This window comes from Hoplias malabaricus, chromosome 3 (genome assembly GCF_029633855.1).
Source record: "Hoplias malabaricus isolate fHopMal1 chromosome 3, fHopMal1.hap1, whole genome shotgun sequence".
NCBI lineage: Eukaryota > Metazoa > Chordata > Actinopteri > Characiformes > Erythrinidae > Hoplias > Hoplias malabaricus.
In genome coordinates this window covers 2,967,926-3,040,014 of record NC_089802.1, presented here as the reverse complement: position 1 = coordinate 3,040,014, position 72,089 = coordinate 2,967,926, and the positions used below count along the sequence as shown (strand labels likewise).

The window sequence follows — 72,089 nt, the reverse complement described above, 5'->3', positions numbered from 1 at the left end:
GACAGTCACCCAGAGGAAACCCACGCAGACACAGGGAGAACACACCACACTCCTCACAGACACTCACCCAGAGGAAACCCACGCAGACACAGAGAGATCACACCACACTCCTCACGGACAGTCACCCAGAGGAAACCCACGCAGACACAGGGAGAACACACCACACTCCTCACAGACAGTCACCCGGAGGAAACCCACGCAGACACAGAGAGAACACACCAACTCCTCACGGACAGTCACCCGGAGGAAACCCACGCAGACACAGAGAGAACACACCAACTCCTCACGGACAGTCACCCGGAGGAAACCCACGCAGACACAGAGAGAACACACCAACTCCTCGCGGACAGTCACCCGGAGGAAACCCACGCAGACACAGAGAGAACACACCAACTCCTCACAGACAGTCACCCAGAGGAAACCCACACAGACACAGAGAGAACACACCAACTCCTCACAGACAGTCACCCGGAGGAAACCCACGCAGACACAGAGAGAACACACCAACTCCTCACAGACAGTCACCCGGAGGAAACCAACGCAGACACAGAGAGAACACACCAACTCCTCACGGACAGTCACCCGGAGGAAACCCACGCAGACACAGAGAGAACACACCAACTCCTCACGGACAGTCACCCGGAGGAAACCCACGCAGACACAGAGAGAACACGCCAACTCCTCACAGACAGTCACCCGGAGGAAACCCACGCAGACACAGACAGAACACACCACACTCCTCACAGACAGTCACCCTGAGGAAACCCACGCAGACACAGAGAGAACACACCACACTCCTCACGGACAGTCACCCGGAGGAAACCCACACAGACACAGAGAGAACACACCACACTCCTCACGGACAGTCACCCGGAGGAAACCCACGCAGACACAGAGAGAACACACCAACTCCTCACGGACAGTCACCCGGAGGAAACCCACGCAGACACAGAGAGAACACACCACACTCCTCACGAACAGTCACCCGGAGGTAACCCACGCAGACACAGAGATAACACACCAACTCCTCACAGACAGTCACCCAGAGGAAACCCACACAGACACAGAGAGAACACACCAACTCCTCACGGACAGTCACCCGGAGGAAACCCACGTAGACACAGGGAGAACACACCACACTCCTCACAGACAGTCACCCGGAGGAAACCCACGCGGACACAGGGAGAACACACCACACTCCTCACAGACAGTCACCCGAAGGAAACCCACGCAGACACAGGGAGAACAAACCACACTCCTCACAGACACTCACCCAGAGGAAACCCACGCAGACACAGAGAGATCACACCACACTCCTCACGGACAGTCACCCAGAGGAAACCCACGCAGACACAGGGAGAACACACCACACTCCTCACAGACAGTCACCCGGAGGAAACCCACGCAGACACAGAGAGAACACACCAACTCCTCACGGACAGTCACCCGGAGGAAACCCACGCAGACACAGGGACAACACACCACACTACTCACAGACAGTCACCCGGAGGAAACCCACGCAGACACAGGGAGAACACACCACACTCCTCACAGACAGTCACCCGAAGGAAACCCACGCAGACACAGGGAGAACACACCACACTCCTCACAGACAGTCACCCAGAGGAAACCCACACAGACACAGGGAGAACACACCACACTTCTCACAGACAGTCACCCGAAGGAAACCCACGCAGACACAGGGAGAACACACCACACTCCTCACAGACACTCACCCAGAGGAAACCCACGCAGACACAGAGAGATCACACCACACTCCTCACGGACAGTCACCCAGAGGAAACCCACGCAGACACAGGGAGAACACACCACACTCCTCACAGACACTCACCCAGAGGAAACCCACGCAGACACAGAGAGATCACACCACACTCCTCACGGACAGTCACCCAGAGGAAACCCACGCAGACACAGGGAGAACACACCACACTCCTCACAGACAGTCACCCGGAGGAAACCTACGCAGACACAGAGAGAACACACCAACTCCTCACGGACAGTCACCCGGAGGAAACCCACGCAGACACAGAGAGAACACACCAACTCCTCACAGACAGTCACCCGGAGGAAACCCACACAGACACAGAGAGAACACACCACACTCCTCACAGACAGTCACCCGGAGGAAACCCACGCAGACACAGGGAGAACACACCACACTCCTCACAGACAGTCACCCGGAGGAAACCCACGCAGACACAGGGAGAACACACCACACTCCTCACAGACAGTCACCCGGAGGAAACCCACGCAGACACAGGGAGAACACACCACACTCCTCACAGACAGTCACCCGGAGGAAACCCACACAGACACAGAGAGAACACACCAACTCCTCACAGATAGTCACCCAGAGGAAACCCACACAGACACAGAGAGAACACACCAACTCCTCACAGACAGTCACCCGGAGGAAACCCACGCAGACACAGAGAGAACACACCAACTCCTCACGGACAGTCACCCGGAGGAAACCCACGCAGACACAGAGAGAACACACCAACTCCTCACGGACAGTCACCCGGAGGAAACCCACGCAGACACAGAGAGAACACACCAACTCCTCACAGACAGTCACCCGGAGGAAACCCACACAGACACAGAGAGAACACACCAACTCCTCACGGACAGTCACCCGGAGGAAACCCACGCAGACACAGAGAGATCACACCACACTCCTCACGGACAGTCACCCGGAGGAAACCCACGCAGACACAGGGAGAACACACCAACTCCTCACGGACAGTCACCCGGAGGAAACCCACGCAGACACAGAGAGAACACACCAACTCCTCACAGACAGTCACCCAGAGGAAACCCACTCAGACACAGAGAGAACACACCACACTCCTCACGGACAGTCACCCGGAGGAAACCCACGCAGACACAGAGAGAACACACCAACTCCTCACGGACAGTCACCCGGAGGAAACCCACGCAGACACAGAGAGAACACACCACACTCCTCACGGACAGTCACCCGGAGGAAACCCACGCAGACACAGAGAGAACACACCAACTCCTCACAGACAGTCACCCAGAGGAAACCCACTCAGACACAGAGAGAACACACCACACTCCTCACGGACAGTCACCCGGAGGAAACCCACGCAGACACAGAGAGAACACACCAACTCCTCACGGACAGTCACCCGGAGGAAACCCACGCAGACACAGAGAGAACACACCACACTCCTCACGGACAGTCACCCGGAGGAAACCCACGCAGACACAGAGAGAACACACCACACTCCTCACGAACAGTCACCCGGAGGAACCCCACGCAGACACAGAGATAACACACCAACTCCTCACGGACAGTCACCCGGAGGAAACCCACGCAGACACAGGGACAACACACCACACTACTCACAGACAGTCACCCGGAGGAAACCCACGCAGACACAGGGAGAACACACCACACTCCTCACAGACAGTCACCCGAAGGAAACCCACGCAGACACAGGGAGAACACACCACACTCCTCACAGACAGTCACCCAGAGGAAACCCACACAGACACAGGGAGAACACACCACACTCCTCACAGACAGTCACCCGGAAGAAACCCACGCGGACACAGGGAGAACACACCACACTCCTCACAGACAGTCACCCGAAGGAAACCCACGCAGACACAGGGAGAACACACCACACTCCTCACAGACACTCACCCAGAGGAAACCCACGCAGACACAGAGAGATCACACCACACTCCTCACGGACAGTCACCCAGAGGAAACCCACGCAGACACAGGGAGAACACACCACACTCCTCACAGACACTCACCCAGAGGAAACCCACGCAGACACAGAGAGATCACACCACACTCCTCACGGACAGTCACCCAGAGGAAACCCACGCAGACACAGGGAGAACACACCACACTCCTCACAGACAGTCACCCGGAGGAAACCCACGCAGACACAGAGAGAACACACCAACTCCTCACGGACAGTCACCCGGAGGAAACCCACGCAGACACAGAGAGAACACACCAACTCCTCACGGACAGTCACCCGGAGGAAACCCACGCAGACACAGAGAGAACACACCAACTCCTCACGGACAGTCACCCGGAGGAAACCCACGCAGACACAGAGAGAACACACCAACTCCTCACAGACAGTCACCCAGAGGAAACCCACACAGACACAGAGAGAACACACCAACTCCTCACAGACAGTCACCCGGAGGAAACCCACGCAGACACAGAGAGAACACACCAACTCCTCACAGACAGTCACCCGGAGGAAACCAACGCAGACACAGAGAGAACACACCAACTCCTCACGGACAGTCACCCGGAGGAAACCCACGCAGACACAGAGAGAACACACCAACTCCTCACGGACAGTCACCCGGAGGAAACCCACGCAGACACAGAGAGAACACACCAACTCCTCACAGACAGTCACCCGGAGGAAACCCACGCAGACACAGACAGAACACACCAACTCCTCACAGACAGTCACCCTGAGGAAACCCACGCAGACACAGAGAGAACACACCACACTCCTCACGGACAGTCACCCGGAGGAAACCCACACAGACACAGAGAGAACACACCACACTCCTCACGGACAGTCACCCGGAGGAAACCCACGCAGACACAGAGAGAACACACCAACTCCTCACGGACAGTCACCCGGAGGAAACCCACGCAGACACAGAGAGAACACACCACACTCCTCACGAACAGTCACCCGGAGGTAACCCACGCAGACACAGAGATAACACACCAACTCCTCACAGACAGTCACCCAGAGGAAACCCACACAGACACAGAGAGAACACACCAACTCCTCACGGACAGTCACCCGGAGGAAACCCACGTAGACACAGGGAGAACACACCACACTCCTCACAGACAGTCACCCGGAGGAAACCCACGCGGACACAGGGAGAACACACCACACTCCTCACAGACAGTCACCCGAAGGAAACCCACGCAGACACAGGGAGAACAAACCACACTCCTCACAGACACTCACCCAGAGGAAACCCACGCAGACACAGAGAGATCACACCACACTCCTCACGGACAGTCACCCAGAGGAAACCCACGCAGACACAGGGAGAACACACCACACTCCTCACAGACAGTCACCCGGAGGAAACCCACGCAGACACAGAGAGAACACACCACACTCCTCACGGACAGTCACCCGGAGGAAACCCACGCAGACACAGAGAGAACACACCAACTCCTCACGGACAGTCACCCGGAGGAAACCCACGCAGACACAGAGAGAACACACCAACTCCTCACGGACAGTCACCCGGAGGGAAACCCACGCAGACACAGAGAGAACACACCAACTCCTCACAGATAGTCACCCGGAGCAGGATTCGAACCCACAGCCTCCAGGCCCCTGGAGCTGTGTGACTGCGACACCTACCTGCTGCGCCTCATTACAGAGGTGTTTAAGATAAAATGTAGAAGGAGGGACACTGTATAAAAGACTGATGTTTCAGAGGTAAATCAAAACTACACTTTTGCTCTGCACAGTCAAAGACTCCACCCTCCATTTTTATTTATGACCCACTTACATCCCAACCTCCACCCCCCCCCACCTCAGCACAGAGGCACAATTAAGGTCCCCTCTGTGACCTTTCACTTTCATTAAATCACCAGCATTCACCAGTATTCACTATCAGACACAAACATGTCCAAACGTCTTTGCAGTTGAGTTTCGTAGTAAATCTATTTGTTATGTTTTTTATACAAATTCAGACTCTTGGTAAGATATTGTTGTATATGAAATAACTCACTTACAGTTACATTTATTAGAATACAATGTTAACACTTATTTTGTTGCAATAAAATATTTTTCAGTGTTTTGTCGTATTCCCCTGAAATATTGCGATATTATTTTAGGGCCATATCGCCCGCCCCTAGTGAAGAGGAGAAGTGAAAGGTGAGCACATGGCTGCCATGGCAGAGAGAAACACTGAGCCGCAAAAAGTGAGAACCATCCCATGCCTCTACAGTCACTATCTCACTGGGGTGAGGAATGAGGTCATCATAAACACGCACAAACAAAAGGGTGAGTCAATCATTCATTCATTTCCTGTAAACACATCATCCTGAACTTGAACTGTGAGTGTTATCCATTAATAAAACAAGTGTTCAAAAGCACTGTCATGTTTCTAGACCTCCACCTTCACCTCTTTTCATATCTGCTGCTCCATATTAAAGCAATAAAACCATTGTTGTTCCCAGTCCTCACCCCCGGCTGAGCAGCAGGGAGAGCGCCTCCCTGTGTCCGAGGTGGGCGGCCCACAGCGTGGGGGTCATGCCGTCCTCATCCGCGCTGTTCAACTCCCGGCGCGTGGCTCTCTTCAGCAGGTCGAGCCGCCCGTCGCGCGCCGCTCTGTGATATTTATCATCCATTTCGACTACAGCTTTAAAACACGCTTAAACTCTCATCATCTCCACCGCGCAGCAACACGGCACACACCGCACAGGCGCCCACCTGGTCTCGAGTAAGCCCCGCCCACCAGCTCTGGGATTGGTCCGCGCTGTCCGGCCCGCCCCGCGGTGTGATTGGTTATTGGTTTATACTTTTTGGGAGCTAGGAACTTCTCTAACACCAGGAAAGGCTTTTTTTTTTTTTTAAAGAGGCTGGAACATCGCGGTGAGGAGTCGATGGCGGGTCAGGTGCTGTTGGTGAATCTCGTCTCTAAGGGGGTGACTTGAGCTCACTCCAGAGAACACAGTTCCACTGCTCCACAGCTCAGTGCTGGGGGTGTTTACACCCCTCTGGCCTAAGCTTAGCATTAGGCATGGTGACCTTAGGCTCATTTGGAGCTGCTCTAGAGCCTCCCATTCCATTAATTGCTTTGAAATAAGGAGTATAGGTTATAACTTAACAACAAACAAATACCAGCTAATGATGAAGCTAGGGTGACTGCTAAGCTGCTGTTGGAGTTCATTGATGAGCACTACAGACGGTATTAAAGGGAGTCTATACTGGGATTCTGTCTGTGAAGTCGGACCGGGACAGAAGAGCTCCTCTGCCCGATGATGGCGCTGTGCAGAGGGTGGTCAGCAGTGTCCATGATGGTCAGCAGTTTACTGAGGGCCCTTTTTTTTACTGGAGTCCCTAATATCAGTGGCAGAGGAGCTCTTTCAGCTGGAGACTGCTGTCCCAGTCCTGCTCCACGGACACGGACCTCATCTCAGAACTGCAAACAACAATCCTGTGACTCCGCTACACACCGGACATTTGAATAGACTTAATCTGCTATATATTTGCATGGTTTTGCATATTTTTGAACTAGTGACATTACAACTGCACTACTGTATTGTACTGTACTGGTTTACTCTGTTTACACTGTTCACATTGACTACTTACACTACCTCCATCACACACAGATTTTTCTATTTCTATTTTATATATTTTATACTCTATTTTATATTTATATTTCTACTTGCTATAGTTCTACACACACTTCTATATTCATTTCCATTTTGCTATTTATGTTGCCATTATCTTATTTTTACATACTGTATATTTCATTCTTATATTTTTATTTCTATTTTTTGTATATTTCTATGTTTTGTTCTCTATCTTATTTTATACCCCCCCCCCCCCCTTTATGTGGAACAGCTACTGGACGCCTCACATTTCCCACTGGGATCAATAAAGTATCTATGTGTCATCAAATTATGATGGACCTCTGGCCAGCTCCATGAGCAATCTGTAACAAATGAATGAGAGCGAGGACAGCGTGATCAGTTCAGAGAGAGAGGGGCGAGAGAGCGAGGACAGTGTGGTCAGTTCATTAGAGAGTGTACAGTCCTACAGTCCACTACTGCCCTGACCAGGATGAAGTGTTTGCAGAAGATGGATGAATGAATGAATGAAATCATTACCTGTTTTATATTAGTTTCACATTCCAGAAGAATCTGATAATGAGTTTATCCCTGTGGCGTTCTGTGGTCTAGGGAGGAGTGGGGAAGGAGTGTGTTGATACTGTCAATAAAAGAAAACAAGCAAACACACAGAAAAGCAGACGTTAAACATTTACTTTCTGATAAGACGTGGATTGCCGTGCTCCAGTGTAGTGAACAGTCCATGACAAGGTAGGAGAGAGAAAGAGAGAGAGAGAGAGAAAGAGAGAGAGAGAGAGAGAGAAGCTGGAGATTGGTGCAGACTGTAATAACAGTCCAGCCCAGAGTCACACAGTTCTCAAACAAGGACAAACACAATCAGTAAACTCTCAGACGTCAGTTTCAGTTTATATTCACTCTTCCAGACGAGCTCTGTCCCCGAGAAGCTGGTTGTGTTTCGGAACATTGTTGACCTGTGGCTGTGGTCAGGACATTCAGGAGAGTCAGGACAGTCAGGGGAGTCAGGACAGTCAGGAGAGAGAGGACAGTCAGGAGAGTCAGGGGAGTCAGGACAGTCAGGGGAAGTCAGGACAGTCAGGGGTGTCAGGACAGTCAGGACAATCAGGAGAGTCCGGGGAGTCCATAGAGTCAGGGGAGTCAGGGCAATCAGGAGAGTCTGGACAGTCAGGGGAGTCAGGACAGTCAGTGGAGTCAGGACAATCAGGAGAGTCAGCACAGTCAAGACAGGAGAGTCAGCAGAGTCAGTACAGTCAGGGCAATCAGGAGAGTCTGGACAGTCAGTAGAGTCAGGGCAGTCAGGACAGTCCGGACAATCAGGAGAGTCAGCAGAGTCAGGAGAATCAGGACAGTCAAGACAGGAGTGTCAGGACAGTCAGGGGAGTCAGGACACTCAGGGGAGTCAGGAGAGTCAGGACAATCAGGAGAGTCAGCAGAGTCAGGACAGTCAGGGGAGTCAGGACAATCAGGAGAGTCAGCAGACTCAAGACAGTCAGGAGAGTCAACAGAGTCAGGACAGTCAGGACAATAAGGAGAGTCAGCAGAGTCAGGACAGTCAGTACAATCAGGACAGTCAGGACAATAAGGAGAGTCAGGAGAGTCAGGACAATCAGGAGAGTCAGCAAAGTCAGGACAGTCAAGACAGGAGAGTCAGTAGAGTCAGGACAGTCAGGGGAGTCAGGACAATCAGGAGAGTCAGCAGAGTCAGGACAGTCAGGGGAGTCAGGACAGGACAATCAGGAGAGTCAGGACAATCAGGAGAGTCAGCAGAGTCAGGAGAGTCAGGACAGTCAGCAGAGTCAGGGGAGTCAGGAGAGTCAGCAGAGTCAGGAGAGTCAGCAGAGTCAGGAGAGTCAGCAGAGTCAGGACAGTCACAGAGTCAGGGGAGTCAGGACAGTCAGGACAATCAGGAGAGTCAGGAGAGTCAGGACAGTCAGGAGAATCAGGGGAGTCAGAAGAGTCAGGACAGTCAAAGGAGTCAGGACAGAGTGGGGAGTCAGGACAGTCAGGAGAGTCAGCAGAGTCAGGGGAGTCAGGACAGTCAGGAGAATCAGGAGAGTCAGGACAGTCAGAGGAGTCAGGACAGTTAGGGGAGTCAGCAGAGTCAGGGGAGTCAGGAGTGTCAGGGGAGTCAGGACAATCAGGAGAGTCAGCAGAGTCAGGACAGTCAGGGGAGTCAGGACAGTCAGGAGAGTCAGCAGAGTCAGGGGAGTCAGGACAGTCAGGAGAATCAGGAGAGTCAGGACAGTCAGAGGAGTCAGGACAGTTAGGGGAGTCAGCAGAGTCAGGAGAATCAGGGGAGTCAGGAGAGTCAGGAGTGTCAGGGGAGTCAGGACAATCAGGAGAGTCAGCAGAGTCAGGAGAATCAGGAGAGTCAGGACAGTCAGCAGTGTCAGGACAGTCAGGAGAGTCAGCAGAGTCAGGGGAGTCAGGACAGTCAGGACAGTCAGGAGAGTCAGGAGAATCAGGAGAGTCAGGACAGTCAGAGGAGTCAGGACAGTCAGGGGAGTCAGGACAGTCAGCAGAGTCAGGAGAATCAGGGGAGTCAGGAGAGTCAGGACAGTCAGGAGAATCAGGGGAGTCAGGAGAGTCAGGACAGTCAGAGGAGTCAGGACAGTCAGGACAGTCAGCAGAGTCAGGAGAATCAGGGGAGTCAGTAGAGTCAGGAGTGTCAGGACAGTCAGGGGAGTCAGCAGAGTCAGGAGAATCAGGGGAGTCAGGACAGTCAGAGGAGTCAGGACAGTCAGGACAATCAGGAGAGTCAGGACAGTCAGGGGAGTCAGGACAGTCAGGGGAGTCAGGACAGTCAGGAGAGTCAGGGGAGTCAGGAGAGTCAGACATTGATTGTAAATATATAAAGTCCCTGTAATTGGTCGGTTGTGGAATGTTGTTGCTTTCACAGCAGAAGTTTTACCAAGTGGCAAGCCTCAAAGTGCCCTCTTTTTATAAGACTCTCTTAAACTGGACATTTCTTCTTTTACCCAAACATGACTGCATACTGTTTAACATGTTCTTCATTTACCTCTGTCCCAACTTTCATTAGGACGTTTTGCAGGCACCATGTTCAAAAAGAACAGAAATAAACAAATACAATCACACAGGAAAAATCATGCCTTTTCTAGAATTGTTTTCATGTTGATACAGGTACAACACACTGGATAAACTCATCACTGCTTTCAGATTTCATTTGGAATATATTGCTTTTAAAAGAAAACTGCAGGAAATAACCCCCCCCCCCAAAAAAAAAAACAAACAAACAAACAAACAAACAAAAAAAAACCCAGGTGGTCTCCTACTGATACACAGCATTAAAGGACAAATGCTGAGACGAGGTTAAACCTGTGTCAGAGCTGGTGAAAGCAGTCACATAAAGCGGTGTATTGTGTGCAAGTTTGTGGAGTATTTACCTGCTGCTTTTTCAGCACGCCCAAATCCACCTTGGCACACACACACACACACACACACACACAGAGAGAGAAACGCCCTCTACGGTCACATCAGTCATTCTGTGCAACAGTGAGTCACCACACACTGACATTTACCTTCACACATGCGCACACACACACACACACACACACACACACACACACACACACACACACTCTCTCTCTCTCCACTGTACACTGACTTTTGCCTGCCCTGACTCTGCATGCCTTTCCTAATGAAAAAGGAGCAAGAAGAGAAGAAGTAGGTAGATCTCTATCTTTAGAGATAAAAGTAGGTAGCTAGGTATTCGTAAATGTACACGTTACACAGATAAACTGGTAGATAAAAAGAACGAAGGAAAAAGAGGGAAGAAACAGAAGAAGAAAGTAACAATGGAGGTTGGAAAGAGAGAAAGCAAACGACTGGAGCTGAAGGAGCTTAAGTCTAAGCTGAAAGACTTTAGGAAAAGTGAAGAGCATATGGATATTAACGATGGTGATGAAGACTGTGAGAAGGCTGGTGGTCATCTGGACGTTACGGACGGTGAAAGAGGCTCTCTGCTGCTGTGGGTTCCCAGTGGCCGGAGGCTGATCTCTGGGCTCCTGGGGCTGAATGTGGTGCTCTTGGGCGCTGCCCTGGTGGCCGGGGATGCCTTCCACCCGGCAGGGCTGAGGCACCAGGAGCCTGAGGTGTTGCTGCTGCTGCTGATGGGGCTGAGCGTGCTGTGGATGCTCTGGTACCTGCTGTGGGCTCGGAAACAACCAGGATTACCACCTCACATGGACCACCACGCTGGGGGTGTCACTGTGACCGGTAAAAATTAGCGTTAGTGATGTTTCAGTATTGTATGCCCTCTGACTTCTGCTCCCTGATTTAGGGTCTTGTGTGTGTGTGTGTGTGTGTGTGTGTGTGTGTGTGTGTGTGAGACAGTGGTATTGATGCTGTTTGCAGTCTTCAGTTTACTCCTGTGTGTGTTTTTGATGGTCCACAACATTCTGATGAAGGACTGCCGACCGTCTGCTAAAGTGATTTTACCGTTTTTCCAGACTCCCTTCCTCGCCTTACAGGTAAATAACGTTAAACATCATCTAATCACTATATAATCTCATTGTCATAATCATAATCCTACCATGGTCTAAACATATCGCCCTCTAATCACATTTCACAGTATCATCTAATCATAATCTAACCATAGTATCATATCCATTAACTGTATCCCACACACAACCAAACAATTCAATTTAATAATGATAACCTTCCTCATCTAATCATAGTATCATATGTATCAATCAATCAATCTGTAACTCTTTAGAATAACACTACACTCGTAGACTAACGGTCTACCTTGTATATTAATGGTTATTAATGGTTTTAAAGGCCTTAGAAGTAATTAATAATCATTTATAACACATAGAAAATGCCACAGTGACCTGCTGTTTGTCATAATCTCAGTCGCCAATAAACCTGTCACCTTCAGCCCATATTTGACAATAGGTTTAACCGCCAATAGAATGTCTATGATATGATATGATGATAATGTGAAATGACTATATTCACTCTCTAAAGTTTCAGCTTTTTCTTTATCTGGCACTTTCAGCATTAGACGGAAGAGGTCACTGTTTCCCCTTTTTATCTCTGGGTATATAACTACTTAGTAATCATTTTTCCCCTAATCCTATCTCATTTTTATCTAAACACAAACTATGCTACTCCCTAATCATTATCCAACAATAACATTATGTGGAAAACTCTTCTGGCCGTTTATTCTCAACACAGAAACATGAATTCAAACTCAAAACAAACAGCCTTTCAGCTCAAACAAAACAAAGCACAGTTCACACAGTCCCCATCTCAGCTCTTTGTACCTGTCAGTGCACATCTGCCGGGTGTTTCTCACTGAACTCGCACCAGTAGCTACTCACCGAGCGAAGAGAGTCATGTGCCTCCTCAGTCTTCACTCCGAGCTTCATCTCCAGGGTCAAAGTTGAGGTGAGGCACAGCCAGAGGTTAGGTTTAGTGAGTGGAATGTACACAGTAAATTCACCAGTGTTAAATCAACACTACTAGTGTTAGCTTAACACTGAGAGTGTTAAATTATTACACTAACAGTGTTAATTTAACACTAATAGTGTTGATTTAACACTGGTGAATTTACTGTGGGGCGGCACGGTGGCGCAGCAGGTAGGTGTCGCACTCATGCAGCTCCAGGGACCTAGAGGTTGTCTGTGAGGAGTTGGTGTGTTCTCCCTGTGTGTGCGTGGGTTTCCTCCGGGAGACTGTCTGTGAGGAGTGTGGTGTGTTCTCCCTGTGTCTGCGTGGGTTTCCTCCGGGTGACTGTCTGTGAGGAGTGTGGTGTGTTCTCCCTGTGTCTGCGTGGGTTTCCTCCGGGTTCTCCGGTTTCCTCCCACAGTCCAAAACCACACGTTGGTAGGTCGATTGGTGACTCAAAAGTGTCCGTAGGTGTGAGTGTGTGAGTGAATGTGTGTGTGTCGGTGTTGCCCTGTGGCGCCCCCTCCAGGGTGTATTCCCGCCTTGCGCCCAATGATTCCAGGTAGGCTCTGGACCCACCGCTACCCTGAATTGGATAAGGGGTTACAGATAATGAATGTATTAAATAAATGTACAGCTTATAAATCATTGCAATGCTCCACTGAGCTGTAATAGGGAAAGTAGAGCCCCTGTTGTTTTGCGGCTCCAGTCTCAACATTGCAGAAACTGCACTATGTTAATGTATGAGGAAGGTAGGAAATAAAACCCCAGCCTCTCCCCTCCCCCTTGATTTCTGGACAGTGCTGTAAAAGTGAATTACACTCTACAACTGTAGGGGGAGCCCAGGAGCAAAAATACCAAATCTTACCCAGTGTTCCTTTAAAGTCAAACAAAGAATCCTAAGAAACAACACAAAGTGTCAGAATGATGCTGAGCGATAAAAGAACAGAACTGAACCTCTGTACTCTCCTCTTTCTTTAGACCTATCTGCTGTGGGCTCACTCTAAAGACTGCATCCACAAACACAGGGTCCTCACCAGGTACCACTCTACTTTACGAATGTCCACTTCCAGACCTTTTCTAACCACTGGTAGAACACTCATCAGCAACTTGGTTTCAAACCTATGTGTGATTACGAAATCCTGAACTGGACGTGGAGTGGAGTCTCGTCTCCCGATGGAAACTCAATCCTCATTCCAGCAAAGGCTGAAACACTGGATTTAAAAAAAATACCTGGCCTATGGTTTGACCAACACGGAGTACATTAGGCTTAGAGCTTAGAGCCAATGACATATTGTTTATCTACGTTCTACAGTACATTGTGATATATTACCTTTTTAATCATGGCTCAGTGAATTAGAGATTTGTTGAACCAGTTAATGTATGATTATATTCTGAGTTAAATCTTAATCCTTCTTTGTGCAAGAAGGGCCAGATCCCTGACCGAGATTAAGACTAAACCCAGACCACAGAGAACGTTCAGTAACGAATCACAATTAACTCTTGGTCTAGGACTAGGCTTAATCCACCTCCAGGAAACAGTGTGTAATGAGGTATAACAGGTTTATGAAATATCACACTCCGTAAAGTTTTTGGAGCACACCGTAGAAAATACTGAATCGTGTACTAAATTGGAGTAATACATTATAATAAATTATAATTCAGTAAATATACTTAATCAACTAATAATAAGAAATTGTCAGCGTGTTTATTTCTCAAAATGAAATTCCATCTTGTGTCCCATCAGGGTCTGGTGAGTTGATGTGTGTGTCTGTGTGTGTGTGTGTTTCAGGTCTGGGTTGATGCTGATCTTGTGCACTGATATCTTGTTGTGGCTGAGTGCAGTAACGGAGGACTCTATTCATATGGAGATAGAGATGGAGAAACAGTTCAACAAAACAGTCTCCAGAGGGCAGTTAGGTACATTTCACTCTCAGTAAATCATCCAACACTTGGATTGCTTTCAGTTATTAACCCACTCTGTCATGGAGGATGTCCCTGGAGTGTCTGTGCTACAACTGACCCAGCCCCCAGACTCAGAGGGACTCTAAACCACAGAAATTAAAAGTTTGGGAGCCTCTGTTGAGGGGAAACTACATCCGAAAGGACCAGGGCGGCCTTGACTTTAAGCGAGGGGACACCTCACACTCTGCCAAACCTGAGAGATAAACCCTAACTCACCAAAGAGGAGAAACTACGCAGGTTTGCTCAACACTGAGAACCAATGCTCTATCCAAAGGGTCCCTGGGGCTGGGTCTCTCAAGCAGACCAGGGGTGCCCTCCACGACACCCTCACCAACTTTATCGGAGTCTAAGATTATAATTAGATCATTAATTAGATGATTCTTCAGACCAGGACGGTGACTATGCCACAGAGTGCCACTGTGGCCGGCAGCCAACGTGTGCGGCTTTGAGGAAAGGCTACGAGATCCTTTACCCGTTCAACATGGAGTTCAGTCTGCTGGCAGGTGGGGCCAAGCTCTTGTCTCGAACACTATACACACCCTTACAAATCGAGCTGTCTGATCTCCACCAGAGGGCGGTGTTGAGATTTAGTTAGATAAATATAAACAGAGTAAAGGATACAAAAGAACGTAACGAGTGTAACTCTGCCCACAGGCTGCATGCTGTATGTGATGTGGAAGAACGTGGGGCGTCACACTGGGAGCGGTCATTCTGGTCAGAAGCAGAAGATCACACTGAGGATCGTGCGGTACGGAGGCATTCTGATTGGTCCGGTGCTCGGTTTGTTGGTGCTGGTGACCGGGGGAGTGGTTTTCCTGTTGTACCAGGTGTGGGTGGGGCAGAGAGAGAGGCGCGTCCAGGCCTTTCTGCTCTTCTACGGCTTTCATGTGACTGTGATGCCCCTCATGGCTCTCTGCTCTCTGGTGGGAACAGTGATCTACCGCAGAAAAGAGAGGCTGCAAACCAGGGGGCGGGGCCGAAGAGAAGAGGGCGAGGCCATGCAAAACCCCACAAGAAGCCTGGACATACTCCTGCTTGTGGGTTCTGGTGTGGGCCAACTCTCCCTCTCCTACTTCTCCCTGGTGGCCACTCTGGCTCTGGGACCACAAGGAGTTCTGGGAAGTCTGGACCTGTCCTACTCACTCCTCAGTCTCTTGGAGCTGGTGCTGCAAAACATCTTCATCATCCAGTGCCTGCAGGAGCACACACACACCCCATCACACACACACTCTGGTGCAGAGCGAGACGGGGAAACATCAGACAAGAAGGTTAGTTTGATGAGTGCAAAATAAGAGTTCAGAAACCTCTGCAAATTTGACCCTTGCAAATGTTACAGTACATTTTATATTTTAAGTTTTATTACTGACTTCACAAATAAGAACAAATGTCTCATTTGCTAAAAAGGACCACGCCAGATAAGGGCGGAACAGGGAGGATACCTTAGCAGTCTTTTGGGCAGGAGTTAGGGGTGGTTTAAGTGTGCATTAGAAGCTGAGCCCCCTGTGGCTGAGATAAATAAGAATAAAAAAGGAGGGGTGGAAGGAGGTGGGAGTTCGTCACAGTGGAAAGTGGAAGCTGTGGGAATATAAAGCTGAAAGGGAAGAGACTGAGCGTGGTCCAACCCCCAAAATTTTGTTATAACTACATTTTAAGTTTGTTTGAGCTACAGGATGTTTTCACTTAATTTTAATTTGTGAAATTAGAAGAAATATCAATAAATATATAAATAAACGAGGGCAGCACGGTGGAGCAGCAGGTTGTGTCTCTGTCACTGCTCCAGGGTCCTGGAGGTTGTGGGTTCGAGTTCCGCTCTGGGTGACTGTCTGTGAGGAGTGTGGTGTGTTCTCTCTGTGTCTGCATGGGTTTCCTCCGGGTGACTGTCTGTGAGGAGTGTGGTGTGTTCTCCCTGTGTCTGCGTGGGTTTCCTCCAGGTGACTGTCTGTGAGGAGTGTGGTGTGTTCTCCCTGTGTCTGCGTGGGTTTCCTCCGGGTGACTGTCTGTGAGGAGTGTGGTGTGTTCTCCCTGTGTCTGCGTGGGTTTCCTCCGGGTGACTGTCTGTGAGGAGTGTGGTGTGTTCTCCCTGTGTCTGCGTGGGTTTCCTCTGGGTGACTGTCCGTGAAAAGTGTGGTGTGTTCTCCCTGTGTCTGCGTGGGTTTCCTCTGGGTGCTCCGGTTTCCTCCCACGCCACACGTTGGTAGGTGGATTGTAGACTCAAAAGTGTCCGTAGGTGTGAGTGTGTGAGCGAATGTGTGAGTGTGTGTCACCCTGTGAAGGACTGGCACCCCCTCCAGGGTGTATTCCTGACTTGCGCCCAGTGATTCCAGGTAGGCTCTGGACCCACCGCGACCCTGAACTGGATAAGGGTTATAAACAGTGAATGAATGAATGAATATAAATAAATAAACCCACCACCACAACAACAACAACAAAAAATACACTCTATGACTAAAAGTCTATGGCTAAAGCTTCACCTATATTCTTTCTGAAATGAAGGGTATTAACCATTCCTTTTCTGGATTCCTCTTCTTACACTAGATGCTGGAACACTAATGAGTGGACTTGATAGAATTCAGTCATGAGAGCATTCGTGAGGTTAGGTAATGATGTTGGGGGATTAGTCCTAGATCACAAACACCACTGTGATCATGGGGTCCTTAGACTCATATGCAGTTGCTTCAGAGCATCCTATATAGTTTCATACTACACTATGGAACAATACCCCACAGCTGAACAAACGTGTCCACCATGGATAACATTTACAACTTTCATTTCCAGTTCCTGTAATCTGAATTATTATTATTATTATTATTATCTGACAATGTGTGGTTCCTGTTGTTGTGAAACAGATGAGGAGGAGCGGTGAAGATGTTGGTGTTGAAGATGTGGCTGAAGGAAAAGCATTTTTACAGAGAAGCAGTGACACACCAGTGCCCTCTACTGGACCCAGAAGGCATGACATGTCTGCTGCAGGACCTGGTGTGTATGACCTGCCCTTACTAGGCCCGGGGGCGCATGGTAAGCCCCCTACAGGTGCAGAGTGCTCTGACACGCCCCCTATAGGACCTCAGGGGAAAACCTCTCAAAGCTGGAGCAAGAAGAGAGTGACTCAAGAGATCTGCACCTTCCTCATTTTCTCCAACATCATGGTGAGAATATGGAGTAGAGCAGGGAATGTTACTAAATAAAGGTTATAGTTATTATTTTCAATGTAGGAACTCTAATAACTCACGTTAGTGTTCAGGCCTCACTCTGTGGACCATTAGTAATTAATTTCTTTTAGTGAAAGGCTCTTCCTAACTGGACTAACTAGAACATGTGATTTAGAATGATTTCATTCTTTTAAAGGTCCAGGATAGATTTTTGTTTAACCAGTTTAGCTCAGAAGTCAATGGGGAATAATGTATTATGAAATATAACGTAAAACTAAATATAACATCAATATATTTAATATTTGTTCAGTATTTAACGTGTCTGTCCTCTCTCTCACTTGGTGTGTGTGTGTGTGTGTGTGTGTGTGCAGCTATGGGTAATCCCAGCATTCGGAGCCCATCCCCAGTTTGAGAGCGGCGTGGGGAAGCAGTTTTTTGGATTCTCCGTGTGGTTCGTGTTGGTGAATCTGGGTCAGCCGCTCACAGTCTTCTACAGGATGCACTCAGTCGGAGCTCTGATGGAGCTGCTCATCACGGCATGAACTTTCCACATTCTTCAGACCCTTTCCTCAATAAAGAGACAGCACTGTTACACACTGGGTGTGCATTTCTTAATATAATGTTGTGTTTGTACCAGTAGAGTCCAGACTATGGGATTTTATTCTAATATACAATCCATTAAACGTATTTTATAATGAACATTTTGTGGTAATAAAGTTTGTTAAAGTCTGATAAAACAGTGATTTAAATTCAAATATAATATGCTCTCTGTGTGTGATCATTGGGGCTCAACAAATGTGTTTGCTGTAATTAGACATTTATTAATATTAATTAATATACTACAAATTATTATTCATATTCAATAATTCTACAAAAATCGATATGACACATGGCCTTAGAATGAGACACGATATTTAACTCAAAGGAGATATGAAATAAAAGTAATATAATTCCTGAAGGAAATGCAGAATGGTTGTGCATCTAAAGTGTTTCACAGATGTTTAAGCAGTTGCTACCCTTCTGCTGTGCTGCACAGGGTGGTCCCGATGGTGTTGCTTTGGTATTCTTGACAGTTGATTAAGAATTAATGATGGTAACCCAGGTGGTTGCTATGTTGTCTGAGATGGTTGCTGTGGTGATTTCTGCCCCAAGTGAAGGAGTTCAATATCTCATGTTCTTGTTCACGAGTGATGGGAAGAGGGATAGTGACTGTAGGTTAGGTGAAGCGTCTGCAGTAATGCAGTCACTATATAGCACCGTTATGGTGAAGAGAGCTAAGCCATACAGCAAAGCTCTCAATTTACCAGTCAGTCTACGTCCCCACTCTCACCTATGGTCATGAGCTCTGAGTAATGACCGAAAGAACAAGATCGCGGATACAAGCGGCCAAAATGAGCTTTCTCCGACGGGTTGCTGGATGTACTCTCTGTGATCCGGTGAGGAGCTCAGTGACTAGGGAGGAGCTCGGAGTAGAGTCGCTGCTCCTTCGCATTGAGAGGAGTCATTTGAGGTGGTTCGGGCATCTGATCACTATGCCTCCTGGAGGTATACCAGGCACGTCCAACTGGAAGGAGGCCCCAAGGTAGACCCAGGACACGCTGTAGGGATTATATCTCCCAGCTGGCCTGGGATTGCCTTGGGAGGAATTGTTGGATGTTGCGAGGGACAGAGACCTCTGGGCTTCTTTGCTCGCCCTGTTGCCACTGCGACCCTGAAATGGAAAAGCTGAGAGAAGATGATGATGAAAAAATGAATATGAACAAATATACATTAAAATAATGATCTTTTTAAACTCCTGCTTATGGCTAATTATGTAGATTTTAGCTAGAACTGGAAGTTTCTAACGCTAATAGCTCTATATATTTCGAAATGGAGGAAATTATTCTGCTGGTAGATTAAAGATAAACATACTTGACCCATTTCACGAATTAATTAGAAATATGGTCAAGGACTGGGAAAATCTGCAGAGATTTCTCTGCACATTAAGGACATAGGTGTATGGAGAGGGTGTTCTAAGGCTAATATAAGTAGTGCTAATTTTGCGAAACAGTTGTTGTTTACAGGAAAGTCAATACTCTGACACTATCTGACACTTCCTCCTAGAATAGAGGATTGAATAGACCAGATAAGCACTGTGAAATCAGTTCTGATCCTAGATTTACTAAAGGGTTGTTGGTGAGTCGTTCTTACAGAACGTCCTGATTCATTTCTACAAAAGTAACTTATGGCTTTTGGTTTGAGAAATGATCCCGCAATGTTTCAGCGTCTGATGTATAACTATCCACCATGTCAGTGTTTGGTCTATTTAAACACACAGGATGGTCATCTTTATACCTTGGAGGTGGTGTTCTCATGTTTTCAGAAAGCTTGTCTTACCCTGTCACTTATCAATGTTAACAGCTTGGTCAGGGGATCGTTCGTCTTGTAGATGCAGACGTCCCACCTGTTTTTTTTTTTTTTTTTCCTGCCCTTAGGACTTTAAGAGAACTTCAGCATTTCCTCGGTACGAAAGGTTATTAAAGGAGTCATGGTGTACGCCCTCTTACAAAGTTGTGCTTCTGTACCTTTAACGTGGTCAGTTCTGTTATTCTTATTCATGTATTACATTATAATTAAACTGACTTAGTGGGGTTTTGTTAAGGAGCTTGAAGTGGCTCAGATCCATGTGGAAATCATTTGCTGAGGTGTCTCTGTTAATTTTGTTTTTAAGTATGGATTACCATCTCTCTCTCTCGCTCTCTCTCTCTCTCTCTCTCTAAGATGTTTACTTTGAGTATATTAAGACAGGAACTGCTGAGTGTGTAACGCATTTAGTTTGTCTGTCTTTACTGTGACGGCATGGAGCTCCGTCCTCTCTCTGTGACTTTCTGTGAGTAGTAAAAGGTTTCTTTAATATATTCACTATTGTCATTAGTGTGACTGTTGTTGTATGAAGTGGCTGATTAAGTGACATCTTTAGTCTGAACTTAAATTCAGAGTTTGGGGCCTGAAATTTACATCAGAATTTCATGATGTCCATTTTACTCGTGTTGTACAGTGTTCAACAACAAAGAGGTTTAGGGCACACTGCATTTTGTCCATGTTCTACTGTGTCTAGTTTACAATGAATGTATTTTCTGAAGTGCAGTAGTGAATACATAAGGAAACTTACAGGTTAAAATTTGCAAGAGGACATGTGCAGTGTCTATAAATCATATCGACCCCTTGGTTGTTTTCCACTTTGAATGCATTTATAAATGGTTTCCAGGAAAAAACAAAAACTCTTTGATTTAAAAATAATAATTAAAAACATCTACAACAGCAGCCGGTAGTGTCACAGTCACACAGCTCCAGGGGCCTGGAGGTTGTGGGTTCGATTCCCACAACCTGTGTGGTGTGTTCTCCCTGTGTCTACATGGGTTTCCTCCGGGTGACTGTCTGTGAGGAGTGTGGTGTGTTCTCTCTGTGTCTGCGTAGGTTTCCTACGGGTGACTGTCTGTGAGGAGTGTGGTGTGTTCTCCCCGTGTCCGCGTGGGTTTCCTCCAGGTGACTGTCTGTGAGGAGCTTGTGTGTTCAGCTGAGGGTGACTGTGGGACCGGAAGCTGTTCTGCAGAGCGCTGTATGTGTGTGTATAATAATTTCTGATGTGTATTAAATCTAAAAAGCTGTGAAACCACAGGAAGTGTGGCCAGAGCAGGGAGAGGATACACTGAGGCGGAGGTGAGATTGCAGAAGGAGCAGATAGTAGGGCTGTAAAATATGTGTTAATTCTGTAGTCTAAATGTGTGTATCCAGGGTGTAAACACCTGGAATAACCACATTTTGTTCAATCACTGATCCAAAGTTCTGTTTACAGAAAATATAATGCATGCACAAAGTTGTATGCCATTGGCCAGCCTCTGTGCCACTTGTATTTTCAGAAAGTTTGATTCACTAAAAATCTGATGCAGTGAATTAAAGATTAAATACATCTGTATTAATCTTAATAACAGTAATAACAGTAATAACAGTAGCAGAACTACTCTCTATTTGAATAAAAAAAAAACTGACTTTGAAAAATGTAATGTATTTGGCAGAGGGTTTGTAGTTAGTCAGTGGGTGGGTGACACAGCAATGCTCTTAAGTAGCAGTCTCCAAGTTCCAAAAGTGATAAAATTAATAAAACCTTTCTCCAAAACCTCTGGTTTAGACTAAATCTTAAAAATATGTGAACATTCATAATTGTCTTTTAACAGAATTTAAGCTCCAGTTCCATTCACTATAAAATACATTATTATTATTATTATTATTATACATTTTCAGTATTCAAAAAAACAAAAACAAGAAAAATCTGTAGAGTCCTTAACTATCTTCAGAAATTTGAACAGTTGTTATTCTCAGGTAAGGCCCAGGCTCCAGAGGGACACGTAATTCTTCTGGAAAGTATTTCAAGTCATGTTTACCAGCGTAAGCTATGGCTTTTCTGACTCAGGGCTGTTAAAGGTGAGAGGAAAGACGAAGAAAACTCATTTATTTTAAAAAGGCTGATATAGTGAAGGACCTTGAAGATGAGCACTTAACGTCATTTATTTTGACAGTGTTAACAGAATACTAAATAATATTAATGATAAATAAAGAATACTAAAGATTAATTTGTTAAAATGTTTTGTTACAAAATTGGACATTTTGAATTGAGGAAAATTGTTTTTTTTTCTAAAATAAAATGTGAAAAAAGTTGGTGTAACTGATTTTATGTTAAAATATGATTTCGTTTTTGAAAAAATTACGCATTGGATTTTCTTCGTTACACTTGAATGTGGTGGACAACGATGTACAGATACAATTTGACACCTCGTTACATTCAGTTTGGAACAATACAACTCACTGAATCTCTATGAGATTTGAAAAAGGAGCGTGGTCAGTACATTTTTAAAATTGTTAGATCTCATAAAGAATTTTGCAATGACTTTAATTATGAGACGAGGTTTTTCCCCCAGTCGTCCGCAGCCTGTGACACATGGTAATTATAAAAAAAAAGTTTCTTAGGAGCTGTTTCAATTATAAACTGTACCCAGAATCATGTTTCAGAAGCGCAACACTTCTCTTCCTCTCCACGGCTGATGAGTTAACGTCGAGCTGTACTCAATATGAGTAATTCGTATAACTCATAATATAATGTCTAAAGATATTTTTTATAAAAAAAACATTAATTAATTATTTTGAATGAATAAATGTTTGTAAATACTCTGAAACACTACGGGAATATTTACATTATGATTAAAAATCTGAATTTGTAATATTATATGAGTTATACGAGTTTGGAGTGGGAATTCAGGTGGATACATTTTAAAAAGCTTAAATGTTTACTTCCAGCTCCACTCCACATCAAACAAGCAAAAGAAGAGCATCATTTCAAACTGGTTTTAATATATTTTAAAGTAAAATGTTTAGTTTCGGTCAATTTATCACTCAAATTACAACATTTTGTCAATAATGGATTTATATATATATCACAATATAACTCACACTGTAAAAAATGTCTGTGAATTTTACGGTGGAAAACTGTAAAACCATGACAGTAAATGACTGTAAATCTCTAAAAAGATTGAAAACAGTTTCTGTAAAACTGTTTTTTTACATCTCTTTACTGTAAAATATACATTATTTCACTGTTAAACACACAAACCATTAGGGGGCGGTACAAGTGTCCAAGGACTGGGAGGAGCTGAGACTCAATAGGGAGCTCCCAGCATGCTTTGCTTCTCCATATTTTCTGTGATTTTCAGAGTTTCTTTGTTTTTTTCTGTCTTTGAGACGTACTGATATTGGGCTGCAGTGGGGTGATCACTGTGTGTGTTTGTGTTTCTGTGGATATTATGTCGAGACGTGTGTTGGTCAGGAAAGATCACCATCAGCCTGTGTTCCGCGTGTGGCGCCCAGATACCGAACATTTCTATAGTCCTTTTAGCAACATCTCCTTTTAAGGGCTGAATATAGGATGCAGTTTGGCTGTATCTAAATACGGCTATATCTCAGTCTCCTTTCTCTAACTTGTCACGCAATTTACGCGTTAAATTTACTTTAATTTTTATGTAAATAACATGTTTTTTACAGTGTATATCTGTTTTTTTTTAACAGAAATGTAAACAAAACGGTCCTTAAATGTAAAATTTATGATTTGCCAAAAACGTGACGTGTATTTTACGGTACACACAGCTGCCAGTATTTTACCGTAAATTTTACAAATTGTTTTTACAGTGCACATGTAACACCAGTGACTGAAGAAATAATTTGACTCAATATACAGCAGTATATTCATAAAAATAAGGCACAACATGAGAAAATACCTCATGTTAACTATATCATTTCTGTACAGATCACATCTTGTATATTGTGTGGAGGGCTGGAGGATGCTGTGAAGGCTCTGCAGGGACTGACTCCTGCAGTACAACACTGTAATGGTCAGTTTTGCTAGAGACAGGACTGAGTTTAGGATGACCATGGGAACACAGGATGTTATGCAGAGAGCTGTATGTGCGTGTGAAGGAATATCTGAATCTTACTCATTATAAAACCACAGGAAGTGCAGCCTAAGTGGGGACAGAAAACTGAGGCAGAGGTGAGACTGCAGATGGAACAGATAGTAAAGGGCTGTAAAGTATGTTTCATTCTCTATACTGAGTGTAAATATCTTATAAAAATAACCACAATGTGGGAAATGTTTAGAGTTTAAAGACATTAAACACTGTGAGGTCAGTGAAATAGACACCTAATCGATGCCTAGTTATGTGATGTGTAGATAAAAAAGGGGGATATCGGACAAGAAACGGTTAGTAAAGCAAAGTGTGAACCACAAAGAGAGTTAGCGAATCATGAGTTAGGTTGGGTTTTATATTATATAGTATAGGTTTATCTCAATTTATGTTTGAAGAAGCATGTCCATCTATCACCCATGCACCTCTCTCTCTCTCTCTCTAAGTGTAAAGTATAAGAACAAAGTATAAGAATCCTGGGTTAGAATGTGTTCTCCCTGTGTCTGCGTGGGTTTCCTCCGGGTGACTGTCTGTGAGGAGTGTGGTGTGTTCTCTCTGTGTCTGCGTGGGTTTCCTCCGGGTGACTGTCTGTGAGGAGTGTGGTGTGTTCTCCCTGTGTCTGCGTGGGTTTCCTCCGGGTGACTGTCTGTGAGGAGTGTGGTGTGTTCTCCCTGTGTCTGCGTGGGTTTCCTCCGGGTGACTGTCTGTGAGGAGTGTGGTGTGTTCTCTCTGTGTCTGCGTGGGTTTCCTCCGGGTGACTGTCTGTGAGGAGTGTGGTGTGTTCTCCCTGTGTCTGCGTGGGTTTCCTCCGGGTGACTGTCTGTGAGGAGTGTGGTGTGTTCTCTCTGTGTCTGCGTGGGTTTCCTCCGGGTGACTGTCTGTGAGGAGTGTGGTGTGTTCTCTCTGTGTCTGCGTGTGTTTCCTCCGGGTTATGCATTGTGTTGTAGTGCCGACCCCAAAGCCTGTATAAATAGGTAGGGCTTTATCAGGAAGGGCATCCAGTGTAAAACTGTGCCAAATCTATAATGCAGATCGCTGGATCTGTTGTGGTGGCCGAAGCAGCCGAGGAAGAAGTGGTGATAATGTTACAGACGTCAAAAAGTTGTTTTCCTAATTTTTCAAACATTTAAATGTAATTTTAAACACATACTAGGAAAATATAATAATGTGCTAATAAAGAAAACGTGATTGGTAAATTGCCTGTGATCTACATTAATTTGAAAGCAATAATCAGCACGTAATTTGGTGTTTTACCTTGTAATGAATTAGTGTGAACGTAAAGCTGAATTTGTTGGATTGCTGCATTCGTTCTGAGCTCCATCAGTAAAAAGTGCTGCAGAAGACTGTGATGGATTTGTTCTGTTCTTGGGGAGAATACTGTCTAGTAAAGCATTTGCCATTTTTAAACGTGTTATTTTTGTTTTTCATAACAATATAAAGACGTTTTAGAGGCTGATAAAGCATCTCGGATGAATTTTTGTCTCATTCTCCCTTCCAATATATCTTAATGTGCAGTAATCTACAGTTTAATTGTGATAGTGAGAGTTGATAGTGAAAGGTGGTGATGGTGAGTAGTGTACTTTGTAAATGTATTTTGTATAAACTGTGTTTACTACATTCTAATCTGAACTGACCTGATTCTCCAGCTCCAGCGGTTCACAACTCTTTCAGACCTCTTCATTTTACCTGTGTTACCTGACAATATCATATTAATGCACACTATCCTCTGTTCTGTCTGCTTTAGTGCTGATTACACTCCTCCACTGTGGACAAGCTCAAGGTGAAATATTTTATTATAATTTTTGTATATTTATTATGTGATTTTAAGGTGATGGAGCTAATTCTTACATTCCTTCTCTATCTACAATTTTATGTACATTTTGGACACACCCACTTTTCCTTCGTATAATGTTGTGTATAATTTCTATTTATTTATTTTTAGTTATTTATATATAGTTTAAAATACTGAGGAAAACTATGCTTTACTTTTTTACCAATATTTTAAACAGTAATTATTCTAAATGTCCAGAAGAATTTGATGAAGTGCGCTCACACTTTAACACACAGCTGTAAAGTGTAAAGAGAAAAGCAGCAGAACTGATTTCTTCATTTTTATATCAACAGAAAATCCCAAACGGAGAGTGAAGCGTCAGAGCCCACTCTTTACTGAAGACAATTTAAACTATGACACACCAGAGAGTACTGAAGCAGAGGACTCTCAGTTTAAACCTCCTCCGATTCCTGAATATACTTACACCAGCAGGGGCAGAGCAAAAAGGTCAGCAGTGTTACAGTGTGGTGGCATCCTCAGTGGGCCTGGGAGAGGTATGTGATTTTTTTTTCCAGAAATGGCCCGAGCTATTAACCATAGAGAAAAAATATAATTCACTTTTAAAGAATGTACTGTACCGTGTAAAGGTTTGAGGCACCAGAGACTATGAGATTTAAAAAGTTATTTATCAGAGCAGTAAGTGTTTATTTGTTAAAAAACTATCAAAAAACATACAACCCCCAACATTAGAATGAACCCAATCGGTGAATAAATAATTATTTTAAATAATGTGTGCTGTGGATTCAACAAATCAAGGAGAATCTGAACAGGGAGGGTGCATGCGCTGCTCTGCACTGAGTCACACACAGACTTTAGCGGGAGAGCAGCAGGACAGAAAAAAAGCTTGAGTATCGATCTTTTTACACAAGTATTTTTCTATACCAGTGCCAGAGTTGGTATCGATTTTATCAATATTTTGATCGATCCGCCCACCTCTATCACCTACTGCTTTATAGAAAAAACATTATTTTATAGGTATTGTTACACGTATATAGCACCTTTCTAGACACCCAAGAACGCTTTACAATCCACACACTGCTCAGAACACTCCATCCACACACACTGGTGAGAAGCAGCAGCCAAACGTGCACAGCGTACTCTCGACCAGGAACGACCGTCCACCTGGAGGACTGCTTTGGGCACTAGGGGCTCACCCAGGACAGAGCGCCAATCCATATCTGGGCACACACACATTCACTCACACACCAGGACAGATATTAGACAGAAGCCAATTCACCTACCCTCCATGTTTTTGGACTGTGGGAAGAAACCGGAGCCCCCGGAGGAAGCCCACACAGACACAGGGAGAACATGGAAACTCCACCCAGATGGGACTTGAACCCAAGATCCCTGCGCTGGTAGGCGAATGTGCTCACCACTAAGCCACCGTGCCTCCATTCACTTATCGCTTTATACAAGCCCCACGCTCACTGAGAAAACATTAGTTTAAATATAGATCATTATCTTAGGGACCTAAGACTTCTGCACAGCACTGTATTGCTACAAGAAACACAGCACAGAATTACGGAATTTGTAATTTTATTCTACATTAATGTAAAATAATTTTAAGTAATTTTTGAGTATTTCTATTAGTCCATTATTCAATAGACCTTTTGTCAAAACATAGGCGCCGCTGGTATTTCAGTGTTTGTTTAAAAATGAATAAAGATAACACTGGAGATACCAAGTTATGAATGTGATGGTGTTTCACTAAGATTTGTCATCTTTGAACAGAGAAGCCTACAGTGAAAGTGCAGCCAGCGGAGAGTGTGTTCATCGGAGAGAGGGTCACTCTGACGTGTGAAACAGGAGGTGGAGATTATTGGAAGTATGAGTGGTATAAAAACACACAGTCTCTCTGGGGTTCTGAAAGGAAGGAATACACAATCGAAAATGTTGGTCAGTCTGATGCAGGTGTTTATACCTGTGAAGGAACATCAGGCCGAACACCGACACACACCAGTGACGCTGTTACTCTCACTGTATCAGGTGAGTGTGGGGTCTCTCTCACATTATTTCTATAATTAACATTTAATCATTTGCAGGAGCCATTTCAGAGTGTTTGTATCTTCCTGCAGAGAGACAGAAGCCTACAGTGAAAGTGCAGCCAGCGGAGAGTGTGTTCATCGGAGAGAGGGTCACTCTGACGTGTGAAACAGGAGGTGGATACGACTGGAATTATGAGTGGTATAAAAACACACAGTCTCTCAGGGGTTCTGAAAGGAAGGATTATATAATCTCTAACGTTGGTCAGTCTGACGCAGGTGTTTACACCTGTAAAGGAACACAGTCATCAGGCCGAATATACACACACACCAGTGACACTGTTACTCTCACTGTATCAGGTGAGTGTGGGGTCTTTCTGTCTTTATTTCCAAACTTAAAAGCTAAATGTGTTGAGGTTACTGCTTTAAAATTATCATTCTGTTTCTGAAGAGATAAAGTCTGAATTTTCCTTTCCTCTGCATTTAAATATGGGTCAATCCTGAACGTAATGAACCTCAAAATGGAGTAAGCACTAATATTTAGTTAAACCATTTCAGAACTAAATATTTCCAAACACAAAATCTTTTAATTCCCTCATAAAAGTGTGTCTGCAGTTTTGGAATTTCACTGTGGGTATAAATAAAAGTCTGGATGCTCACTCTGTCATTGATTTGACTGATTCATCCAAACAAAACATATTTTTCTGTTGCTTCATTTATTTTAAAAATGGATGAAGGCTGTGACAGTTTATCATCTGTTTAATATGAGATGTTGTTTGTGGACAACCTAACCTTGGATTTATACCAGGATCCCTCCATGTTCACAAACACCATGCACTAATATGTTTATGATCCAGAAACACACACTGAAACTCCTCTTACAAAAGCTTAAAGGCAATGTTCACGATTATCAACATTATACAAAAACAATTTTAAAAAATTCAGAAGATGCTTCATCACCACATGCTGCCCTCTAGTCGGTTTTAAGCGAGAAACCAGTCTAATGTGTTTACAAAGCCCTGGTGCCTGTAAACAAGTGATAAACTGAGTGGCTTGGTCAGATATGCTAGGTTTCTTCTTTGTCTGCTCACAGCAGGAAAAAGGCAGAGCCGTCCCAATGTTGAAAATCATGAAAACAGATTAAGATATTGCTTTACTCCTGCTCCATACATGGGCGAAATGTTTTATTGTTTCAAATTATTTAGGTATGAACTGACTCTAAATTCAGGAGAGCGCTAACTGCATGAAAGTAAACACAGAGTGAAAGTGCTACAAAACTAAACAGCTCGAGTTACACATGCGTTTCTGTGGGAATTTACTGGAGACACAGTGACTCTGAGCTGTGAGACACCACAGTTAATCAGAGCAAAGTTCCTCTGGATGAAAGACCCTCAGCTTTTAAAACCTTGCTGCCAAAACAAAACCCTGCACTTCCATAAAAGTAAATGGAGAGTAAAAATATGTACGTAACTTTGGGTATAAATTAATGTAACAATTTTAGGTCTTTTTTTTAATCACTTCTGTTGTTTAGTTCACTTTTGTTCGAGCATTAAGTGCAGCTGGTATTTCGAGTTTTTTGTAAAAATAAATAAGTAAATAAATAAATAAAATGGGGGGGGGGGGTTAAGATAGAAGGTTTTGTTCTCAATATGTCAATATACAAATCTAAAATATATGTCATCCTCAGAGAGACAGAAGCCTACAGTGAAAGTGCAGCCAGCGGAGAGTGTGTTCATCGGAGAGAGGGTGACTCTGACGTGTGAAACAGGAGGTGGAGATTATTGGAATTATGAGTGGTATAAAAACACACAGTCTCTCAAGGGTTCTGTAAGGAAGGATTATATAATCCCTAAAGTTGGTCAGTCTGACACAGGTGTTTATACCTGTAAAGGAACACAGTCATCAGGCCGAATATACACACACACCAGTGACACTCTTACTCTGACTGTATCAGGTGAGTGTGGGGTCTCTCTTATATTATTTCTATCATGATGTTAAATTCCAGCGGTGTATTATAAATCTATTGCAATTCTTTATGAAATCTTTATGTAGTGTTTATCTAAGGTGTACAGCTAAGTTGTATTTGATGACAATTTTTCAGTTTTAAAATGTAAATAAAATGTAATAATACAGAAAATAATTATTGAGCCAAAAAAAATGAAAGGCAGTGCTATAGGAGTGTGTGGTACTTCTGGGAGACACTTTACTTTGTTCTTCATCAACAGATAAACCTCGTCCTACACTCACTTCAAGCCTTAAAGTAGCCGTACTGACAGGAAACACAGTGACTCTGTACTGCAGTCTGGGTCCGTCTGCTGGATGGACGTTCTACTGGTCCAAACACACACAGAACCCTGAGAACAACAGCCACACCTACAACTACACCATCAGGTCAGTTAGGCGCTCTGATGGAGGTCGGTACTGGTGCAGAGCTGGCAGAGGAGACCCAGTCTACTACACACACTACAGTGATGCACTCTGGGTAAACGTCACAGGTGAGTGAGAAATTCATTAAGGGAAAAAGTGCTCTTAGGGCACAGTGAGTTACTGCTGGAACTAACCACACTCTCCTCTGCTTCTTGCTCCTATCTACAGCCAAAAACATGTTCTAATGGTCCACAGCCACCAAACTCACTTCCCTTCTCCCCCACTTTCACTTTGGGGACTTATAACAATGATTAATTCTTAAAATGATCTTCTGACATTTTGTGTCATTTTACATAATTAAACGGATAATATGGCAGGGTGTTTTACTTTAAAACTGTAATATATATATATATATAATTCATACCATATAATAAATATTACATTTTTTTTTACTTTTTTATAAAATATGGCAGAGAAATTTGCACCATAACCATTTCATTATGCGTTTTAGAGTGATTATCGCTGTATTACTGTATAGCCCTATTTAACATAAAACTATGCAATACACCAATACCAAAACCAATACAATACTTTATTAAGAATGAGTTGGAATATGCTCATAATTCAATTATTTAAGATTTACCTTTTTTTAGCCTGCATTTTCTTTATAAAATTATAAATCATTATGAAAATATTGAATATATAAACTTCAAATATTAAACACTTAACTAATAACACGGATTTATTAACACATTCACTTTTGAGTTGCTGTTGATGTTATTTATCTCTGTATCCACCTCCGCCATTAACTCGACTCTGCTGAAACACTGGAGAATCTAAAATGGCGGCGATCATCGTTCATACAAGTCACTCAAATCACATTTTAATTAACATTATTAAGTTCGATTAAACAATTTTCACACATAGAAGTAAATACTTATATAATTGCCTGTCTCTACGATTACTTTTCCAAAGGTATTTAAACACTATTTTACTGGCTTTATATCTAAATAGAGAATACAAATATCACAGTAAACACAAGCTGTGTTTCCCCCTATATGGCTTTATGAAGCACATAACCCGTTGTCGCCCTCTACTGGCTGAGACGATTTTTAAAAAAATGCTCACTCTTGGATTTAAAATACCCCTGCTGGAAAAACCAGCTAATACCAGCTTAAGCTGTGTTTTGGAACCTGGTAGCTGGTGTATAGCTGGTCAGACCATCTAAAACCACCTTGCAGCTGGTTACTACCTGGTAACTGGTGTATTATAGATAGACAAATCAGCTCATTAATGTTGGGAGGAGGTATATATTAAAATGCTAAAAATTAGAGTGCTCCAGAACCCAGACTTAAACATAGGCGTGAACACATTTGTCCTGGCATGAACTAATATTAATAAACTAATAACAACATAGTGCTTGCATTGCACTTCTTATAAAATTCTAAGTCAATATAAAACCGCACAAAGACATTTTTAAAAACACTAATCAATGTTTAATTTATTTAATTATAGGACAATTTAAAGACATTAAAAATTTAGTTAACTATTAAATGTAATCACTGTAAAAACAACCTTTAACAAAACAAAACAAACACATCAAGATTAATCTTTCAGTTTAACTTATGATAAATATTCAGGTCTTATGCAAACCTTTGAACACCCACATACATGATTTTCTAAGTGAAGTTAGTGAAGTACTTACTTTTCAGAGCTCTAAGCTTGTGAGGTGTTGGAGGGGGCCTTGGGGTTGCCTTTGTTGTAGGACAACATTTACCCTCCAGACTCTGGTCTGCCAATGTGTTTGCCTTCACGCTCCCCTGGACTCTCTTCCACTGGTTTATGTTCATATACACCCCTTCACCAATGTGCATCTGTATCAAAGAAACATTAATAGAACAACAAACAATAATTTGTATATTACTACTATAAACACACACACACACACACACTATATATATATATATAATGTGATTTTTTAAAAATATATCACGAAAAGTAACGAAATTTGTGTTTGGTAGATTATTTCTTTGTTGTAACAATGCTTTTTGTAAGGAACATGCATTTTTGGGATCAGCAGTAGAGCTGAGTATGTGGATCCACAGCAACAAATCTAGAAGTCATAATTGACCCGGATTTGTCATTTGTGCAGCACATAGGCAGTAAACACTAGGGCAGCTATTTTATATCTTCGCAACATCACCAAGATTAGAAATGCCTTACCACTGCAGAACGCAAAAACATTAGCACATACCTTTATTACGTCAGCGCTTGACTATTGTAACGCACTACTGTCAGGATGCACCAGCAGAAAATGATGTAAACATCAACTAGTTCAAAATGCTGCAGCCAGGGTCCTCACTAAAACTAGAAAATCTGTGATATCAGTCCAGTTCTATCATCACTTCATTGCGTGTCAAGTACATAATTCTGTCATTAACGTATAAAGCCCTACATGGGCTCACTCCTGAATACCGCCAAGATACTATTTCCTATTATGAGCCTCCACGATTCCTCAGATCACAGAGTACTGGATTTTTAATATTTCCCAGAACTCAGAGGACCTCAGCTGAAGGAAGAGCTTTTTCTTATAAAGCCCCCCAACGCTGTAATAATCTTCCAGAAAATGTTCAGGACACTAACCTAAAGCTCTAGCCTCATTTGTTTAGTTTATCTTTTGGTAGTTAATGCTCCCCCATAAAGGTAGCAGATATAGGGGTCTATGGACATAGGGAATTATAGTAAACTGAGACACTGGTGTCATCCCTCCACTTCACGTGATCACGCAGGTTTGTCTGTGGATGGATGCCAGTGTTTCAGGATGCTCCTGTGTGTGTGTGTCCTTCTGGTTCTCTCCTTTTAGTTAAAGCTGTCATAGTCTTACGCCCCACATACCACACAGAATCATTAAAAAAAGACATAAAATCAGAGAGACACTATTGAAAAAACAAACAAACCTTGTTCAGTAAAGAATAACACAAAATCATTATTAACTATACAGGGAAAATTTGTGAACACATTTCATGTAGACTTTTTAGAGTCTGTGTGGTGTGTTTGTGTGGTGTGTGTGTGTGGTATGTCTCTGTGTGGTGTAATATGTGTTTGTATTTTGTGTGGTGTTTGTGTCTTGTGGTGTGTGTGGTTTATTTTTGTGGTGTGTGCAATTTGTGGTGGTGTGTAGTGTATAATCTGTAGTGTGTGGTGTTTTGTGTAGGGTGTGATATGTCTGTGTGTGGTTTGTTTGATGTGGTTTGTTGTTAATGTGTTATTAGTGTCTGATGGGGCATACCTTTACTCCTTCTGAAGGTTGCTCTTTGTGCAGTTGCTGGCTTATTTCTACTGCAAATACAAAATGATGTTTTACTTCATAAATTAAGTACCCCCTCTCATGCATCATTGCATATTGTGTATGTTACTGATTCATCTGTATATACAACATAGAGTGGTCATCTATGTGTAACCAAATCGCTCATGTAAACTGACCAACGGTTGCCTGAGGTGTGTTTATGGAGGCTGAAAGAGTGGATTTCCATACAATATAAAATAAAATGCAAAACGTGTTTGCATTATAAAAATTGCATATGCAACCAAATTATATATATATATACATTCATTCATTCATTATCTGTAACCCTTATCCAGTTCAGGGTCGCAGTGGGTCCAGAGCCTACCTGGAATCATTGGGCACAAGGCAGGAACACACCCTGGAGGGGGCGCCAGTCCTTCACAGGGCAACACACACACTCACTCAAACACTCACACTTACGGTCACTTTTGAGTCGCCAATCCACCTACCAACGTGTGTTTTTGGACTGTGGGAGGAAACCTGAGCCCCCTGGAGGAAACCCACCCAGACACAGGGAGAACACACCACACTCCTCACAGACAATCACCCGGAGGAAACCCACCCAGACACAGAGAGAACACACCACACTCCTCACAGACAATCACCCGGAGGAAACCAACGCAGACACAGGGAGAACACACCACACTCCTCACAGACAGTCACCCGGAGGAAACCCACCCAGACACAGGGAGAACACACCACACTCCTCACAGACAGTCACCTGGAGGAAACACACACAGACACAGAGAGAACACACCACACTCCTCACAGACAGTCACCCGGAGGAAACCCACACAGACACAGAGAGAACACACCACACTCCTCACAGACAGTCACCCGGAAAGGGAATCGAACCCACAACCTCCAGGCCCCCCGGAGAATATAATACTGGATATGTAAATATGAGATTTGCAAATCTTTCTATTATTTTTAATATTTACATTTTAAAAAGTGTCCCTGCTTCTATTTCTTCAGAGGTGTCTATGAAGACAAATAATTAACACATTTAAAAGAGTTTAAATGTGGGTACTCACAATTTATACTCAACAACATAATTCTACAGATTAATGGTCCAGACACAAACTAAATAATATATATAAATAATAACATATACTCGCCAGGTCGTGATGGTTTGCCAGTTTCGACCTTCGTTTGGTTTCGTTTTAGAGTTTTTTAGAGGCTAAAAAAGTCACTTACACGTCTATAAATGGTACAGTATGATGCTGACAGGCTTTAAATTGTTCACATTGTTCTACGATGTGAAGCTAGACTGTTTGTGTTGTCAATTTTGCCGCACACAGCACTAAACTAAAGGAAGACGTTCTCTTTTTGACGGCGACTGCCGCTATGGAAGGCCAACGAGCTCAAAAGTGTTGATGGAAAATGGCGATTGTTCTCCACTGCTTTTGATATCTAACACGACAGTGTATTATTTTTTATTTTTACAATACGTATTTTAGCACACAGCACGTGCAGTACACAATTACAGAATAAAATTCAGCTGAAAATGAACAACTATGAGCAGCACGGGCTATGATGTTAAATAATCTGAGTTGTTTATAGTGGCAATAATAATAATGTGTTTGTTTTCAGATAATCCTAAAGCCATATTGTCCATAAAGCCTGATAAACAGGTGTTTAAGGGAGAGACGGTCACACTGAGATGTGACATACTGGCAGTAGGAGACACTGAGTGGACTTACAGCTGGTTTAAAGATGATGGATTGTATCTGAGCAGTGGAACACAGGAGAACACCATCCACTCTGTTACAGAGTCTAACAGCAGTAAATACACCTGCAGAGGAGAAATGAAGACTCAGAACTCAGAGATCAGTGACGCTGTTACTCTGACTGTATCAGGTGAGTGTGTCATTTATTTTATTGTTAGTTCTACTGTATGTAATAATCTGCTCTCTCTGTATGACCATGTTACATCCTCCATGTTGTCTCTGTCAGGTGTAGTCCAGGTAGTGTTGAGTGTGTCTCCACAGAGCTGGTTGACTGAAGGAGACTCAGTGACTCTAAGCTGTGAGGTTCCAGGCTCCACTGCAAACTGGACATTCAGCTGGTACAGAGCTGTTCCCCACAGACAAGGTTTAACCCCAGTAACAGATGCTCATGGTACCGTCATGTATTATGTGGAGCTCCTGTCAGACAGCAGAAGAGGAGCTGGAGGTTCCTACACTCTCAGTCCTGCTGCTCTAAATCACACAGGAGTTTATGTGTGTGGAGCAGAGAGAGGAGAACCGCTCTATCACACACAGCACAGCAGACCACACCCGCTATGGATCACTGGTGAGGAACTGGAGAACTGTGTTACGTGTTTGTTTAGCCTTAAGTTACTATTTATCAACATTCTGTGTATTTTCAGGTAAATCTCCTCCAGTGTCTCTGATCATCAGTCCCAGCAGGACTCAACACTTCAGCGCTGACTCTCTCTCACTGAGCTGTGAGGGACAGAGAGACTCTACTGGATGGAGAGTGAAGAGATACACACACAGTGAGATGTCGAATTGTTCAACAGACACAGGATTTACCTGCAACATCAGCTCCCTCTCCACATCGTACACTGGAGTTTACTGGTGTCAGTCTGAATCTGGAGAGGGAAGTGATCCTGTAAATGTCACAGTGTACAGTGAGTCTCCATTACTCTCCTCAACAATATATCTGTATATATTTATTTTATGTTTAATATTTTGTGGTTAACAGTTTAAAAACACTCTTTTCACTGTTATCCTACAGATGGTGATGTGATTCTGGAGAGTCCTGTGCACCCTGTGACTGAGGGAGATCCTCTGACTCTCCTCTGTTTATTTCGCTCCACAAAGTCCTCACCTCTTCCAGTTGATTTCTATAAAAACGGATCACTCCTCCAGAACCAGACGACAGGAGAGATGACCATCCATGAAGTCTCAAGGTCAGATGAAGGACTCTACCACTGTAAACACCCAGAGAAAGGAGAGTCCCCACAGAGCTGGATTTCAGTCAGAGAAATGACTGAAGAGTTCAGTGTCGAAGGTGGGTCAGGCACCATTTTAACTCCATCAGGTGGCTTTATTTGTTCTTAAAGACAAGGAGAGTACTGCTGTAACTGCAACAAAGTCCCATCCAGTGTATTTTGAACTGAGCTCAAGGGACTGAATATTTTTATCCATACACTGTTTACAAACTATATGACCACAAAGAGGTATTCTGCCCTCCTATCCACTCCTATCTTACTGAGCATGTATATTTCACACTCCACACTAAACTAAAACAACAAGTAAAAATAAACAACAAGAATATGGATGGGGCATGGGGTATTAAGATGGCTGTAATGCCTAGGGCCTGACCTGTACATAATATATCCCACTGATAAAGCACCAGTATTCAAATTTAAAAGCTTAATGTATAAACATAAATAAAACACATTAAACATAAATAAATAAAATTTCTGTAGATTCATTAATTAAAACAAGATATCCCAATTAATATTCTGTTAGAAAACAGAGCTATGCAAAGACAGCTAAGATAGTCACCTCAAAAATCTATAATATTTTTCATTCATTCATTCATTGTCTGTAACCCTTATCCAGTTCAGGGTCGCGGTGGGTCCAGAGCCTACCTGGAATCATTGGGAGCAAGGCAGGAATACACCCTGGAGGGGGCGCCAGTCCTTCACAGGGCAACACAGACACACACACACACATTCACTCACACACTCACACCTACGGACACTTTTGAGTCACCAATCCACCTACCAACGTGTGTTTTTGGACTGTGGGAGGAAACCGGAGCACCCGGAGGAAACCCACGCAGACACAGAGAGAACACACCACACTCCTCACAGATAGTCACCCGGAGGAAACCCACGCGGACACAGGGAGAACACACCACACTCCTCATGGACAGTCACCCGGAGGAAACCCACGCAGACACAGGGAGAACACACCACACTCCTCACAGACAGTCACCCGGAGGAAACCCACGTGGACACAGGGAGAACACACCACACTCCTCATAGACAGTCACCCGGAGGAAACCCACGCAGACACAGAGAGAACACAACACACTCCTCACAGACAGTCACCCGGAGGAAACCCACGCAGACACAGGGAGAACACACCACACTCCTCACAGACAGTCACCCGGAGGGGGAATCGAACCCACAACCTCCAGACCCCTGGAGCTGTGTGACTGCGACACCTACCTGCTGTGCCTAATTACAGAGGTGTTTAAGAGAAAATGTAGAAGGAGGGACACTGTATAAAAGACTGATGTTTCAGAGGTAAATCAAAACTGTGCTTTTGCTCTGCACAGTCAAAGACCCCACCCTCCACCCAAATCTAACCCACAATCTCCAGGCCCCTGGAGCTGTGTTACTGCAACATATAATATTTTTATAATAATCTATAACATAATGTTAGAAACAAAAAAAAGAAAATACATAAAAATGATTCTTTTAAAATGATTCTGAGTTGAAATCCATTATTGCTTTTAATATCACACAGAAAAAAGCAGCCAGTAGTGAAAGTGTGTTCAATAACTCACCTGAAAATATGTAATTTGTTTTCATTATTATAAGCTCTTTAAAACCAGAATCAAATATGTTTAGACCCTTTTTTGCATTCCCTACTCTCCTCACACAGTCCTTTCTAGATCAGGGAACCCATGGCATGGTATCTAATATAGCACAGCTTTTTTCATGATATTGCATTCAGTATTAATTTCTGTCCTACAGCGATCAGTTTTCTCGGTCATGTCCTGGCAACGTCTCCATTTGTGATAATCTCTGTTGTGCTGGCGGTTAAATGCTGCAGATTTTGAGGTAAGAGTTCCAATGGTCACCCAAATTTTCTGCATCAGGAATTTCTTTATTCACTTTAAACTGAATCCTAACGTCTGATGAAAGACTAACTTACATCACTGTGTTTTTCACAGTTAAACCTGATGAGGAGAACCGCCCCTACGCAGTGACAGAAGCTGGAGCAACTGGCTGAGATACTCCAATGATGCAGAGTGCATGCAGTTAATGCAGCAGTTATTTTACCCATGGCTGCCCCCCTGTGGAGGACACGCTGTATAGAGCATGAACTTAATTGTGGTACTTAATAATAATCTGATACTTCATTTCTCTTCCTGATATAATTATTATATAATAACTTTGCTACATTAAGCCATTCTGTTTTTTTTTTTTTTTTATTCAGTAAGAAAATTAAATTTATAAATTTATAACAATTATTCATTCATTGTTTGTAACTGCAGGTGCAGCAGGTAGTGTCTCTGACACACAGCTCCAGGGACCTGGAGGTTGTGGGTTCAAACCCTGCTCTGGGTGACTGTTTGTGAGGTATTTGGTGTGTTCTCCCTGTGTCCGCGTGGGTTTCCTCCGGGTGGTCCGTTGTCCTTCCATGGAATTGGCAGATTGGCGACTCAAAAATGTCCATAGGTGTGAGTGTGTGCCATACATTGAAGGACTGGCGCCCTCTCCAGGGTGTGTTTCCACTTTGCGCCCAGTGATTCCGGGTAGACTCCGGACGCATTGCCACCCTGAACTGAATAAGCTCCTACAGACAACTAATGAAAAAGTTTGTTGTAAGTGCTTCTTTAGTTCAAGGTCGCAGTGGATCCAGAGTCAACCCGGAATCACTGGGCGCGATGCAGGAACACGCCCTGGAGGGGGCACCAGCTACATGGCCAGTCCTCTTACCAATGTTTGTTTTTGGACTGTGGGATGAAATCAGAGCACTAGGAGAAAACCCACACAGACACAGGGAGAACTCACCATGCTCCTAAGAGGTAGTGACCTGAAAGCGTGGTTTAGACCCATAATCCTTGGTCTCTGGAGCTGTGTGTCAGTGACACCATGTTGCAGCAGTATGACGTCCTTTTTAAAGATGACATTATTCTTTATACATGATTAAATTGTGTCATTTATGTGTATATTTTCATGACTTAGCACACTTTTGTATTATTTTTACCGTCCTGTTTCTTTAATCACATGGTATATGCTTAGGACTTCTTTTACAGTTATAGACAATTTAGACTCTGAAATAATTTCATGAATTTTTAAACTGATTCAGTGAATGTGCAATGTTTAATCATTTATTTAGTATATTAATAATTTACATTTTTAATGTTTTTGTATTATTTTTTTATGATTTTAGAGCATTTGAGGCACATTAAAAGAAATCCATATATTAATATTTTTTACACATAATTTTTATTTTTTGGTTCATATTTACACATTCCAATTCATTCATTCATTGTCTGTAACCCTTATCCAGTTCAGGGTCACGGTGGGTCCAGAGCCTACCTGGAATCATTAGGCGCAAGGTGGGAATACACCCTGGAGGGGGCGCCAGTCCTTCACAGGGCAACACAGACACACACACATTCACTCACACACTCACACCTACGGACACTTTTGAGTCGCCAATCCACCTACCAACGTGTGTTTTTGGACTGTGGGAGGAAAGTGGAGCACCCGGAGGAAACCCACACAGACACAGGGAGAACACACTACACTCCTCACAGACAGTCACCCGGAGGAAACCCACGCGGACACAGGGAGAACACACCACACTCCTCAAAGACAGTCACCCAGAGGAAACCCACGCAGACACAGGACACAGGGAGAACACACCACACTCATCACAGACAGTCACCCGGAGGAAACCCACACAGACACAGGGAGAACACACCAAACTCTTCATAGACAGTCACCCGGAGGAAACCCACGCGGACACGGGGAGAACACACCACGCTCCTCACAGACAGTCACCCGGAGGAAACCCACACAGACACAGGGAGAACACACCACACTCTTCACAGACAGTCACCTGGAGGAAACCCACACAGACACAGGGAGAACACCCCAAACTCTTCACAGACAGTCACCCAGAGGAAACCCACGCAGACACGGGGAGAACACACCATGCTCCTCACAGACAGTCACCCGGAGGAAACCCACACAGACATAGGGAGAACACACCAAACTCTTCACAGACAGTCACCCGGAGGAAACCCACGCGGACACGGGGAGAACACACCACACTCCTCACAGACAGTCACCTGGAGGAAACCCACGCAGACACAGGGAGAACACACCACACTCCTCACAGACAGTCACCCGAAGCGGGAATCAAACCCACAACCTTCAGGTCCCTGGAGCTGTGTGACTGCGACACTACCTGCTGCGCCACCGTGCCGCCCCACAATATGTTTAAACATTTAATATTGCGCAATCAAAAAATGTTAAGGGCAGATTTACAAGGCAATGACAGCTATTGCCAATAAGTAATAAAATATTTTTCTTTGTCTAGTAAGTCATGTAAAGTCTACATTTAATGTTGCTGATAAAGACATGACAAAAATCAATGTAGGTTGTTGTTTATTCTAATAAAATCAATAAAGCAGTTGCACACACACACACATGTATTATGATCTGCTGCCCATGGTACCACAAACTTTCAGTGAGAGATAGGGCAAGGACACATTCCTATACTGGCACAAATGAAGGCAAATTTGTAAATAGCATTTCATTATATTTATCACTGTGACAGAAACTGTGAACACAGGATAAGTGTCCAACTGTGGCAACATGATCCAGCACAGTTACACTTACAGTTAATGGTCATAATTAACATCATAATGGAAGAATTTAATACTGTTTAACTACAGAAGCATATTTTGCCATCAGAGCAGGTTTAATAATAGTCAGGTTTATCACTAGATTAGTTATGTTCCCCTTAGAAGTCATGGTGTATTCCTCCTTACAAAGTGGTGCCTCTTCCCTTTCGTGTGGTCACCTGCATTATATTTAAAATGAAATATAAATATGTTTGGAGCAATAACCATTTGAGAACAATTCTTGTAGCTTAAGCTGAAATTCATATCATAGCAATGGTGAATAAATAAAAAAACTTACAGGTTACAATTTGGAAGAACAGCACAGTGTCTATGAGATGTATTGATCCCTTGGTTGTTTCCCCTTTGAATGCATTTATAAATGAAATCATTGTCAATATCATTTTAATTGTTTTGGACAGAATTTCCAAAGGATAAAAAATAAAAATTAAAAAGGAAAATCTACAAAATAATGTCAACTAAATAAAAACATAATATAAAATAAGTGACTGGACGCAGTTACAACACTGAGTCTGTGTGGAAACATTCAATAAATGCTCTATCTTTACAAGTCTTCCATAGTTTTTAAAATACAGCTTCCCTTGTCTTGGATGTTTTATGTTCTTTCATTTCTGGTGTTGTTTTATTTATTTTTATTAAATTATTTATGTGTTAATACATAATAAGGCTTTTTTCATTTTTGATTTCAGCTGAAGACTATTACTACTAATAATCAGAATAACAATAATACTGTTTATATTACAATCAAATAATGACACAAGTGGGGGAAATGAAAGGTAAATATAAAGTATAAAAACAATGATGTATGTGCGTGTGTAATAATATTTGATGTGTATTAAATCTAAAAAGCTGTGGAACTACAGGAAGTGTGGCCAGAGCAGGGAGAGGATACATTGAGGCGGAGGTGAGATTGCAGGAGGAGCAGATAGTAGGGCTGTAAAGTATGTGTTAATTCTGTCGTCTAAATGTGTGTATCCAGGGTGTAAATATCATGTAAAAATAACCACATTCTGGAGATGCATTTAACTGCACTTTCATTCAGCAGTTAGTTTCGAACCTCTGTTAAGTTCTCTTTACAGAAAATGTGATTTATGCACAAAGTTGTATGCTCTGTGTGACTTGTATTTTCAGAAAATTTGATTCACTAAAAATCTGATGCAGTGAATTAAAGATTAAATGAATCTGTCTAATGTATAATTTTAAAAATAAATTCTGATGTGAACAACGTAGACGCCCAGATTGCCTCTAAATACATCTTTAATGATATGAACTTTGTGGAGTTAGAAACTGAGTTCTTTTGCTGAGGTCTTTGTCAACTTCATTCTTCACATGTTTGGTTAAATATATTGTGTCAGCTGGTTAAACACAAGGCATACGAATTATTAATCATAAGGAGTGTATAGATCATAGTGTAATAGCTGAAGAATTAGGGTCCTTTTACAATGAACTGTGTTCTTCTCTAAGAAATAGGTGAGAACATATTTTTGTATTTTTTAATCAATATGTAACACTTTTTGTGTGAAGCAGAAACTGTATTTCCCAATTAATATCTTATATATTCCCTCTCACAATGAGACAAATTATTATTATCCTTGTTCCAATATCAGAAAAAGACCCTAGAATACTTGATAATCTACAGCCAATAAATTTACTGATTTCTGGTTTAAGACTAAATCTTTTAAATGACTCGTACACATACAAAATTGTCATTTAACAAAATGTAATGGTGTTTCAGTTAAACTAACTTTAAAATAAATTGTTTTCTAGCTTTCAAAAATGAAAAATATGAAGTCCACAACTATCTTTGTCACGCTCTTGTCCTGTCGTGTCTGTTTTCCCTGCCATGTGCTCTCTTAGAACATGGCTCTGTTTGTTTTTGTTCGTGTCTCCGCGTTTTTCTTTCACAAATCTTCAGTTGAGAATATCATGTGGGAACAGTGTTGTTACGATGTGTTAAGACAGTGCTTCTTAAAATGTGGTAGGCGTACCACTGGTGGTACATGAAGCAGCAAGATGTACACCAGCTGACCTAGAAACATTTACTATAATTAAGAGATTCACAATAACTGAAAATCTAAAGCTTTCATGTAAATTACATAATGTTTCATGGGGTTTTGTTAAAATTTATTTCTATTAAAAAAAATACAACATGGCCTACACATACACCGTAGTTCACTACGTCTGTAAGGGAAGGTGGCGAGGGGCAGTAGGAAAGGTGTCCCCTGCAGTTTTCCACCGAGGAAGGAAACACAACCCTAACCATAACCCAGTATTTTGTGAAATCCTTGTAAAAAAGAAGCCAAGTTTCAGCTCCTCACTGGATGTAAAGAATGGCTAGAGACAGATGTGAGCAATTTGGGCTTTATTACAAAAAGGGCAAAGCGGAAATGAGAAAAACAAGCTGTGACCGATGCTGTTTCTTAATACAAAGTACGTCAAGTTCAAACTGCCATACTTGGTAGTACAAAGGAATTTGACTCGCGATTACAAACTTCAGAGAACACTGTGGTTGTTCTGTAATTGGAAAGGCAGAGTACTTGATGAGTCACCATTTCAGTAGCAGGAAAAGCTGAGGTTGGTGCGAAATGCATTCTGGGATATCTGACGCTCTCAAGTCTACAGAAGTCAACGGGTATTTGTACTGTACTTGGCTAGATGTGGACTTTTAAATGGAACATTACTTGGGCTGCAACTCATGATGTTTCCCAAGAACCCACAAGGACACCTACTGAGAAACGGCTCAAGCCTCAGAGATACTCTGGCGCTCAATCGACAGACAAAAAGAGAGAGAAACAAAGCGAGAATTCTGTACGCATGAAGACAAAATAGAAGAAAATGCTCAGGCTCCTCACATCATTAGAGTCCTAAAACACTGTTTAACACTGCATTTCTTTGACTTCTTGATACTGTAAGCACCTGCTCCGAACAACACATTACCAAAAATATATATATATATTTTTCATAAATGTTGTCTCTATATGTTTACTAATTATCTTAGATTAACTTTGTGTAAAGAAAATAAAATTGAGTAAAAAAAGGAAACAAAACATGCAAAACTCAAACCAAAGCTTTGCCTTATGCCCTCCACCTGCCCACAGAACAGAGGAAGAACCAGGGGCGCATGTGTCAGTGATAAGACTCGTTTGGAGGTTTTGGTTTGATAATGGGTAGTACTTCATCTAACAAGTTTGAGAACCACTTTGTTAAGGGAATGTGACCTACTTTGAGGACAAGAGTGAATCCTATGTCTGTTAAATCACTTTGTTAATGATATCTACATCAAATTTATGTCTATAACTATGGTGTAACTATGCAACATATTACACATTATGAATACTATGAACGATTTATTAAGAGTACATGTGATTTTAAGGTGATGGAGCTAATTCTTACATTCCTTCACTGTCTACAATTTTATGTATATTTTGGACACACCCACTTTTCCTTCGTATAATGTTGTGTATAATTTCTATTTATTTATTTTTAGTTATTTATATATAGTTTAAAATACTGAGGAAAACTATGCTTTACTTTTTTACCAATATTTTAAACAGTAATTATTCTAAATGTCCAGAGGAATTTGATGAAGTGCACTCACACTTTAACACACAGCTGTAAAGTGTAAAGAGAAAAGCAGCAGAACTGATTTCTTCATTTTTATATCAACAGAAAATCTCAAACAGAGAGTGAAGCGTCAGAGCCCATTCTTTACTGAAGACACTTTAAACTATGACACACCAGAGAGTACTGAAGCAGAGGACTCTCAGTTTAAACCTCCTTTGACTCCTGCATATACTTACACCAGCAGGGGCAGAGCAAAAAGGTCAACAGTGTTCGAGTGTCCTACCAGCCACAGTGTTCCCACACCTTCTCCTAGACGTATGTTATTATTATTATTATTATTATTTTACTTTTTCAAAAATGGTTATTAGGGAAAATTTATAATTAATCTTTAACCAGTGCGCATAAACTCCAGCATACAGACAGGCTATTCAATCTCTTACTTCCAGGCATTTTAGGCTGTCAAAGAACACATATATCCAAGTCCTAAAGTGATTTTCTCTAACAGGTCTATGAAGAAATCTGTGAGGTTGTGGTACAGAAAAAAATGTTTGAAGACAGAAGTGAAGACAGAGGATAATATACATATTTAGACTCATCTCTGGAATACAACATAGGTGCAGTGTTCCAATGATGTAGTTAAATAAAAATGTATAAACATTGAGTTTTTGATTGGACAGCAACGATATCAATATAATTTTTTTGCCAGTATTGTGTATTGATGATGTGAAAGGGGTTTATTTGTTCATTACTCCTTTAGCATTTCCAACCTTGGCATAGTTTAGGAACAATTAAATATTGTGAACAGCAGAGTATAATAGTTTAATAATATATTAATAACAAATGGGGTGGAACAATTTCAAACATGCATACATGGAATTTTCAAATTGGTGACTGAAAACAGTCATCCTGGATACATGATTGTCTCTTCCGATGGTGTCTAATGTGAGACAATGTGGTCCTGTTAGTGAGTGCTACACCCATGTATTGTAGTTTGATAGCAATCAGCTAGTTAGTTTTGTAAGTCTAGTAAACTCCTCAATAACATGTTTAGTTGAGTGCTTTCAACCGTAAACCTTCTACAGTCAATTTGTTGTTTCTGCATGATACTGGTTTGTTGTAATATGTGAAAATGAACATAGATGTACAAATGTGGTCTTGAATTTACAACATAAATCATATGCAACATATGTCATTATAATATATAACAATGGGAATGTGGGTTGTTGTGCAGGGTGTTGTAAGTGTGTGGTAAGAAAGTGAAGTAATATGTCTCTCCACGCAATATCTGTCTTAAATTAAATCTAAAAATTGTATGAACCACAAGAAGTACGGCCAGAGCAGGGGGTGAAAGAACTAAGGCAGATGTGAGACTGCAGATGGAACAGAAAGAAACATGATTGATGTCATTTATTTTATAATTGTTTATATTCTTATTAAAATACATTTGTAAATCTTTTCAGTCCAGTTGAAATAATAGTAATAATTAACATTTCCTTGAATTGTTTTTTAATACATAACCAAAAGGTATCAGTGAAATTAACTATATATTTTTTAATTTTTGCTGATGCTTGAAATGAATGGAAATAAATATATTTTGACCAGAAACACTAGTTCTGTTCATTTCTGATCAAATGCCAACTGTGTGGATGGTAATAAAACTGGTAGAGTACAAAATACACCAATTTGCAGCAGTTACCTATTCATTTATTTACATTAAAAATACATATATGCCATTGGCCAGAATCTGTGGTCACTTGTCTTTTTGGAAATATCTTAAAATAAATGAAGTCTTAAAATAGGAATCTTGCTCATGGTGTGTGTAGTTTGACCTACTGAAAATCTGATATAGTGAATAAAGGATTAAATAATAATAATAATAATAATAATAATAATAATAATAATGTGCATATCTGTCATTGTATAATGTAAAATATATGTGTGTGGCACAGAACACATACACACACACACTACAGCACTAGGGGATATGAACACACACCCAGAGCAGGGGTCAGCCATCTCATCAGCTAGTGAGTTTTTTAACTGGACCCATGTGGCCTGGTCTGATGAACCATGGTAATTGGTATGAATTAATTTTTCAGTCTGATGGTACAATTCATGCTTGTGATGCAAACCTGTCATGTTGGTTTTGTTATGCTAGCCACAAGGATAGTATTTAGCCAACTGACTTCATGTTGTCTGTGAAAAGATTCAATCAATAAATCAATGAGCAGAAAAGATAATATTTTCATGTTTACATCTGCTGTGCATATATATATCATCATTACTTTACTCATGTTTTAATAAACATATGATTAAATTGCACAACTAAACAGAACTTTACACAAAGACTTTAACAGCATCTACAAAGAGGATTTGTTTTCATTTTTGTAACTGATGTACAAACACATATTGCAAACTGTCATTGCAAGGTGTTGGCATGAGACTTGAAGTGGAAGTTACCAGTTATATGCTCATCTGATTGGAGAAGGGAAGGAGCGCCAGTGGTCATTTCTGACAGTGGGGTCATCACAACTCATTGGACAGCTACCACCCGCCTTAAACTTGTCAGCCCCCAATCAGTAAGATGATCGCCATGGCTTACCTGCTTAACTGGGTCCATGGAGAACCTTCTTGAAAAGTCAGCCAAAAAACCTCTGCACTAGGCAGTCAGAACAAACAAAAGAAATAAGACTGCAAAACAACGATGCAAGGAAGACTCACTCACTGAATTGCCTGCCTCCAGGAAACTTGACCTGCTGACAGTGGCTCCATCAGGGAAGCAAACTACACCTTCTTTTTGCAAGAGAAATCCTTCAGTTCAGTTCAGTTTATTATTATTATCTCTCAAAGAGAAACTTGATTTGCAAGCAGTCACTAACAATCTCATCCATAAATACAGTAAAATTAAAGACATAAAATACAAAGACATACATTGGCTGAACAAGTTCATATACACCAAAAGGAGTTAACATTATGCAGCGGAGGACTGAGAACTTTATTTTGCTCTTGTATTTAGCAATAAAATTGCACTAGGAATAAATACATTCTTAAATCTATTGCAGCGTATTTTCATAAACTCTCCCTTCAGAAGATGATCAACATATACAATAATTAACTCAGCTTTGTTCAATATATATTTCTGATACAACTGTGATAAGGATGCTTGCTGACACCCAATAATCTGATTTCTAATTTGAACAATACTGCTGAGAAGATTTTTATTCTTAATACTCAAATTTTCAAACCAAGTAATGAATGTGAAGTCAAGACTGATTCAATAAAACACTTATAAAAAAAACCTAGGCCATTTGGCTTTGGTGTGAAGGACACACTTGTTGCCTCCATTGAGCCATCATCTGCAGATACTGAAAGAATTCTTGTTCTTTGGTTGTCAACATTCTCAGGCCCAGTCAACATCATCAGCTCTTCAAACCTTAGATCTTCACCTGAGGAAAAAGATCTATTCTATGAGAACCTGGATGAAGTACCTGGGATATCTGGGATCCCCAGCACTGAAAACGTCTACCTTGTAGGAGATTTCAGTGCGAGAGTGGTAGCTGATCATGAGGCCTGGCTGACCTTCCTCTGGAAGAGGCAAGATAATCGAAAATGGCCAGCGACTGTTGGAGCTGTGTTGCATGCGCAACTTATGTGTGACTAATACCATCTTCTAATCCAATGAGATCCACCAAGTGTCTTGGAGACATCTTTGTTTCCACCACTGGCACCAGCTAGATTTATTCATCATCATTTTGCCAGCACCCTACTCACCCAGTTATCATAGCGTAGACTGTGACAGAGATCACTCTTTCATTGCTAGCAAGGTGCATTTAACACCAAAGTTGCACCACTTGATGAAGAAGGGATGGCTCTGTAGAAATACCTGCTGTGTTAGAAACCCTGCGAAAACTGTTTTTTTTTCAGAAAGCTGGAAGAAACACTCACTGAGAAGAGGCCACTGAAACCATCGACTCCAAGTTGGCATGTCTCACAGAACCTGTATACAACTCAGCGACCACTGCCTATGGAAATAAGGAACGCAAAAACGCTGACTGGTATGAGACCCACTGGGACGATATGGAGTTTAAGACAGAAATGAAGAGAAAAGCACTCCTGGCCTATAAGTCTGCACCAAGCTCCAGTGAACTAGAAGCCCTCAGATCAGCCAGGAAAATTGCCCAGCAGACCACCCACCACTGCACCAACACCAGTGGGTTGGACCTTTACAGCAGCATACAGACAGCTACAGATGCTGGGAACAATAGAGTGTTCACCCAAGTCACTCTAGAATGCCTGCAGACCCTAGCCTCCCACCTTTATCCCGAATCCCAGTGTGGATTCATAGTCAGAAGGTCAACAACAGACATGATATTCCCATTACACCAGATGCAGGAGAAATGTCTAGAGCAGCAAATGCCTCTACATTGCCTTTATAGACCTAATGAAGGCATTTGATTTGGAGACTCCTCTTTGGAGTCAGCATGGGCGTGGGAAGCCGAGGCCGTCCCCACCTCCACCGCAGCCAATCTTCACTTCTGCCAACCGGTTTGAGGTGCTCAGCTCCTGGCCTTCACCTGCACCTGTTCCAGCACCGAAGACTAAACAGGACGGTGTTCTTATTATTGGTGATTCAATAGTTAGACATTTAAAAGTGCCGGGGATAAAGAGTAATGCAACCGTGTCTTGTCTCCCAGGCGCACGTGTCCTGAACGTTGCCAGGTGGCTTCCGTCGGCGCTTCGGCAGCGCGAGGACTTCGGCACCGTCATTCTCCACGTGGGAACGAACGACGTCTCCGCCCGCCGCAGCGAGGTCCTGAAGGAGCACTACCGTTCGCTTCTGGATACCGCTTGGAAGAAGACAGATGCTAGGATCATCGTCTCTGGTCCCCTGCCCACCTACCGTCGAGGATGCGAGGTGTTTAGCAGGCTCTTCGGGCTCCACTCCTGGATTGGTGTGGCACTGTCAGCGTGGACTACGTCGACAACTGGGAGTGCTTTCGTGAGCATCCGACCCTGTATCGTTGGGATGGGCTTCATCCGAGCCGTCTAGGATCCGTAGTTCTCTATGAGAACATTGAGGTGGTTCTGCGCTGGAACTGACTGGTCATTCCCAGTCACATCAGTCAGGTAGGTGGAATGGATAGTGAGCAGGTAAGTAATATTAAAATTCCTAATGTTCCTCCTGACCATCTCTCTACTGCTAGTATGATGAGTAGCATGTCCATATCACCCACTCTGATTAACGCTAATCAATTTTTCAGCATTGAGACTGTGTCTGTTCCCCGCAAAGCTTGTTATCACAAACACCCAAAAATCAGTTTTAACAACCTAATTAGAATTAACACCAAGGCACTGCAGCGAACGCAATATTTCAGCACTTCCAGCATTAAATTAGGACTTTTAAATATACGATCTCTAACATCCAAAGCACTCACTGTCTGTGATATTTTTACTGATAACAAACTCTATGCATTATGTCTCTGCGAAACATGGGCTAAACCCAATGAATACATTGGGTAAGTGAGTCCACTCCCCCTGGCTTCAGCTATTACAGTTGCCCACGAACATTTGGTCATGGTGGTGGTGTAGCCACAATTTATGACCCTACCATTGACACAACACAAAAATATAGTTATGATACTTAATCCTTTGAAGTACTTACTCTTAAAGTCACTGCATCAAAAAGGAAGCACTCTTTTATGCGCATCACAATCTATTGTCCTCCTGGCCCTTATACAGTATTTCTTTGTGAATTTGCTGATTTTCTCTCAAGTGTAGTTATCGTTTCAGAAAAGGCCTTAATTGTTGGTGATTTCAATATTCACTTTGAGAAGGATCATGATCCACTTAAAATTGCATTTGAATCAATTTTGGATGCGCTAGGGTTCACTCAGAATGTTACTGGGCCCACTCATCAATGCAAACATACAACAAACATACAAATATGAAATTGCGTTAAACTTTGATATTTGTCCACAGCCACGGTATATTAGAAAGCGCACTATAACATCCTCAACAGTTAGTGATTTTATCAACAACCTTCCAGACCTTACCACCACTTCTTTTCCAACTCACCCAAATGACCTTGAGCTCATTACAAACAACCTACAACACTTATTGTGTACAAACCTAGATAGTGTTGCACCAGTCAAGGCCAAACAATTTAGAGAGAAAAGGTTTGCTCCATGGTACAGTGACAGCACACGTGCCTTAAAACTGGCTGCTCGTAACCATGAATGTAAATGGAGACACACAAAACTAGAATGTTTCCGAATTGCATGGCAGCACAGCCTCACCGACTACAAACATGCCTTATCTAAAGCCAAATCACAGTACATCTCTTCCCTTATAGAAAACAACAAAGACAACCCTAGATTTCTTTTTAGCACTGTATCAAATCTAATTGGCAACAAAAAGGAAATCAACCCCATTGTCCCCTCTGATTTCTGTAGCAATGACTTTATGAGGTTTTTTAATGATAAAATTGATTGCATTCGCCTCAAAATCCAAAATCAGTCCAAAGTCACATCGACTTTTGTTGATGAACCCCCCGCCAGCTCTGAGGTGCACTTAGACTACTTGAATTCTGTCGGTGAAAATGACTTGCTTAGATTAGTTAGCTCATCTAAATGAACTTCATGCTTACTGGTTCCTGTACCAACACAATTATTTAAACAAATCTTACCTAAAGTCATTAGACCATTGCTCACAATAATAAACTCATCCCTCAACATTGGATATGTACCAAAACCTCTGAAACTAGCGGTAATCAAACCAATTATTAAAAAACCCAATCTTGACCCTCTTGACCCCCCTTGTACTTGCAAACTACAGGCCAATATCAAACCTCCCTTTTATTGCTAAGATTCTAGAAAAAGTCATGTCACAGCAGTTGTGCTCTTATCTACAAAACAATGACATTCATGACATTTTTCAGTCTGGATTTAGACCAAATCACAGCACAGAAACAGCTCTAAAAAGAGTAACTAATGACTTACTCCTTTCACATGATAAGGGCTATATCTCTATTCTGGTGCTGCTTGACCTTAGTGCAGCGTTTGATATCATATATCATGTGATGCTTCTTGATAGGCTGGAAAATCTGGTAGGAATAAAAGGATCTGCCCTCTCTTGGTTCAGATCTTATTTATCTGAGCGTTATCAATTTGTTTATCTGAATAATAAATCCTCTAATCATACGTTAGTCAAATATGGTGTTCCACAAGGATCAGTGCTTGGCCCTGTATTGTTCACACTCTACATGCTGCCACTGGGTAGAGCATGGGATTCAATTCCACTGTTATGCTGATGACACACAACTGTATATATCAGCCAAACCTAATGAAGTTGCTTGTCTATGTAAAATAACAGAATGTCTAACTGAAATTAAAGACTGGATGATGCAAAATTTTCTCATGTTAAATTCTGATAAAACTGAGGTCTTGTTACTAGGTACAGATACTCAGATACATTCACTCAGAAATGCTGCTATTAATCTTGATAATTCAACAGTAAAACACAATACCATCATTAAAAACTTAGGGGTAGCCTTTGATTCGACTCTCACATTTGATACCCACATATCCAATACAGTCAAAACCGCCTTCTTCCACCTACGCAATAATGCCAAAATTCTGCATATTTTATCCTTAAATGCAGATGCAGAGAAACTAGTGCATGCTTTTATAACTTCACGTCTAGACTACTGCAATGCGCTCCTGGCAGGGAGCTCGTGCAAAGTGTTACACAAGCTTCAGTTAGTTCAAAATGCAGCAGCCAGGGTGCTCACTAGAGCTTGAAAATTCGAACATATCACCCCAGTTCTCTCGTCCCTACACTGGCTACCTGTAAAATTTCGCATTGACTATAAAATACTCCTCTTAGCTTATAAATCTCTAAATGGTTTATGCCCGCAGTATCTTACTGAACTTCTCATATCTTATCGCCCGTCACGTACACTTCGTTCACAGGATGCCCATCTACTCTTTGTTCCTCGCTTTAAGAAAAACACAGCAGGAGGAAGAGCCTTTTCTCACAAAGCTCCTCAACTCTGGAATAGCCTTCCGGTTACTGTTCGGGGCTCAGACACCCTCTCAATCTTTAAATCTAGATTAAAAACCTACCTTTTCAAACAAGCTTTTGGTTAATCATTCACTTTCAGGTTACTCCTTCTCTATTGGTGTTCGGGCTGTTTTTCATATTATCACTGTTCTATATTTAACCCTGTCATATCACCATAGCTACAGCATTTTTAGTTAGCTTTCTAGTAACCGCCAACACGCTGTCTGTCGCTGGGTTCTCTTGCCTGACCCGTGGAAGCTTTCTTCGCAGGACAAATTTGCCCGTTCTTTACCATGACCCTACTAACCTATGTATTTTTATTTGTTCCCTTTGTCTGGTTTTGAGATGCTTTGAGATGTCCTGTTGCTCTCCAGGTGTTGCCCTGATCCAGCCCCTGTGTATCCTGTACAAGATCCTGGCCTTGTCTCATGTACAATATCATGCTTGGCCATGCTGTTTTATCTCAGATTAAGTCTGCACCTAATTTTAACTCACACAGAATCCCTGATCACCTTCTCCTTCATCAGACTCATACATCACTAATATACTACATTTATATTACTATAACCCCTTCGTCTGTCATCATTTCACTTACTTCTGTTTTGTTCTCTGTTGTGTCTCCGGTGTCGACCCGAGGAGGATGGGTTCCCCGTATGAGTCTTGGTTCCTTCCAAGGTTTCTTCCTCGTGCGCTGAGGGAGTTTTTCCTTGCCACTGTTGCCCCTGGCTTGCTCATAGGAGGCTTGGACCCGGATCTCTGTAAAGCTGCTTTGTGATGACTTTTTGTTGTGAAAAGTGCTATATAAATAAAATTTGATTGATTGATAGATTGATTGATTTGGTCAGAGGGCTATTAAGGATGCTGCAGAAGATTGGCTGCCCCCCACATCTGCTTGTGATCGTCACCTCGTTCCATGAGAACACATCCAGCACAATCTGCTTCAATGGTGCATTATCAGGGTCTTTTCCAGCAGAGTGAAACAAGGTTGCATCCTTGCACAGACTCTCTTCTGTGTTTTTACTCCATGCTTCTTCCGTGCGCCTTCAAGGATTGCAGCGAGAGAGTCTACATTCAAACTAGGAATGATGGCAAGCTGTTTAGTCTTGGCGTGAAGACACGCAAGGTTAAAGTCAAAGAGGTACTCATCCGTGAGTTGCTCTTCGCTGATGACACATCCTTGACGCCACACACTGAAGGTGAAACAAGCATCATGGCTGAAGTTTCAGACCATCCTCCAACCATCACTATTAATGGGCACAGCTTGGACATTGCTGAGAACGTCACATACCTGGGATCCATTATCACAGCTCACTCTCCATTGAATGCAAATGTGAACAGCAAAAGCCAAGGCACTGACAGTTATGGCTAGACTAAACCAGATGGTCTACTACAATCACAGTCTCACTGTGAAGACAAAGCAACATGTCTACCAGGCCGAGTGCTCAGTACACTCCTCTACAGTAGTGAATCATGGATCACTTTTGCAAGGCATGAGAGGAAACTCAATAGCTTTCACCTGAGGTGTCTGTGACGCATTCTGCACATACAGTGGCAGGACAAAGTACCCAACACAGAGGTATTGGAACGTGCCAACATGAACAGTGAGTTTTCACTACGTTTTCAAACACAGCCTACATAACAACCAATTAAATAAAAGCATCCGCCTGATATAGCAACAAAGAAACCAGCACCCATTCCTGTGTAGGTGCGGGGAAGAGAACTCTAATGCAACAGCAGAACATATGTTTATTTAAATGTGAATGAATATGTGAATGGTACTGCATTTTCACAAAACCAAAAAAATGGGACAATAGGTGTCCAGAGAAGGATGATTACTTTTCCGGGACAGAGAGAAAAAAGAGGACAATCCCGGGAAAACCAGACCATGTGGCAACACTAGGCATGTCAGGAATTTATCAGGGGCGTATCCCCAAAGACATACCATATGGTGAACTGGTAGAGGGCTGATGACTGTCTGGACGCCCATGCATACGCTACAAGATGTTTGTAAAATGGGCATGAAACTGTGCAACATCACCGCCATCGCATGGGAAAGCTGTGCAGAAGATCAAACAGGACAGTTTAGCCACTTACAGAAGTGCAGAAAATAATCGCTTGGATGCTACACCATCGCCAGCTGAAGACGGAAGGATAGGGACAACAAACAAATTAAACAAATTAAAGAATAGAACTGCAATAAGGTATGTTTCTTCTTCACAGTCACAGACTTTAAAGTGTTTGTAATGTATGATCACTAATAGGTTCAATAAAACAGAACCTTGTATTTTAAAGTAAATGCCTTATTAACAGTGTCTCACTCACACAGAGACAATAAAACTGTGGGAACTGTCTCATGGGTCACATTTTTATAAGCATAAGGAGCATCATTGTATATTTCATCAACCAAATTCTAACCCAGAACTTTTCAGAGCTGAGACCAGAGAGGAGTTAGATATGTGTCTGTGGTCTGACACCTGTTCTAGCCTCATAACAGCAATGACATTATAAACCAAGGAGAAACTGAAACCCACTTACCTGGAGGTCAAAAATAAATGCAATTGGCATAACATGATGCATTGTGCAAAGAGCTTCAATTAACATGCATTATTATATATCAAGACACAGATATTGCCCATTAACTATGTATATTAGTTTTAATAGGGCTGGACTGAACATGTTTTCAAACATGTACTCAAATATTTATTCTCAATGGCACATTTAGGACTCTACTTTCATGATTGGGGCATTAAAGCTGCCTAATGCTGTAGGCTTTACTGCTGTTTGTTAAGTTGGTTGATAGAAAAAATGCCCCTGGCATAAGGTGGGTGCTGTGGTGCAACAAGTATGGACAATCTGTATATGTACTAATATCACTCATCCACTTTAACCTCTTGGAAATGACAAATTTTGCCCACTATTTTATTTATTCTATATTCTGGATTCACTTTGTTTGATACTTGTTAGTAGTCTCTGGGCCTGTCTGGCTTGTTTTATATGTTACATGTTATACATATGTGCACTTACCAAGACAAAGTTCTTGTAAAAATCAACATACTTCTGATTTTGATTCTGATTCTGAAATTGTGTGACACTTTAAAATCTGCTGATGCAATAATATTTTTGAACAAATGTCAGCATTAAAAGGTGACACAATCTTATAACAAATACAACACAGTGTAATTTCCATGGCCTCATGACCAATCTTCAGCAGAGAGAGAGTTGACTGTTGATCTCTCTCTCTCCCTCTCCCCCACCACTCTCTCTCTCTCTCTCTCTCTCTCTCTCTCTCTCTCTCAGGTGTGTACTTCAACTACAGAAGCACAGGAAGTATTATAGTTTTCACTCTTTACTGAGGTGGAATGGAGCTCAGTCCTCTATCTGTGATGCTCGGTGAGTATTTATTTGTTTGAGTGAGAGCTACTGATGGTGATGGTGATAAAATAACAGCTTTTCTTTGAACTTAAGATCAGATTTGAGGCCTTTTTTCTGGCTTAAATTTAAATGAATGGTATCCGTTGTAAAACACTTATGTTAAGAATATGTGATAGAAAGAAAGGTATGATCCTTTGATTTGTTTTTGTGTTTTACCGTAGTGTTTTAGAAATAAACAATTATATGATGCTTGCAAAAATAATTAAAAAAACAAATATTTGGACAGTTGTAACATTGTTTGCGACACATTCTATACCGGCGATAAATTAAAACCACACTGGGCCCATCCAGCCCCTGCCACCTCTTGTAATGCCTGCAGAACATTGACTTGCATTGTTGAAATATGTAGGGCGTCCCTGGTACAGTCTTCTTGTAGACAGCACATACATGTTTTAGTAGTAGTAGTAGTATTTAGTGGTTATTTCGGTTTTTCAAAATGAATACACTATATAAAAATAATAAAAAATATTACCTAAAAGAAGACAACAGTAATGATAACAAATATTTAAATTAATAGACATGACAGTCAAAACAAAACAAATGCAAACCACAAAGGTATAGGCTGAAGCATTAGCTTATTGTGCCTACCCTTTTTATTTAGCTCATTAACATTTAGCTCTTTTTACTTCAGTATTTAGACGATACAAAACCACCGAAAGAAAATCAACATTCCACATTTTTTTTTTTTACAATAATCATTCCTTGGTTTTATACGTGCTCCCCGCCTTATTTTTGAACATTTTTTGCCAAGTGAGTTACACATTTTTAGTTCCTTATCAAAACTATTCCACAAATTAACCCCTTGATGGATATACATCTATTTTTTTTATATTTGTCCTTGCTCTTGTTTTTGTAAACATACATCTTCCCCCAAGTTCATATTTGCCCTCTTTAATTTCAAACGACACAATTGGGAAGTAAATTTTATTGTAGTTTTACAATATTTCTGCAGTATTACAGATTTTATTACAGACATTGAATTTTAAAGCCTATAAATTAATAAATAGTTTGTTGGTTGGTTCATAATAATCCTTTCGATTTACAATTCTTATAGCTTCCTTTTGTAGCATGATAATTGGTTTAGTTTTGATTTTGTATGTGTTTCCCGTACCTTCACACAGTAGCTCATGTATGAAACTATGAAAGAACAGTAAAAAATATAAAATGATTTCTGATTCAGGATATTTTTTAATTTTATACAATACTGCAATTATCTTTGAGATTTTTGTTTTTACATGATTTATATGTGGTATCCAACCTAATTTATGATCAATTATCACACCTAGAAATTTGTTTTCATACACTCTTTCTATTAATCTCTTTCTAATTTTTATTTCATTCTTGATTTGTCTATTTCTGAATATTCGGAATATATACCATTTCTTTAACACTTCCAATTCCCTTTCCACTGCATTCAGAAGCTGTCCCAAACTTTTTCTGGAGCAATATAAATTTGTGTCATCAGCAAATAAAACAATCCACAAAGGCAAAACAAATGCCACAAAGATAACTCTTGAGCTATGAATATGCTACTCCTCTAATACCATATCTCTCCAGTTTTTTCATTAATAGGTCATGATCAATTGTATCAAATGCTTTTTTAAAGTCTATAAGCACCCCCACAGTATATTTTTATTGTTGCATCACTGCCACTGAGGTGGCCCTATTTGCTCTGAATCCGTACTGTTGATCACTCAATAATTTATGTTTTTCTATGAACTTAACTATAACACTTAATTGTGATAGCAAAGAAACAGATCTATAACTGAGGAATGGGTGTCTGTCTCCACTTTTAAAATAGAAATGACTTTTGCTGTTTTCATTTTATTTGGAAATATACCAGTTTTGAAGGACAGATTGCAGATATGTGTAAATGGTTTAGCTATGCATTCTATAATATTTTTTTACCATTGAAATATCAGTTTCATTCCAATCAGTGGGCCTTTTGTTTTTCCTTTTTTTTTTTTAAACAATATCCAATATTTCTTTTGCATCAGTACTCCTAACAAAGATGGAATGAGAATTTTTAGGAACTATATTCATATCCATGCCATATTTATTTCTTGGCTCTTTTGCTAAATTAAATCCAACCTTTACAAAATAGCCATTAAATTCATTAGCAATTTCTGTTATTTTATTTATGACTGTATTATCTTCTTTTACAAAGTTATTTAGAATTTCTGCTGTTCCAAATCCCTTTTTAATAATGTTATTCAGCACATTCCATGTGCCTTGAACATTACTCCTATACTTCTCCAGTAACATCTGATAATATTCCTTTTTGCAAAATCTCATAACACTTATTAATTTATGTTTATACGTCATATTTATTTTCTGCTTCTTTAGTTCTTTGTTTTAGGAATATTTTATATAGAAAATGTTTCTTTTTACATGTGTTTGATATTCCCTTGGTAATCCATGGTTTACATGGCCCTCAAATTTATGCTTGGAAGTTTTTAAAAGGACATTTTTGTTCATATAACTCATCTAATATGGACAAAAAAATCCTCATATGCTTTGTTCTGGTCCTCCTTTTCATAAACCTGTCATATACAAGAGACTGCATAAAAGACTAGAAATATTGACTTGTCAGATAACACTACACATTTCCACTGTGCGATGGTCTCTCCCAATCACCTCCAAGACCAGAGAATTCAATGGGACAACTTCTTTTTGGAACAGTAAAATTTTAATTTTTATTTGTTGATGTAATGGTTAAATGTTTGCCAGTGAACTCCTGAACTCTTGTGGTTATAATGACAATAAATTAATGATGATTCTTGATTAATTGCCATTTGAGGGACCACAGATCATGGATATTCAGATTAAACTTGCACCCATGCGCTTTTTTAATTCATAAGGAATTGATTTATTTACAAAGGAAATAAATCTGATGAGGCAAATACACAATCTCATGCACATGTGTGTGCAATCAAATATATTGTATGTTGTAAATATTGCAGAAGGTGACTAAAACATTCTGTATTACATATAACCTTGTTTTATACTGAAACTGCACTAGATGAGTTTAGTAATAATGATTTAGCTGATTATCTCCTGTGATCTTAGCGAGTAATGAGCTTTAAACTCTGTTTACACATTTATTTTTTATTTTATTTTACTTTATTATGCATCAAAAAATTATTTTCACCCTGCACTTTGAATACATGCTAGTGACAGTAAACAGTAATTATATGTGATGGTGAGTAGAGCACATGTACTTGATCGAAATGGGGATTATTACACTACCTGATTCTCCAGCTCCAGCTTTTTACCATTCTTTTAGATGTCTTCATTCAATAATAATAATAATAATAATAATAATAATAATATTAATTAATTATAGGTTACATTTATCTGGCGCCTTTTTAAATACCCAAGGTTGTTTTACATAAGGAGACAAAAAAAGAGATAGGGAACACACTTATACCTGAAGAGGAGTGCAGAAGTACTGAGAGAAGAGGGAGGTTTTAAGCTGAGATTTAAAAGCAGAAAATGAAGAGCATAAACAACCTGTGTCTAGTAATGCTTCATATTCCCTGTTTCTCTGTTTGCTTTAGCGCTGGTCTTACTTCTCTACTGTGGACAAACGCAAGGTGAATCATTACATGTTCTGTTAATTTATTATTTCTTTATCATTCACTTACACTTGCATTCACATAGTGTAATTCACATTGTAAAATGTCCATGAACAACGAGCTGGACTGTTGAGGGCATGCTTGATTTCTCAGATTACAGATTAATTCTTCTTAAGACACAGAAGTGATTCTATTCCCATAGTTATACCACAGTTGGTTCTGACCCTGCAGTGATTCGCTGAGAGAGTGACCTTATTGCACGATAGTGACACTCTGACTGAATCTCTTCTTGTGTCACTCCGCAGAATACATGTAACCTAACAGTGACGCAAGTGCTTACAACAGGTGCCTGGACTTTTTCAGCCAATAGGGAACCGGTTCAGTTTCTGTTCGCACATCTTATTTTGAACAATGTAAAGAGTTATAGTGCAGTGGACCCGTTATACACTTTAGGATTTGTAAACAAAAGAAAAATAGCAAGGGATTTAAAAACAGGAAACTGCTATGTTTTTTATGATTTTTGTGACTGTGTTTAACTCGAGTCGAGGTGCGCCTTTGTTTTCTCCGCTCCTCTCGTTCACCATCCCAGCAGGACGGCTTTGGAGACTGTGGCCTTTTGAGAAATATGGTTAAACTAGACGTATGTCAGATTTTCATGTGCAGATACTAGTGACTGAGCAGTTAAACTTGTGTGAAGACCTGAAAGAAACCACGATAAAACAATATAATAATATCACTGCATAGGTACAGTATGGTAAACACTGAACTGACATCTGTTGGATTCATGAAGTATTTATTAGAAATGATCATTTTTTTGAGTATTACCTCTCAGTATGTGCACACAAAAATCTGACATGCAGCTAATTTAACCATATATTTCTTCTCTAGCCATATTCCAAAATTGTCCCTTTAAACTTAACCAGACAGAACCTGGCATAATTTAGTTAAGCAATAAAACACCAGAGGAAGTGTGTTATCATGAAATAACAGTTAAACTTACGCGTTTAACAGTGAAAACAGGTATAATTGGTATATGATTTTATCGGTTTAGTATCAGTGTATACTCTCTAAGTAAACTTAAGACAATTTATTGGTATGAAACCTGAACCGAACATTGTTTACTGCTGAAAAATGTAAGAAGGACAGCTGCAGCATAAAGAGCGCTTTTCGCAACGGCACAGCGGAGTGAGACAGTGGTTTTGAACAAACCATGCTCTTATTAAGAAATAAAACACACTGTAGAACGCTTCTCAACAAATCAGAGTGCATGCCTGGAACTAACTGTTGTATAATATATGATGTAAACCATGACATTTTAATCATGTTAACACTTCAGCAAAGAAACAGTAATTGTGTTTTAAATGAGCAGAAGAATTTCATTCAGAGCACTCATACTATTACACAAAGCTGTAAAGTGTAAAGAGAAAAGCTGCTGTGCTGACTTCTTCATTTCATAAAACAGAAAGACCCACACTAAGAGTGGAGCCTGAGGGCTCAGTCTTCACTGGAGACACAGTGACTCTGAGCTGTGAGACGCCACATTCACAAAGCAAAGTGGAGGAGATTCACTGGATGAAAGACTCACAGATTTTAAAACCTTCTATAATTCCTGAAAATGCAAACACCACCACAGTCAGAGTAACCGTGTCTGATCCAGGAGAAACAGAGTTCATGTGCGCAGTGAGATGGTCACTGCTAGAGTTGAACAACAGTGACCCTGTAACGATTACTGTGAGAGGTAAGGCATATTATCTGTTTTCTTTCTTTTTTTTTTTTCTTAGTTTTTTTTTTATAATTGATTTAGTTATTAACTCTAACAAAATATATTTTTATCTTTATGAAAATATATCTTCCTGCCAAAACACAACCATAACATTCCCCCCAAAAAAGTAAATTTGTCGTTGTAAGTTCAATATTAGTTCATGTAAAAATATTTTATGTAATTTTTGATCATTTCCATTGTTCAGTTTTTGAAGAATTTTGTCAGTGTTTTACGGGTTGCATGCGCGAGACCTGTGTGACAGATTAAACATCTGTAAATGCAGAAAAGAAATGAAGACAAGAGAAACGTGTTCAGTGTTTCTAATACAAAAGATTCAGCATTTCTCTTTCTCACAGAGCACAAATACCATTAATTTTTATTCACAGACATATATCAGCTGAAATGATAAACTTATAAAAGTACACATAGTAACTCTTTTTCCAGTAATATAAAATACTAAAGCATATATCTTAAGGACAAGTTTATGAAAACATTGAACCTGTTTACTGTTATAAAACACATTTTACTAATACAAAACAGCTTTTATACTCCATTTCACATTTAGAGGCTTCATTAGACTCTCAGCATCAATGTGTAGTATGGCTGCCATTTCACCATGAGGTCTGCTCAACATATCACTCAAAAACATGAGAAAACTCGGTCCTACCAGTGTAAACTCACTACAGACATAAAAATATATGCTCATGTGCTATGCACCATCGTTTTAGCAGGGATTAAAGTGCTTTTTGACACACTGCTCACCTGTAAGTACAGAGAAGAAATGAAGAGGAGAATGTGGCTGTCTTCATGAATGCCCCTCAGCTCTGAGAGTCGTTCTATCAGAGAAGAGTCGATTCCCCGTCACAACCAATCGTTACCCTGCCCCCTTGAATTAGATTTAGATTAAACTAAATGTATCACTGATTTTACATAAAAACAAATCACATACTATAAGTAATAAAGGAAATCAAACAAAGCGTATTTACAAATGTAACAACACTTTGTGGGTGTCACAAGAGCATAAAGGGCAGTTGGTATTCCATTTTTTTTAAAGAAGAAACATCAAAAACAAGAGAGGGACAAGTTTTTGTTCTGAACCTAAATGTTCATTTGTTCTAAATCTATCTGTTGAACAGAGAGACCAAGGCCTACAGTGAAAGTGCAGCCAGCGGAGAGAGTGTTCATCGGAGAGAGGATCACTCTGACGTGTGAAACAGGAGGTGGACAAGACTGGAATTATGAGTGGTATAAAAATAGAGAGTATATCAGTGACTTGAAGGATTATATAATCTCTGACATTTGTCAGTGTGATGCAGGTGTTTATACCTGTAAAGGAACATCAGATCGAACACACACACACACCAGTGACACTGTTACTCTCACTGTATCAGGTGAGTGTGGGGTTTTTCTTAATTTTTTTCATCAAAACAATAGAAAAGATGTGTGTGAATTCCCATACTACTCAATATTTAACTGTCTGTTTAAAGTTTCAGACATTATTTGTGTGGTCTTATTCCTTAGTGGACAATCTGAATTCTGAATCTGTTACCCATGGTGCACTGTAAACCACTAAACAGAAAATGCACAGTGAACAGTGGTTTCAAAATTCATATTTTCTTGAACTGATTATTCTGAACTGTTTGTGTTTATTAATCACCACCCTGAACTGGAAAGTGGTTACAGACAATGAATGATAGAATGTGTGAATTAATCAGAGGTCTGATTTGACCCCCTCTCTCTCTTGGGGCTAACATCTCCAACACAAAAAGCACTGTCAATGTAGCAGACAAATGAGCAAATGATGGCACTAATGGAGTTTTATAAAGTGAAATCTCAGAATGTTAATGTAAAATAAGCTGGAATAAATATATATTTAGTACAAAAATTATGAAGCAGAACAGGATTTCACAGGATTTATTGTTAGATGGGAATGTGGATGTAGCTATAGATATGAAATTACACTGCTAAATTGACTGACTTTGATGCCTAATGATGAATGTATCACTGTTAAATCAAATTAATATTTTTATCACTTTATCCAGAACTTAATATAATTTCTAGATTATTTACACTGTGAGAGGTCACAATAATAAATATTTCCAGAGCAAGATTCTGGTCCCATGTTTTGGGTTCAACAGAGGACCATCTGAAAAATGGTCAGCGAATGATTTATGACTGAACCATTTCAGACACAGCTCAGAACAGTGATCCACACAGAAGAATACCCAGTGTCTGGTGTTAAATGGTCCAGTGTTAATATACAGTGTTTATACCTGAATACACACACATTCCCACTGTTATCCTGACTGTATGAGGAGAATGTGGGCTTTTATCATAAACTAATTCATTCATTCATTTATTCATTGTTAGTAAGCACTTATCCAGTTCAGGGTCACATTGGGTCCAGAGCAGACCCAGAATCACTGGGCAAATGACAGGAAAACATCCTGGAGTAGGCTCCAGTCCAGTGCATGGCGACACACACTTACACATTCACTCACACCATTCATTCATACACCTACCAACGTGTATTTGGACCATGGGAAGAAACCGTAGCACCCACAAAAAATGATATATAATTTTTCTACAGAGAGACAGAAGCCTACAGTGAGAGTCCATCCAGCGAAGAGTGTGTTCATTGGAGAGAGGGTCACTCTGACGTGTGAAATAGAAAGTGGATATGACTGGAATTATGAGTGGAATAAGAATAATCGTGCTCTCCCCAGTTTTTCAAGGAAGGAATACACAATCAGACATGTTGGTCAGTCTGACGCAGGTGTTTATACCTGTAAAGGAACACAGTCATCAGACCGAATGTATACACACACCAGTAAAGCTCTTACTCTGACTGTATCAGGTGAGTGTGGGGTCTCTGATGTTGTCACGTATCCCAATAAAAACATGTATCTTCCAAAATAGTAACTTTACAGGAGAAGAAAACTTAATAATCTTAAATTTCAATGGAAGTCAATGTAAAAAGATTTTATTCCAAGTAATTTTGGAACATTTCTACTGGTCCATTTCAAGAAAGGTTCTGTGTTCAAATGATGTAGTAACTAAACATCCACAAACATGGAGATACCTGTTTTTGGACAGTGATGATATGTTATTTCTTTTATTAACAGTTAAATATGTCAAGGTACATTTAAAAGGGAAGTGTTAATATACTGACCGTTTAGATGTACAGCATTGATCATCTCATTACAATGGCACCTCTCCAGGTTGGGTATATGTCATGCAGCGAGTCAGTTCCTGAAGTTGATGTTGAAATGAAAAAAAAAAAAAAAAATTGGTGAGCATAAGGAATGGATTGGTCTCAGCAAGAGAAGTTCCACACACAATTTGACTGAGAGTTTGATAGTTTTTGTTAACTAATCTGGCATACTGTTTTACCTTAAAAGATGTGGAGCTTAGAACTGTGTTTACCCACAGTCATAACGTTCACTTTAAGGGATCAGAACTTACAGTTTATCACAGCTTGATGCATAGACGGCTGCATGCCCGTGACCAACAAGAGGGGCCTTTGTAAAGAGATAATCATTGGACTGGGGTCTTTCTCACATTATTTCTAAGTTTAGTTTTATTACAATTATAAAGTCCATCCTTTGCCTTTATCAAAGGTTCAGGGATTTTTTCAGGAGACTTGATGAAAACTTTATGTAGGGTTTCTCAGATGGTAAAAATGTTGGTGGTTTACCAGGTCCAACTTTATTTTCTTTTTCCTGTGGCTTATGCATTGTGTTATGTTAAATCTCTTCAGAAATATATTCTGGAAAATAACATTAGAGGTGTTGGGGCTGGAGTAGCTTTATGTGGGATTAGCAAATAATCATGATCAGGTCAGGCTGGGGTCAGAACACAGATATATGTGAATCATTTAGATGAATCCATTGTCAAAATAACAAGAAACACGACAATAACACAAAAGAAAACTGCAAATTTAGAACAGAGACATAGGGTGAGATCCATTTATTAATTTTACCCCTACCATTTGTTTTCAAGTGTCCTTTGACTAACAGGGTGTAGTCATTAAAATCTTCCCCTATGAAAAGGGATGACCCTCCAAGATCCTGATTCATCATCAAAACACAAAAAAGTGCTTCAACAGTTCTCTTCTGCAGTCTGCAGTTATATCAGAATTAGCTTAGTTTATGTGTCTAAAACAGACTGTGTCTTGTCAAAGAAAGTATACTTAAGTTATGTTGTTTAGGGACCACACATATGTACTAAATCACTACTAATATGTAATTTCAATTATGTTAATGTACATCTAATATATACTGAGTGTATTAGTCATATGTTAGTTTTGTGACTCTTCTAATACAACTGAAATATATTTCTCTGAGCTGCAGCCTAAAATATAAACCACATTAAAATGAGCTTCAATTTTTAATAAAATATCAAATAAATGTCACTTATATAAGCAATCAGACCATGTCAAAAATAATCACTAATACAAATGATGCAGTAGCACAAAGTGAAGTCATAATGTACCTCTGCACAGCTCCATGTATACCCCTCCACTCCCTGTGTTGAACAACATCGCAACCAACACCACCCCGTATCCTTTCTTTTTCCTCTTTGACGCTACACACACGCCTCTAAGCCACCTCGAACTCCAGCCCAAACCTTCTGAATTTGCCCCCCTCTCAGACGTTTCTCTGGGCATGGTCAAATACCAATACATAGCATTACAACCTACAACACTTGTAAGTGAAAAGAATTTGACTTATACCAAACGCAGCATGTAAATATATTTAAAATGTACTTAGAGTTGCAGAAATAACATATGACTAGTTCACTCAGTATATATTAAGTGTAAATTAATGTAATTTAAATTACATATTAGTAATGATTTAATACAAATTAGTGTTAATACAAAGTACACTCTCTTTTTCCACAAGTTGTGTTTTGGTTTCAAACTACATTACTGAACAGAAAACTAAAAAAATGAAAGGCAGTGCTATAGGAGTGTGTGGTACTTCTGGAAGACTCTTTACTTTATTCTTCATCAACAGATAAGCCTCGTCCTACACTCACTTCAAGCCTTAAAGTAGCCGTACTGACAGGAAACACAGTGACTCTGTACTGCAGTCTGGGTCCGTCTGCTGGATGGACGTTCTACTGGTCCAAACACACACAGAACCCTGAGAACAACAGCAGCACCTACAACTACACCATCAGGTCAGTTAGGCGCTCTGATGGAGGTCGGTACTGGTGCAGAGCTGGCAGAGGAGACCCAGTCTACTACACACACTACAGTGTTGCACTCTGGGTAAACATCACAGGTGAGTCTTTCACTAAGGGACATGACTTTTTCGGAAACATGCAATGATTTTAATTTTTAATTGTGTAAGCGTGATAGAATGAATAAGGTCAGGAACTAACAATGAAATGAAGATCAAATTTGATTTCAGATTTACTTTAAAATTAATTGGAGCATCTTAAAATGTATTCATTGCTGTACTTTGTATGTAATTGTTGGGTTTTTGTCAGACATTTAATAAAAATATGGGTGTTTCCTTAAATTTGTATCCAAAAGTGAGAGTCAAATAATAGAAATAACGAAACAAAATGGCTGTCTTCTATTAAGAACAAAGCATTCATTTTTGATTAAAACTTCTCTTCTTCTCTAACTTCTCTAATTCTCTGAATGATGTGTAACAAATTAGTGTCAATCTTAAATTATTGGGTTCTTGAAAAGCATGTTATAAATGCAATGAATTATTATTATTATTATTATTATTATTATTATTATTATTATTATTATTATTATATGTCCCGCTGGCTGAAAGAGTTGTGTGATGCCATGTTTTGTTTCCATAAAAACCATCATTAGATCCTCCTTTAGAGAATGATTTTTGTAAATATTTTACTATTACTAATGAGTACTTTATGGTTACTGAGTACACTAATCTGTTTAATAACTTTGAGAACTGTAAAAACAAAGTAATACTGTCATATTGTAACATCTTAAACATTTTAAAATGTTCTTCACACTAAAACCTCTTTACAAATTACATGTGGTTCCCTTGGCCTTGTCTGAGGGTGTCAGACATGAAAAATTGTAAATACTGTAGATGTGGAGTAACACCTCAGTCCTTTCATTTGAATTAATGCATGCTGAGAAATCTGGAAAACATTTATTATTGCAGCAGGGAATATTTCAGTTCTAATTTATTAATGTGGAGACTATAATGATGTAAGTCCATAAATGTAATCTCATAACACTGTCTCTCACTTTAATACAGTTTTTAATGCAGTGCACACCATTTAGAAGATATGAATATTTTTGACAGCCCCCCACTCCGAAAAAATACGTACACAAACTCCACAGGAGTTTATTTTAAACACTGTAATTTATACAAATCTGCAACTTCTTACTGAATAAGCAAAAAGTGACAGATCAAAAGTGACGTGCATCTCATTAATTTGAAAACTGGGGAAAGTGAGAGTGAAAGAACAGCCTCAATCCACGGCTGAGTGTGCACTAGTGTGTGTGTGTTCAGTGCCACAGATGGGTTAAATGAGGATGACACATTTTGTTGTACGTTGTACAATGACAAATAATTGCACATTATTATAATTATGTATATTATTATAATTACTACCCCCCCACAATAGCTTTGTGCCTGAACTTCACTTTGAGAACAACTGCTTTAATAACTGAACTGTGATTTTATTAATGATTGTGTTACAGAGAATTCTAAAGCCATATTGTCCATAAAGCCTGATAAACAGGTGTTTAAGGGAGAGACGGTCACACTGAGATGTGACATACTGGCAGTCGGAGACACTGAGTGGACTTACAGCTGGTTTAAAGATGATGGATTGTATCTGAGCAGTGGAACACAGGAGAACACCATCCACTCTGCTACAGAGTCTAACAGCAGTAAATACACCTGCAGAGGAGAAATGAAGACTCAGAACTCAGAGATCAGTGACGCTGTTACACTGACTGTGTCTGGTGAGTGTGTCATTTATTTTATTGTTAATTCTACTGTATGTAATAATCTGCTCTCTCTGTATGACCGTGTTTGTGTGTGTTATATCCTCCATGTTGTCTCTGTCAGGTGTAGTCCAGGCAGTGTTGAGTGTGTCTCCACAGAGCTGGTTGACTGAAGGAGACTCAGTGACTCTAAGCTGTGAGGTTCCAGGCTCCACTGCAGACTGGACATTCAGCTGGTACAGAGCTGTTCCCCTCAGACAAGGTTTAACCCCAGTAACAGATGCTCATGGTGCCGTCATGTATTATGTGGAGCTCCTGTCAGACAGCAGAAGAGGAGCTGGAGGTTCCTACACTCTCAGTCCTGCTGCTCTAAATCACACAGGAGTTTATGTGTGTGGAGCAGAGAGAGGAGAACCGCTCTATCGCACACAGCACAGCAGACCACACCCGCTATGGATCACTGGTGAGGAACTGGAGAACTGTGTTACGTCTTTGTTTAGCATTATGTTACTATTTATCAACGTGCTATATGTGTCTCTTCTGTGTATTTTCAGGTAAATCTCCTCCAGTGTCTCTGATCATCAGTCCCAGCAGGACTCAACACTTCAGTGCTGACTCTCTCTCACTGAGCTGTGAGGGACAGAGAGACTCTACTGGATGGAGAGTGAAGAGATACACACACATTGAGGTGTCGGATTGTTCAACAGACACAGGATTTACCTGCAACATCAGCTCCCTCTCCACATCGTACACTGGAGTTTACTGGTGTCAGTCTGAATCTGGAGAGGGAAGTGATCCTGTAAATGTCACAGTGTACAGTGAGTCTCCATTACTCTCCTCAACAATATATCTGTATATATTTATTTTATGTTTAATATTTGTGGTAAAAACACTCGTTTCACTGTTATCCTACAGATGGTGATGTGATTCTGGAGAGTCCTGTTCACCCTGTGACTGAGGGAGATCCTCTGACTCTCCACTGTTTATTTCGCTCCACAAAGTCCTCCCCTCTTCCAGTTGATTTCTATAAAAACGGATCACTCCTCCAGAACCAGACGACAGGAGAGATGACCATCCATGAAGTCTCCAGGTCAGATGAAGGTCTCTACCACTGTAAACACCCAGAGAAAGGAGAGTCCCCACAGAGCTGGATCTCAGTCAGAGAAATGACTGTAGAGTTCAGTGTCGAAGGTGGGTCAGGCACCATTTTAACTCCATCAGGTGGCTTTATTTGTTCTTAAAGTCAAGGAGAGTACTGCTGTAACTGCAACAAAGTCCTGAATTCAAGTGACTGTATCTTTTCATTTGTATCCTCCTTACACACCATATGTTATGGTAACCACATGATTCATGAGATTCTGTCCTCTGATGTATTCCAAATTTACTGAGCACCTACATTTCACACACAATATCTGTTCTATATGGGGCATGGGGCATTAAGATGGCTGCAAAAGGTTTGACCTGTACATTGACTGACTTATGATATGGGGGCAATATTGGGGTTTCACACACAGATCACTATCAGTGATGTGTACATACGTAAACATAGATTTATATTAAAACAAGATATCCCACTTCATATTCTGTTAAAAAACATAAAAATGCAAAGACAGCTAAGATAAACATCTCAAAAATCTATACTGACATTAATAATGTCAACACAAACCCATCAGAATCCAAAATAAATTGTCACTGCTATACATCACTATCTCAGATTAAAACAGATAGATCCTATAATGGAAGTGCTGTTAATTTTTCAACTGGAAGAAAATGTATACATTTGTTATCATCATCTTAAACTCTTTGAAACCGGTATCAAATTGGTGACACTTGTCTTTGCATATCCCATGTTCCTCAAAGAGTCCTTTCAGGAAACCCATGGCCTAGTATCTAATAATTATAATGTACTAATAATGTAACTTTTCATGATATTGCATTCAGTATTTATCTCTGTCCTACAGTGCTCAGTTTTCTCAGTTGTGTCCTGGCAATGTCTCCCTTTGTGATAATCTCCATTGTGCTGGGGGTTAAATGCTGCAGATTTAGAGGTAAGAGCTCCAATGGTTTCTCTATATCAGGACTTTCTTTATCCACTTAAAACTGAATCCTAATGTCTGATCAAAGACTAACTTACATTGTTTAACACCGTGTATTTCACAGTTAAACCTGATGAGGAGAACCACCCCTACGCAGTAATAGAAGCTGGAGCAACTGCCTGAGATTCTCCACTCATGCAGTTTTATATTATGTTTAAATTCTTTTGAACCTTCATGCAGTGTTTAGAGACGGCTGAGTCCAAGAGGTCAGAAAAGAGGCTTTAAATAATAGTTCAATATCCAGGAGGTTCAGTTTGCTCTGTCTGAAGATGCCGTTAATGCAGCAGTTATTTTACCCATGGCTGCCCCCATATGGTGGACCCGCTGTATGGAGCATAAACTGGTTAATTCTAGGACTTAATTTGATATTTCATCTCCCTTTCAGAAATAATGTTATTAACTCTGCTATACAGACTACATTGTTTTATTCTTATTCAGTAAGTAAATTAAATGAATACATTTTAAACAATTATTTATTCTTTGTTTGTAAATGCTTCTTCAGTTCGGAGTCACAGTGGGTCCAAAGCAAACCTGGAATCACTGTGTGCAAGGCAAGAACACAATATTCTACATAATTATTTGTGTGGATTATATTTAGATTTTCAAGACTTTGAATACGTTTGTATTATTTTTACTTTGGAGAATTGATGAAAGACTTGATTTGAAACAAATTCAGTGAATGTTTAGTGTTCAATCATTTATTCAGCTCTTTGATATTTTTGTAATAGTTTTATGATTTTCCATAATATTTTACCATTTGAATCAATGATTTACTCAGATATAAGATAAATGCACTCAAGTGAGATTGTGTATTTTATTTAGATTTGACCAATTTTATAATGTTTAATATAATTGTTTACCACATTTATTTCTAATTATTTATATTTTTTATATTGGATCTATTTTTATATTTTTGTAACACCCCCATTTCATATTATTTCACTGTGAAATAAAGATTAAAATGTATCATTTGAAAAATAAAATTGATGTGTACTGTGTTTGTTCTGAATGACTGGGTCATGGAAAATAACTTGATTCAGTTTCTTATTTTTGGAGGAAATATGATTCAATATTATTTATATTTATTATTC

At 41.0% G+C, this 72,089-nt stretch overlaps 2 protein-coding genes across 2 annotated transcripts in view; one reads left to right on the top strand and one right to left on the bottom strand.

The window, feature by feature from the left end:
- The window catches only part of LOC136692611 (pre-mRNA splicing regulator USH1G-like), a 33,856-nt gene extending 27,362 nt beyond the window's left edge, over nucleotides 1-6,494 (bottom strand). Inside the window, exon 1 of the mRNA XM_066666162.1 lies at nucleotides 6,255-6,494. Within this exon, the coding sequence (XP_066522259.1) occupies nucleotides 6,255-6,418 (164 nt within the window). The 5' untranslated portion in view covers nucleotides 6,419-6,494. The remainder of the gene's footprint in view (nucleotides 1-6,254) is intronic.
- A 12,804-nt stretch (nucleotides 6,495-19,298) lies between these two features.
- Nucleotides 19,299-71,626, top strand: LOC136690864 (Fc receptor-like protein 5). Its single transcript, XM_066662919.1, has 15 exons — nucleotides 19,299-19,489; nucleotides 21,552-21,606; nucleotides 24,242-24,326; nucleotides 26,523-26,723; nucleotides 27,964-28,218; nucleotides 28,308-28,574; nucleotides 30,440-30,709; nucleotides 35,521-35,787; nucleotides 66,972-67,241; nucleotides 68,654-68,920; nucleotides 69,027-69,365; nucleotides 69,457-69,720; nucleotides 69,818-70,093; nucleotides 70,864-70,950; nucleotides 71,063-71,626. The coding sequence occupies exons 1-15, from the start codon at nucleotides 19,299-19,301 to the stop codon at nucleotides 71,119-71,121; spliced, it is 3,153 nt and encodes a 1,050-aa protein (XP_066519016.1). The 3' UTR covers nucleotides 71,122-71,626.
- The last annotated feature ends 463 nt before the right edge of the window (nucleotides 71,627-72,089 follow it).

What these genes read in the sequence shown, in the direction of transcription:
- LOC136690864 (XM_066662919.1), top strand. Translation starts at nt 19,299, where the DNA reads ATGAGCTTTCTCCGACGGGTTGCTGGATGTACTCTCTGTGATCCGGTG. An exon ending in GAGGATACACTGAGGCGGAG is followed by an intron (nt 21,607 to 24,241) that starts GTGAGATTGCAG and finishes ATTTCTGTACAG; the next exon opens with ATCACATCTTGTATATTGTG. An exon ending in ACTCTGGGTAAACGTCACAG is followed by an intron (nt 30,710 to 35,520) that starts GTGAGTGAGAAA and finishes GTTTGTTTTCAG; the next exon opens with ATAATCCTAAAGCCATATTG.